The 59,001-nt window shown below is 44.5% G+C and overlaps 4 protein-coding genes across 7 annotated transcripts; 1 reads left to right on the plus strand and 3 right to left on the minus strand.

The window, feature by feature from the left end:
• Nucleotides 1-2,120: 2,120 nt before the first annotated feature.
• Nucleotides 2,121-10,470, plus strand: Akip1 (A-kinase interacting protein 1). Of its 4 annotated transcripts, none has more exons than XM_028768056.1 (7): nt 2,123-2,219; nt 2,395-2,619; nt 2,780-2,824; nt 3,406-3,486; nt 5,708-5,821; nt 7,226-7,306; nt 10,035-10,470. In XM_028768056.1, exons 2-7 carry the CDS (start codon nt 2,401-2,403, stop codon nt 10,176-10,178), a joined length of 684 nt encoding a protein of 227 aa, XP_028623889.1. In that variant the 5' UTR covers nt 2,123-2,219; nt 2,395-2,400; the 3' UTR covers nt 10,179-10,470. The 4 variants fall into 4 exon arrangements, with proteins under 4 accessions (XP_028623891.1, XP_028623889.1, XP_028623888.1 ...); XM_028768055.1 differs by having other exon boundaries at nt 2,161-2,255; XM_028768058.1 differs by lacking the exon at nt 2,780-2,824 and having other exon boundaries at nt 2,121-2,219.
• A 323-nt stretch (nt 10,471-10,793) lies between these two features.
• CUNH11orf16 (chromosome unknown C11orf16 homolog) lies at nt 10,794-21,002 on the minus strand. Its single transcript, XM_028768032.1, has 6 exons — nt 20,962-21,002; nt 20,279-20,463; nt 18,495-18,651; nt 15,996-16,230; nt 14,655-14,724; nt 10,794-10,824 (listed from the first exon to the last, which is right to left on the minus strand). The coding sequence occupies exons 2-6, from the start codon at nt 20,443-20,445 to the stop codon at nt 10,794-10,796; spliced, it is 660 nt and encodes a 219-aa protein (XP_028623865.1). The 5' UTR covers nt 20,446-20,463; nt 20,962-21,002.
• A 3,875-nt stretch (nt 21,003-24,877) lies between these two features.
• On the minus strand, nt 24,878-29,495 carry Ascl3 (achaete-scute family bHLH transcription factor 3). Its single transcript, XM_028768049.1, has 2 exons — nt 29,449-29,495; nt 24,878-25,526 (listed from the first exon to the last, which is right to left on the minus strand). The coding sequence occupies exon 2, from the start codon at nt 25,509-25,511 to the stop codon at nt 24,987-24,989; it is 525 nt and encodes a 174-aa protein (XP_028623882.1). The 5' UTR covers nt 25,512-25,526; nt 29,449-29,495; the 3' UTR covers nt 24,878-24,986.
• Nucleotides 29,496-33,927: 4,432 nt separating this feature from the next.
• Nucleotides 33,928-50,100, minus strand: Tmem9b (TMEM9 domain family member B). Its single transcript, XM_028768048.1, has 5 exons — nt 49,914-50,100; nt 47,571-47,662; nt 42,741-42,849; nt 40,421-40,555; nt 33,928-35,094 (listed from the first exon to the last, which is right to left on the minus strand). Exons 1-5 carry the CDS (start codon nt 50,019-50,021, stop codon nt 34,939-34,941), a joined length of 600 nt encoding a protein of 199 aa, XP_028623881.1. The 5' UTR covers nt 50,022-50,100; the 3' UTR covers nt 33,928-34,938.
• Between the last annotated feature and the right edge of the window lie 8,901 nt (nt 50,101-59,001).

Consider the following 59,001-nt stretch of genomic DNA (forward strand, 5'->3'; position numbering starts at 1 on the left):
ACATTATATATTATATTATTTGTATAATATATAATATAAATATTATAAACCATACATTTAATAAAGGGTCCTATATTCAGAATTTGAACTCATATTACTCAATAATAATTTTTAAAATCTACATACAAACCATATTAAAAACAGACAAAAGGTTTGAACAGATATTTCAGCAAAGGACACACAAGTCAACTAAAAATAACAAAAAAAATCTACAGCAGCACCTGTCATTACTAACTGAATAACACTAACTGAAGCCACAGTGAGCTGTTACTTCATACTCACAGCAGTAGGAGAATGACTGCAATAAAAAGACAACAAACGCTAGAGTGGACAAGGAAAAGCTATCAGTTGTGGGAATATAAAACAGTGCAGCCACTTTGAATAAAAGTTTGGCAGTTTCGTATAATGTAAATATAAATTTATAATACTCTCAAATTTTTCACTTCAAAGTATTCGCTCGAGAGAAATGAAAATGTCTAGAGTTCTTAGATGCATTATCAGAATAGCCCCCCAGGATGGAAATAATTCCAAATGATGAATAAACAAAATACAGTATATTCACATAATGGAATAGTATTTATCCATAAAAGGGAATGACAACGTACTGCTATATACTACAACTCAGACAAACCTCAAAGTAATCTAAATGAAAGGGACCAGTCCAAAAGGGCCATATACCATATGATTCTATTTATATGAGTAGCCAGAAAAAGGCAAACTTATGGAGATGGCAATCAGAATAGTGGTTACCTAGGTCCTGAAGTAGAAGTGAGAATCAATCATAAATGGAAACTACACTATTCTTTATTCTCTCTCTCTCTCTCTCTCTCTCTCTCTCTCTCTCTCTCTCTCTCTCTCTCTCTCTCTCTGTGTGTGTGTGTGGTACATGTGTGCCAAAGAAAGTGCTTGGAGGTCAGAGGAACTTTTAGGAGTTGGTTCTCACCTTCTGCCTTCTTTATGGCAGGGTCTTGCTTGTTGCTACTGCTAGACCACATAATTCAAGGTAGCCAGTCCAGGAGTTCTAGCCAATTTCCTGTCTTCACCTCCAGTGTCACTGTTGGAGGGCAGGGTTAGGAGATGCACATACAGATTCTGGCTTTTGGCATGGATTCCAGGGAATCTCAGGTAGTTAGTTAGGCTTGTAGGGCAAATGCTTCTCCTGAGCCTCCCTCCCAAAACACCTCTCAGACATTTCAGTTAATTAAAATATCCCAAAGCAAGACTGCGATGATATTGGTACAACTCTGAAATTTCATTAAAATTCACTGAATTATATACTTAAAACGGTGAATCCATGGCTCAGCAAGCCCATCCATTGACACTGCCTAAGGACAGAGCATTCCCACCCCCCACTGAGCAATGTTCCTTAAAGTGAAACTTTCTTCCCATTCACACCCTGCTGCTCACCAGGGGGTGTCACTCCTGCTGAGACCCTGGGCTTTCACCATAGCCCCTTGGAGTTATGAAAGGTAGGTCCAGATTCCAAGACTGAAGGCCAACCTGGCCTACATAGTGAGTGGCTTACACAGTGAGTCTCTGTCAAAAACAAACAAACAAACAAACCTCAAACAAAACTGTGAATCTGTCCTTCCAAGGGAGAGATGAGGAGGCTTGCAGGGAGGAAATGAGACACCCTCGCACATTCCTCTGCATCCCCTACCAACCTGCCAAAAAATACCTGCCATCCCCTGGAGTCTTACCAGTCCCTACACCCACAGTCCCAATGCCTATATGTCTGGCCTCCATCCCCAGCACTGAGAGATCTTCTGACAGAACGCCCTCTTCCCAGCCCTACCTCCTCCTCCTCGGTCGTGTTGTTCGGCTAGCCTTATCACCGCCTCACACATAAGTGGTTTTGGAGTGGCGAGACCCCTGAGTATGGACCGAAAGAGCCGCTGCATGCACCTACTCTCACAAATGTTTTTAGCGCAACAAGTCACGGGATCCACACTGACCTGTCGCGGCGAGAAAGTCCTCGCACAACAAGCGCCGCTTCGCGTCTGAAGCTGATTAAAGGATGGGACCACGTGCCCCCCCCCCCCCCCCCCCCCCCCCCCCCCCCAGCCCGGCCCCGCCCACCACAGGGCACGCCCCATCCCCAAGCCCCGCCCACGGCGCGCAGCAGTTAGCTTGGCAACTGGCGCGAAAGAAGAGCAGCGGGAACACCGAAGGCGTGTCCGTGTGTGCGCTGTGCGCGTGCGCCCGGAAGAGCAGGCCTGGTGAGGGGCTGTACCCAGCGTCTGAGAGGCGGAAGTGTAAGGGGCAGGGGTCCTGCCTTCTAGTCCGCCCCGGCTTGGAGTGCGCGATGCGGGCGAAGGGGAGTTGGGGTCACGGGGGAAGCTGCCGCCCGAATCCGGGCCTGGGTGCGGTTGACTTGTCTGTGTATGTGTCCAGGGAAACATGGAATACTGTCTGGCGGCCGCGGCGCTGAATGGGGTGGACCGGCGCTCGCTACAGCGCTCTGCTCGGCTGGGGAGGGAAGTATTGGAGCGCGCCAAGAGGAGGGCAGTGGACTGGCATTCTCCAGAGCGATCCAGAGGCAGCGTGGGGGTCCTTTACCGCCAGGGCCCCTACCAGGAACGATGGTCGGTCCCGGGTTCCCAGCGCCTCCTACGAGAGGTGAGGGCGGGAGCTGGGGGGGGGACTATCTAGTCACTAGTCACTCTCGACCTCCACTGGGCAGGAGGAAGCCTCCCACATCCAAAAGATGCAACCCTTCCCAGCAAAAAGTGGAAAAGCCGTTTGGAAACTTTGACCCATTTTTTTTTTTTTTACACAGTCTCATATAGCCCAGGCTGGCCTTGAACTCATGTCTACGCTTCAGGTACTAGTATTAAAGGAGTTGTGCACCAGCACGGTGTGACCCAATTCTTTTTGAGTAACAAAAGAATAGTAGTATTCCGTTTACTTATAAAATTTCTTACCGGGTGTGGTGGTGCACACCATTAATCTCAGCATCCAGGAGGCAGAAGCAGACAGATCTCTTAGTTCGAGATTAGCCTGGCCTACATAGCAAGTTTCAAGCTATCAGGTGTTACTTAGTGAGACCCTGTCTAAAGTAAATAAATACAATTTTTAGTGTGGTGCCAGAACTTGGAAGATCGGGGCTAAGAATCAAGTACAAAGTCTTCATAGTGTACATGTGACCTTGTCTCAAAAATCATAAACAACAATAACAGTTCTTTCCCACTAAATAGTAAGTAAAGCCAGCCAACCAATCATTTTAGTTCTGGATAAATTGCACGTCTAGTTTACGAAGTTAGAATTTTTTCTCAGAAAGATCATTCTTACCAGTTTCAGCTTGGAGAAGCTTTCCTAAAAATGAAAAGGGCTATTTCTCAAACGATGCCCTTCTCCAGTAGGGATTTGTAGGTCTCACCTTTGACTTGCCATTTATTAAAACAGAGAGAAGAAAGGCGCCCAACCCTTAGTGCTTCCTTCAGAACAATGGCTGAATTCATGGACTATACTTCAAGTCAATGTGGGGTAAGTTGGTGTGAATTAACACTGTGCCCCAATCTGTGCTTGGGAAGAATCAGTACCCCTCTATCCCATGACCTATAGGCCTTCATAGAAGCAGATTATAATTAGTTAATTAAGCCAGGTGGTAAATGCAACTTAGAATTCACCCAGCACGCATTGACTTTTTCCCTAAATCTTGTTGTTGAGGATACAGCCATAAACAAACCAGAAATGTTCTTCATCTTTATTTGAGTTTTCAGTTGTGTGAAGGAGTGTCGTGCTCATTTGCTGAATTCTACAGTTATTTGATTTTAGAATGTTTCCTTTTCCCTTTGAAATGAAGTTAAAATCTTCAGGATCACACCTGAATTGTTTTGTTTTCAAAGTGTGCTGAATCAAAACCTTCAAGTCTGTATGTTAGGTCTTTTAGTTTTTCTAGACAGGGTTTCTTTGTGTAGCCTTCCTTATACTGGACCTTGCCCTGTAGACCAGGCCAGCCTCACACTCACAGAGACCTACCTGCCTCTGCCTCCGGAGTACTCCAATTAAAGGCCTGTGCCACCACCACCCGTATGTTAGTATGTTAGGTCTTAACCTTCAGTGTTTGTTTCCAGTTTTCCGCTGGTATATTCCAGAATATATCAATGGGTTTATAAACAGTAGAGATGGCCATGTGAAACAGGTACAGGTGTGTGGTTTTCCTAGTGGCAGGACTTGCTTCCCATGATCAAACCATGTTCTGTAATGTTCAGCTATCCTGATGGTCGCTCTTACGCCTCACCTAGCACATGTGACCAAGCAGTGAGAGATTAGCAATGCACTTTTGGACATGAAACTTCCTTCATTGTGTTCTTTAGCCTTTAGTAAAGTTCAGATTTCTAAAGCCTCAGGCTTTATTATTGACTTCTTTGGCTTACACTGAGAGATGAATAGTAAATTATCACAACACCATGACCTCAGAGTCACCAGGTTTTACTGTGAGTGGCGATATTGGTGTACAAACTGGATGAAAAAGAATTGTTTTCACTATGTTTTTAGGCTTCAGATGTTAAGATCTGTAAACTGCCAGTCTTTCTGTGTTGTTGGAGATAAGATCTGGAGTAGCCCAGGCTGGCCTCAGACTTGCTACTTTAGAAAGCCTTGCCTTGAACTCTTGATCTCCCTGCTTCCACTTTCTGAGGCTAGAGATCATGGACGTCCACTGCCAACTTCTATCTTTTGCAAACATTCTTTAGCTTCCAAGAATAGAATTTCAACCAATGAGATACGGTTGAGAGAATATTTTTAATGTTCATATTTATCCTAGGGTGGTTATAGGACAGTCTGTACACTCAATTTTACTACAAAATGGTTAACTTAGACACTTGGTTCATGGTTAAGTCAAAGGAATCATAGTTGTCTTTGAGGCTAAGGAAACTAGTGTTCATGTAGGTTTTCAGCTGTGTTCCATTTCAGTCCTGTTATGGAATGGCACTTCAGAGTTTCTTGGCTTTTTGAAGATTTAGAAAAGTGTTCTGGGTTTGGCTCCACAATTTTAAAGCAGCCCTTAAAATGTCGTAGGTCCATGTCCTGAGTCCTTTCCCCAGCTTCTCATTCCTTTGACACTGTCCCTACAGTATGTTCCAAACAGGTTTAGGATGTCTTTATTACTCATAGTCCAGGGCAAATCTAAGGTTAACTTGGAAGAGGAAGAAGGAACTAAACAAGAAGAATGTAGCTTTCTGATCTTTTGGGTTATTCCTAAACTAGAGAGCTCTTTCCTTCCACTCCCCTGTGTGAAATCCTGGAGGAAAAGGCTGCGTGGCTTTTAGGTTTATGTTTTGTAGGTTTCTGTGTTTCTTCAACTTAAGGAAATTATTCCATTCTTCCCGCATCCTTGTCTGAGAACCTAGAAGGTAAACACAGAAGTGTAGATCTGACTCTGTCAGGTTAGGAAGTGAAAGGGTGTGTGTACTTGACATTGAAGCAAACAATAGGGTGAGAACCTTTACCCTAACAGAGAACATGTCCCGGCCTACCTGTATTCAGTTGGTCAGAGTTCTTGCCCTACAGAGGCAGCAGATGGCAGCAAAGCCATGCCAAATACAATTTCCCTGTCTCATCATCTCAGGCTTAGGCTTATGAAAAGGACAGATAATTTTACTTTTTTCTCATGCTTCCTTCCTTAACCTTACTGTGTGGAAGTATCAGAGAGTCTGAAATTTTGGCCAGAATATTTAAATGTTTTTTCACATCACTTCTCTAGAAATACTACTCGTCTATGCCAGAGGATGGAGGGGCAACCCACGTCTACCGTTATCACAGAAGGAAGCCTCCAGGAGTGTACGTGTCCTCAGACACAGGGCCCAGTCAAGAACAAGTACGTGGCTCTGCCATTCCACACAGCACCTGCATGTCTCAAGAAGTCCCTGTGGGATTCTGTGTTCTCAGCTGCCTGTGTGACTCAGCATTACTGTACCCAGCAGACGTGTCAGTTGACAGCCTCAGGGAACTCCCAGAAGTAGGAGTTGTATTTATTGCACTCTAGGATCTTCAGTTGAACCTGGACTCCTGGGCTGTGGAGTTCTTAGGCAGGCTAAGAACCACATCTTTTTGTATACATCTGGGAATACAAGAGAGGGTTGTCTTAAAGGTTTTATTTTTGAGTTAGGTGGGTAGTGCACACCTTTAATCCTAGCACGTGGGAGAGTAGCAGAGGCAGGTGGCTCTCTTGAGCTTGAGGTCAGTCTGGTCTACATGAGAATTTTAGGACATCCAAGGTGACATTGATGGCCTGAACAACTTTATTTTCAACTACATGTATACATGTGTGTCTATGTATGGGTATATGCACACGAATGCAGGTGCCCAACAAATCAAGAAGAGGGTGGGTCCACTGGAACTGAAGTTAACCGGTGGTTATGAGCCACTCAGTGTGAGCACAGGGAACCAAACATGGGTCCTCTGCTCTTAAAGAACTAGAGGCCTTTCATCATATACTCTATCTTTTAATAGGCATTGTCATTTGAAAGCTAAAAGTTTTGTTTGTTCAATGGAAGTAAGCCTTTTGGTTTTGATTAAGTCCAGATTCAAATCCCTAAATTAACCTCCTGACTTTTCTGGCCTGCTAGTCATCTCAAGGTAGTAGAGTGGAGAGGTTTTTAAAAAATGGCAGGAGTAAGCATGGGTAGATGAGTGGGCTCATTACAGGCTCCAGAACCCTTTAAGTTCCTCTCTGGGATGTGAAGAGTCTCCGGAGTCTGTGTCCTGCAATTCCCTTTCCACCCTGGCCCGAGCTCCTATGAGAGCTCTGTTCAGCTCTATTAAGTGAGGTGTGTATGTGGCAGAGTGTCATTACGCTCTCCTGTGATGTACAAAAGGGCTGCCTCTGAGGCCTTATCCTTGTTCCCTGCTGATAACACTTCTTGGAGAACCAGGAAGGGAAACTGTTGCTGAGAGTCCGATGAGTATCATGACTGTAGCGTTTCAATCTTCCCGTCCATCCAGGAGCCCCATGTTACAGTCCAGGAAACCAAGGCTGTGAATTTAGAGAACCCTGCTCATATGCAGCAGGCATGGGAATGGGTCTTAAATTTGCCAGACTCCAAAGCCTACATAAGGAAAGCATGATTAAAAATAGTTCTAAGTGTACCAAACAGATCACTAATAACAAGTGACAGATGAGAAAGGGCATACAAAATAATCCTAATAAGAAAAAAGAAAATATCTTTGCTTTCTGAAGGTCAAAGCTTATCTTAGTCCTAATCAATATTTGTCTTGACAGAGAAACTGCAGAGAAGAGACATCTGTTGGTCCAGGAAGCATCTACCAAACATCAGAGCATTCTCAAGAGTCATCTTGGCCTGTGAGCACAGAGCTAAGTGTACTGGGTTTCACCACCTTTCTATAAGCATGCTGACCCATTACTTATTGGTCTGTTTGTGTGGGCTCTATCGTGTCTTCAGATTGGAAGGCTTACACTTGAGGATCCACAAGATTGTGGTTTGGTACAAAGTGCTGTTTTCTCGGAGTCCTTTCCTTCACTGGAGATTTGAGGGATGCTCTGGGTGCCTTAGCTCATGGTTGTGGTTGGAAAGAATGTGAAGCATTCACAGCTCTCTTCCTAGGCTCAGCTGGGCTGGCCTTGGCTCCTGCTAGAATTCCACCATCTGTTAAAGCAGCAGGAGGGCCTGACCTCTGCTTGTAAAATGCAGCCATTGCTGAGATTCCAGAACGTGTACATGTGCTGATACCAGGTTCCATATCATTTGAAATGTTTCTGTGGAAGGAAAAAAAGTAGAAATAGGTAATTGTTTCACTTTCAGGGCCAAGAGGTAAGTGGTCTAGATTCTAACAAGTTTGTTTGGGACCTGGAAGAGCTGGAATTCTGAGAAAAGGAACTTGGACACATCGCTGCAATAAATCCCTTTTTGTTTGTATACAGCTTGTTACTAGCCAGGATTCAGAATATTCTAGAGTTATTAGCAACTAAAGAAATCTGCTTCTAGTACAAAAGCAAGCTGTCCGGCATGGGAGTCTCCATTGGTGCTGTTTTTGATAATTCTGATTGGCCTGTTGTTCCAGTGTAAGAGATAAGATTTTTTTTTATTGTGTATGTGTGAATACTTGTGTGTATGTGTACCACATGCGTGCTTGACACCCTCAGATCAGAAGAAGGTGTCAGGATCCCTAGAACTGGATTTATAGGGTCTTGTAAGCTACTGTCTGGGTTCTAGGATCCAAGCCTGCATCCTCTATAAGAGCAGCAAACAAGTACTCTTTACTGGTATCCTATCTCAATTAGGGTTTTACTACTGTGAACAGACACCATGACCTAGGCAAGTCTTGTAAAGACAACGTTTAATTGGGGCTGGCTTACAGATTCAGAGGTTCAGTCCATTATCATCAAAGTGGGAGCATGGCAGCATCTAGGCAGGGATGAGAGCTGAGAGTTCTACATCTTCATCTGAAGGCTGCCAGTGGAAGACTGCCAGGCAGCTAGGACTAGTATATTAAAGCCCACTCCCACAGTGACACACCTACTCCAACAAGGCCACACCTATTCCAACAAAGCCACACCTCCAAATAGTGCTACTCCCTGAGCCAAGCATATACAAACCATCACAACTGGTGAACCATCTCTGCAGCTCCTCACACAAATGCACACTTGCTCACTGCTGCCTGTATGGAGATGTACAGAGCATGTCCTTGGCTGTGATTCTGAGGCCCCTGGGTATTTTCACGGTTGATCTCTGGTAAACAGTGCCATTGCTTCCTTCCTCACATCAGTTAAATGGTATTAGACCTTTAGTTTTTCAGAAGTGGTAAGAACAAAGTAAAATTTGAAAATGTTGACCTGAAGTTTGTCTTCAAGGTAAGGTAGAATGAAAGTATAAATATTTTCATTTATTCCTGCTATAAAATTTGCTAGCCAGTCGTCTCCCATGTTTGGTGTAAAAATGACAACTCTGCCTTTGGTTCCTTCTAAACAATGAGTAGACAAGAAGTAGCAACAGCAATCCAGATGCATTTTTTTTCCTTTGAGACAGGCCCTGGCTAGCTTGAAACTCTGAGTAGATCAGACTAGCCTTGAACTCACAGAGATCCACCTGCTCCTTTCTCCCAAGTGCTGCAATTAAAAATGTGTACCACCATGGCTGGCTCAACCCAGATGCATTTGGACTCTTACTCGCTCTCTCCTGGTTTGTGACTTTGCTTTTTTGCCCTGTGAACAAAGGCCACGCCCTGCCAATGCACCTGCCCTGAGCCAGGTATGAACTAGTCCTGGATGATGGTTTGTACTCAGTTCAGCTCTGAGTACAGTCTCGCCAACTCCAGCTTTCAGGGCTCTGCAACATCAAAAGCCCATCTTCCAAGGAAGTGCTTCAGTGACAGAAGGCATCCATTCATATTATTAGCTTTAGGAGAAAAACAGTGTCTCTTCTCAAGGAAGTCTAACAAAACATGACTAAAAAGAGTCATTCTTATTGTTCCAACAGACCTTGCCAGTCTCTATTCATAGGTACCATTTTCTTCTTCTGATACCCAAGCAGCATCGCTTACACTTCACCCAGGGTCCTCGCCATCTTCTTTTTTGTTTTGTTTTTTGTTTGTTTGTTTTTGTTTGTGATGTTTTTTAAAGTCAGGGTCTTTTTTTTTTTTTTTTTTTTTTTTTTTTTTGGTAACTCTGGCTGTCCTGGAACTCTGTATATAAAACAGGTTATCCTCAAACTCACAGAGATCCTACTGCCTCTGTCTCCAGAGGGTATGAGCAGCCTCAGCTGTGAGATGGTCTTATAATTCTGCATCTTCCTATAACACTCTGTCTTGTACAAAGTTCTCACAAGCTTGCTCATCAGGTAGGTAGTTTCACAGATTTAGAAAGAAGGCAATGAGCATAAAGGCAGACAGTCACCAAAACAAGTTTTTTTGTTTTGTTTTTTTCTTTTTATTATGTGACCAAACTGGGCCTTGAAAGCAGGACCCCTTATCTGTGTATTTGCCCCACTTCTGGCATACGAAGGCAGCCTGGTGGAGATGCTAAAATGGCCCTGAGATCTGTCTTTAAACCACATTACCTCTTTTCCTTCCAGACTGAGAACAACTCTAAGGACCTCTACATAGAAGTCTATCCAGGGACCTATTCTGTCACTGTGGGCTCCAATGCCTTAACCAAGAAGACGCATGTGGTTGCAGTTGATTCGGGGCAAAGTGTGGACTTGGTCTTCCACGTATGATGTTGACCATCGCTACCGTCATTTCACTCTTTAACAAGAAGAATAAAACCACCCTATAACTGTCTTAATAATGATGCATCAATCTTGATTTTAATGCTGGCTGTAGTGTAATGCAGCCTTTCTGTACTGGAGTCTATCTCTTTCAAGCTCGTTTTAACCTGAAATTATAGAAGTTCCCCATCCTTGTGTGCCTGAAAACAATAATGTAATGGTGCTGTCTAAACAGCTTTTACTGCTGGCTTTCCAAGTAAGTGTTAATTATGGTAATAAAGGGAGAGATTGGAAATAAAAAGAATTCATTTTATTGGTATTAAAAAGAAAAGACAGTGTTTCCTATGTACACATGTAGGCTTTATGAGAAGACAGTACACATGGGATGCACTTGCCCAAAGCGATGGGCACACCTGTCTCTTCTGCGAATAGGCATCCTAAGCAGGTCATAGGCCACTGATGGAGTTCCAGTGCAGGACCACCAGCTTCTGTGCCCCTCACAACAGGTTCTTCTGAATGCCGCTTCCCTGCAGGCCTCAGGAGAGCAATTGCTCTTAGGCACTCCTGCCCACCACCACTCAGCCCCCTCCTGTTCCGTTGTCAACTACTCTTTGTCACTCCTTTTCAAGTGTTTATTTCATGATCCTTTAACTTCCTGTAAGAGAAAAATCTAAATTCATATATGCTGACTGTAATTTTAAAGATTTTTGCTTTTTAAGATGAGACAGGCCGGGCGGTGGTGGTGCACGCCTTTGATCCCAGCACTTGGGAGGCAGAGGCAGGCAGATTTCTGATTTTGAAACCAGCGTGGTCTACAGAGCGAGTTCCAGGACAGCCAGGACTACACAGAGAGACTCTGTCTCGAAAAACAAACAAACAAACAAAAAAAAAAGATGAGACAGAATCTCACAGTGTAGTAGCAGACTGGCCTAGTACACACTGTGTCATCTAGGCTGGCTTCATCCTGTCTCAGCTTCCCAAATCTTGGTATTTACAGGCATGAGCCACAATGCCTGGTTTTCTTTCTAAGATTATTTCTATGTGTGCGAGTGTTTTACCTAAATGTATGTGTACCACTTGTGTTCCTGGTTACCCATGGTGGCCAGGACATGGTTGCAAGTTGCCATATGAGTGCTGGAACCAAACCTGGGTCCTCTGCAAGAGCAACAAATGCTCTTAACCAATGAGTCATCTCCATTTGCACCTGTGGCTCAAGAGTCCAGAAGGAGGAATCTGATCCCATGGAGTTGGAGTCACAGGTGCTTGTGAACTGCCTGACTTGGGTGCTGGGAACATTTTAGGGATCCTTGCATATACTCCTGGAAGCCTGGGATGAACTTTGTGGGTCCTGAATGTCTTCTGACATAGGCAAAACAGTGGGCATGTGTGGTTTTCTGGAAAGGAGCCATAGCTTTACCCTTCTCAAACAGAATAGACCCCAGAAAGAACTACTTAAGGGTTCCTCCAGAGCCCTGTCTAGACATTTTGCTTTGGTTGTCCAGATGCCCTGACCTCATTGATGGTGTTCAGCTTCTGGTTAAGTTCACCATGGTTTCACATTGGTAGCTTCCAGAGCTAGCTCCTAGGTATCTTATTGTGACAACGTCATATTCCTAAACCCAAGATCAGTTAGTGGGATCAGTGTCGGAGACAACAGTAGGTAGCAGCTTTTCTTTTTCTAGCTAGTGTCCTTGTAAGGGAATGCATAGAGACATGTCCAGAGGGCAGAGGACCCACAAACCAGTGGATCTTTGGATCTTGACAGACTTATATCAAGTACTGTCTGATGGAGTACTAGTACTCAGTACTGATTAAATATCAATTATATTTTGAAGTCAAGCATATAATTTCCTTACAAGGACACAAAGCTGGAAAGGAAAAAGCTCTGTCACCTGCTGTTGTCTCCAGCTCTGGCTCACACATGGCTTTATACATATGAGTCATCTTTGCCACTTGACTGTGACAGACAGTACTGTATCTGCATGGTGGCTTCCACCTATAATCCTAGAAGCAGGTTAGTCTGGGCTACATAACCAGACTCTGTCAAAACTGCTGAGACAGCAAAAACAACAGGGGATGGAATTTCTCAGGACTAGGTATAAAAAGGAAGAAAGAGCTGGGGATGGCTCTTTCCCCACAATCCATCTAGAATATTCTCTATGTAGATTTAGAATATTCCTAATGATGCCCTATGGGCCAGCTCCAGAAATTAATCTTTTCCTGAGATGCAACAAAACACCCAGGACCCAAAGGAAACATACATATATATATGGTTCTTTAAATTTGAGAACAGCCTGGTTCTACATTGTGAATTCTAGAATAGCTGGAACTATATCTTGAAAAATGAAACAACAACAAAAGGACTCATTTATATTTATGTATATGTGTTTATACCTGTGTGGGTATATGCCATGTGTGTATAAGTGCCTGTGGAGGCCAGAACAGGGTATCAGATCCCCTGGAGCTGGAGTAGCAGATAATTGTGAGCTGCCCTGTGCATGCTGGGCACAGAACTCTGCTTCTCAGGAAGAGCAATAAGCGCAGGGTTTATCTGTAGTCCTGGAACTTACTCTGTAGACCAGGCTGGCCTTGAACTCAGGGTGACCGGTCTCTGCCTCCCAAGAGCTGGGATTAAAGGCATGGGGCACCACAACCCAACTTTTTTAAAAAGAAGAAAGAAAGAAAGAAAGAAAGAAAGAAAGAAAGAAAGAAAGAAAGAAAGAAGGAAAGAAGGAAAGAAGGAAAGAAGGAAAGAAGGAAAGAAGGAAAGAAAAAAGATATCTCGAATAGACTAGACCTGCCCTAACTTGTCCCCAACCCTGGGGTGTAGGGGAGTCACCTAAAAAAGTGGAAACAAGATCTCAACTTCCTGGAACTGAAGACTTACTTCTGTGGTGAGAGTAAACTGTTCATAGGCTCAATAATCCTTTTGGCTAAGTAGCTGTTCTAGCAACAAGCCAATGGCTTCAAATAAGGACTTTCAGTGGGTCTCAGTTTGCACAGTGCCTAGAGGCCCTTAAGCCTGTAGCCCTGGTGTTCTCAACTCTTAGAGCATAGTATGCCTACCACAAACCCTCCTCAGTGGGCCAGTGACAACAGGCCTCCAACATCAAACCCAGGCCGTGCTTTTCCAGTCCACCTGCTTCATACAGCTCTGTCAGCTCACCTAGACTTCTGCTCTTTGTGCAATCTGATAGGAACTTAGAAAGGACAGGTATGAGGCAGAAAATAACACATCTTCAACCCACCAAGGTGTGCTTCATAGTCCTCAGCTCAAGGTGAAGCTAGGGGTGGCCACAGTATCTGTTAAGTGTAAAATGAGCAGCAAAATATGGTGCTCCCCCGCTCTTACTGAAGGGCCCATGTGGACAGTACAACCTAATTACCAACATTTAAGGTCCAGTTTCTACACTTGCTCGGGTCTTGACTCTCATCAACACCTGGAAGCGGTGTCCTTTTAGCAGATGTGAAGACAGAAAAGGGAAGATATAACTATGGATGCTGGTAGATTAATTGCCTAGTATTCGTGATGGCCTGGGCTCTCTCTACCTAGGAACCACATAAACCTGACATGCCTGTAATCCCTGCCCTCAGGAGGAGAGGTAGGAGGATCAGGAATTCAGAGTCATCTTTGACTGTTTAGTAAGTTCAAAGGCAGCTTGCCCTACAGGAGACCCTGTCTCAAAAAAGAGGAAGATATTAAATAGACCTACAGATCAGAGCACAAAGATCAACCAATCGGTCCTTTCTTATTCATGCGGAAGTTACCATTTCCCTCATCTGACAGTGGGGGACTACACATAGCTAGCTTTCTATACATTAATTACATCCAAGCCCACCAGGGTGTACCTGATTCTCAAAGACCCATGCAGCCCCTAGCCCCCACCAGGGACGCTAGCGTCACACCCCTGGTATAACATACCTGGCTTTCCAGGGGGCGGCTCAGGCCCATTTCTCCTCCAGTATCTCCACTGGGGCTTGTGGGGGCAGCACTGCCGCAGAGACGGCTCAGAAAGGATCGGGTCAGTGTTGACTGCCCTGCTTACCATCTGTCTCTGGGGCAGTCCCATCTCCAGAAGACTCTCTGAATTTTCTCCCTCAGAGGAGGAGAAAGAGCACATATTGTAGCTGAACGCTGCTACTGCCTCCTCTTTGGGACCTTGTAGGGGCAAAAGCTGAGCTGTGGATTCTGGCTTCTCTGGCTCTGAGGATTTTCTGGTTATGAGCTCTGAGGTCCTAGCCAGAGGCCACCAGCTAGGCCCCACCACAGGGCAGCTGCTCTGACACTGAAGCTGGCAGTGGACACAGGAAAGACAAGGAGGGCATAAGAAGGACGAGTTCAGAGGATGCCTGTGTGTGGTGCATCCAGTGCCGGATCCCAGCTGGGAGCAGTGAGATGCCCAGAGACAAGAGCTGAGCCAGCCCCTGGTGGGAGGTGTTTGTAGTCTCTCCACAGCCTTCTTCCAGACTGTCGGGGGCACGCACTTGACCCTGTCTAGAGGCACCTTAGTTGTCTTGCCATTCCAGAAGTGAACAGTGATTTCTTCTTTAGATGCTATGAATAGAAAAGAGAGACATTTCTTTCTTAATTCCTGGCTTTTTGGAATCCCCAGAGCCAAAGCCTCAGCTCCAACCCTCTCTTCTTTCTGGATTGCCATTGCCACTGTGCCCAGAGAGCCTGTGGGAATGTCTCCCTCTCTCGTACCTCACTGACTATCAATTCTGGATGATTTACTGGTGCCTTCTTGTTTCCTCAGCTAAAGATGACATGGAGGGCCTAGATTTCATGCAGAACCAAAATGTAGCCTCAGCAGAAACTGTGCTATTTAGCTGGCTCAAGAGGCTTGCCAGTCCCTGGAGGACTTGGAGAATAACGGGAGAGGAGTCTTCCATGATTCTAAAATACCTTCACCACCACTACCACATACAACGATGTTTTTGTTTGATTTATTGGTTTGAGTTTTGAGACAGGTCTCACTATGTAGCCCTAGCTGACTTCAGATTCATTATCCTCCTGCTTCAGACTACTGAATGCTGGGATTACACACACATACACACACACACACACACACACAGAAACACACACAACATCACACCCAGCTAGCTCATGCTATGGTTTAGGTGATCAACAGACGTGGTAATTTTAGGTTGTTTCCCTTGATTTTATTTTATACTATTTTGTTTCTTGCTTTGTTTCCTAATATTTTTATTAATTTTTATCCTATGTGTACAACTGCTTTGCCTGGATATATGTAGGTATACCACATTCATACATAGAGCTCAGGGAGGCCAAAAGAGGATATTGGATTCACTGGAATTGGAGTTACAGAAGGATGTGAGCTTTCATGTGGGTGCTGGGAACTGAACCTAGGGCCTTTGCAAAGAGAGCCAGTGCTGTTAACTACTGAACCATCTCTCCTGCCCCCACTTTTTGTTTTTCGTGTTTGGTTTTGTTTGGGGGGAGGTTGTTTGTTTTGTTTTTTGGTTTTGTTTTTTGTGTTTTTGGTTGTTTTGTTTGAAAAACTCTTACTCTATACCTAGTCTGCCTTCAAATTTGCAGCAATCCTCCTGGCTCAGCTTCTAAGTGCTAGGCTACCATTATAGGCATAAGCCACCATGCCAGTGTCTGTCCTCCCTGATACTAAACATTTCATATAGCCTGGAAGATAGGACTGGCTCAGCCATCACTGCAGGAGAAGGCCACCAGGAATGGTGGAAGGGCTCTTTTTGCTGTGGTTCTAAGACCCCTGAGCTTTGACCACCAACTGTGCGTCTCCCTCCCCACCCCATGACACACCTCCCCCAGGGTCATGGCAGCTCCCTTACCTCTTTGTCCTTTTTGTTTCTTCAAGCCCAGGAGAACAGTGCCCGGGCCATACTGCTGCTGCTCTGGTTCCCAGGGTGCAAGCACCTTATCGCCCAGTTGCAGTGAGTGTGGCACAGATGGTGAGAACTGAATGACATCCTCTGGAAATACCACTCTCCGCTCCTGGACTGGCAGGTTTAGGCCTGAGACAAGGGGAGCCTCGAATTCCACAACCAGGGCCCCCCGCTTCTCCAGCTAGAAAATAGAATAAAATTTAACATTAGGGCTTAGAGAGATGCTTCATAATTAAGAGCGCCGGCTGCTCTTGCAGAGGACTGGAGTTTGGTTCCCAGCACTCACAATGGAGGCTCTAAATCTATATTATCTATAATTCCAGTTCCAGGGTCTCTGACACCCTTTTCTGGCCTCTGTAGCCACCAGGCACATGCATGCTGCACACACATACCTACATGCAGGCTGTCTTAGATACTTTTATAATGCTTTGATAAAATACTATGACCAAGGCAAGTTATAGAAAGGATTTATTTGGGGCTTAGTTTCAGAGGGTTAGCGCCCATGGCCGTCATGGTGGGGGGCATGGCAGCAGACAGGCAAGCAGGCATGGTGCTGAAGCAGTCACCTACTTCTTACATCTTGGTCCACAGGTACAAGTCGGAAAGAGCTGAGAATGCATTGCCTTTTGAAACCTCAAACACAGCCCCACCTCCACCATGAGACACCTCCAACAAGGCCGGACCTTCTAAAATCTTTCCCAAACCGTTCCACCAACTGAGGACCAAGCATTCAAACATGTGAGCCTATAGGGGCCATTCTCATTCAAACCATTACACAAAGTACTCATACACATAAAATCTTAAAAAGAAAAAAGCATCTGAAATACAACAGAGGAATAGACTATGGTAATGTATACTTTTCATCTCAGCACAGGGGAGGTTGAGGCAGGAGAATTGCTTTTGAGTTTAGAGACAGCCTGGGGTTTGTACTAGGTTCCAGGGCATGTTGAGCTACGTATCAAGTGTTAGAGCAGTTGAGGCTACAGACTGAGACCTTGTTTGTTTGTTTTTGTTTGTTTGTTTGTTTGTTTTGTTTGTCTTTTTTTTTTTAAGATGGGGCAAGCAAAATGTCTATGTGGGGAAAGTTGCTTGCAGCCAAACCTGACTACCTGAGTTTGATTCCTAGGACCCACAACTGGGAGAACTGATTCCCCAAGTTGTCCCACCCATGTCATCGAACATATACACACATAAGCACACACACACATGAAACCATATTCACAAAGTCCGACTCCTAAAAAAAAAAGTACTGGAACTGGGGACATAGCAGAGAGCATACCTAGTATGTGCAAGACCCTGGGTTCCATCCCCAGCACTGCATAAAGCAAGCATGTTCTAAGAACACTTGCTACTCTCGCAGATCCCAGGTTTGATTCCTTGCTCTCTCTCCTGTTAAGGAGGGATTTGATGACCTCTTCTGGCCTCTGTTGGCATTACATGCACATGGTACACTTACACTCACGCAGACAAAATACTCACATAAAATTAAAATAAAACTGATTTTAGAAAGAGAAGTCCAAAAGAAGTAAGTTGCCACTGAAGTAGAGCCTAGGCCTGGCTCCTGGCATTTCAGGAACAAAATTTTATGTGTGAGAGCAAATGTGCTCACATATGGGAAGTACATCCTCATTCTTCCTCTGAGGCTCAGGTCCATAATTCAACACACCGGATCTCCCTGAACAACAAATGTATATTTTTCTTGCTGTTAAGAGATGAATTGTGTTTCTGCTTCTGCAGGTTAATATATTCAACTTGGTCCCAGTACCTCAGCCTGTGATCTCTTTTTAGGAATCAGGCCATTGCAGGTATAATTAGTTAAGATCAGTGGGCATGGCAGGCCCTTAATCTGACTGATGTCTTTATGCCAAGAGGAAATTTAAGGGGCTGGAGGGATGGCTCAGTGGTTAAGCACACTCACTGCTCTTGTAGAGGACTCGGGTTCAGATCCCAGCACCCACAGCAGCTCACAATCACCTGTAGGTCCAGCTTCAGGAGATCCAATACCTTCTTCTGGCCTATGCACATATAAGTACACAGTGACTCATAAATAAAAATATTTGAGAAAAGGAGGAAATTTGAATAGAGTAATATCCAGAGGCAAAGCCATGCTAAGTTGAAGGCAGAGACCAGGGTGATACTTCTGCAAACTAAGGAAACCCCCAAGATTTTGAGCAAATACTGAAAATTACATGACTTGGCTGGAAACAGACTCTTCCTTGTAGCCTTTAGAAAGAACCCACCTTGAAACACCTGACTTATGGCCCCAAGAAATGGGAGAGAATAGGTTTCTGTCATTGAAGCCATTCATTTTGTGTGGCACTTCGCCACATAGCTGTAGCAACTTAGCTCCAAAACCAGACTTCTGAACGTACACAGATAAGACACATCAGGTGCAACAAGCCCATCAGAGGAGTGTGTGGTGAGCTGATGGGGAGAAGGACTTGCCTCCGGAGCAGCCTTTATCTGAGCCAGATAATAAAAGCCATCCGGTTCCTTTCTGGCCAGGACCCAGGAGCCAGCAGCATCTCCAACTCTTCCCAGCCAGCTGAGCCCAGTCCATGGCCTATTAACAGTGTAAAAGCATGGACAACAGGAGGCACACCTGGGAAAAGCAAAGGAGATCAGGGGTGAACACAAAACCAAGGGACCATAGAATGGCTCAGAGGGTAAATGTGCTGGCCACCAAGCCTGATGGTCTGAGTTCAATCCCCAGATTCCACATTATGGAAGGAGAACCTGACTCCTGTGGGTTGTCCTCTGACCACTGTGTGAGCTATAGTGTGTGTCCTCACCTGGATAAATACACGAGTGTAAAATAAGATAAAGACAGTAAGAACCACGCCTCTGGAGCAGATCTGAGGAGACTCACCACGTGAGGATGGTAAGGGTGTGAGAGGGAGAATGTGGCAAGCTTTGACTTCTGGAGTTAGCAGAAACTGAAGGCCATAGAAGGAAGTTTTGAGACTGGACATTGTTTCACAGTGACAAAAATGAAATCAGATGGTATACTCCTGTTAACGCTTGAAAGAGGAGCTGGGACATTATGGGATGCTGGGATGAGGTTAACAAAGGGACCAGGGAACCAAACTGTAAGGAACTTGGCTCAAGGGGTCTGATGGGTATGGACGCGCAGAGGAGGTCATGAAGGGGCTGAGAAGTAGTGGAAGGCGAGGCCATTTCTGGGGATCCAGTGACAGGGCTCTCTGGCCTGGGGCAGTAGCAGAATTAGAAATCAGACCTTTGTGGTGTGGTGTGGTGTGGTGTGGTGTGGTGTGGTGTGGTGTGGTGTGGTGTGGTGTGGTTCGGTTCAGTTTGGTTTGGTTTGGTTTGGTTCTGTTTGGTTCAGTTCAGCTATCCTAGAACTCGTTGTGTAGACAAGGCTGGCATCAAACTCAAAGAATTGCCTACTTCTGTCAGAGTTAAAGTGCAGGGACTAATGGTATGTGCCACCACAGCCCAGCTTTTTTTTTTTTTTTTAAATTCAAATATTTATTGTTGCTTTTTGGAGTGTATGTATTTAGATTTGCTGGAGCTAGAGTTACAGGCATTTGTGAACCACTTGATATGGATGCTAAGAACTGAAGCCAGGTCATCTGGGACAGCAGTATGCACTGTTAACTGCAGAGTAATCTCTCCAGCCCAAGAGGGTCTGGGTTTTTGAAAACGCTGTTCTGTACAAAAACCTGAATATAAAGATATTTAACTTGGCCTTGAGCAAGGCGATCCAAACAAATAAATAAGACCTTGAGCAACGTATTGGAGAGATGGGTCAGTGGTTAAGAGCACTTGTTCTAGCAGAGGACCAAGATTTAGTTCCCAGTACCCGCGTGGCTGCTAACAATCTTCTGTCTGTAACTCTAGTTCTAGCAGATCTACTTCCCTCTTGTGGCCTCTTCAGGTACTGCATGCATGTAGTGCAACGACTTTTTTTTGTTTGTTTGTTTTTGTTTTTTGTTTTTTTTTGTTTTTTTTTTTTTTTTTAGTGCAACGACTTAATGCAGGCGAAACACCCATAAACTTAAATAAAAAAATTAAGTTTATGGACTGGTGTGCCCCTATTCCAGGCAGTCTGGTTCCTAGAAATTGCTACAGGCTGAAGTTCTTTTGTCCCCTCCTAGTCACACTTTAGAGAGCTGACTGAAGATGCTGTTCTGGGAAATCCCAGGCATTTAGTGCTATTAGGACCAGGAAAAGAGGAGAAAGGAAGGACGAGGGACAGAGGCTGGTACCTGGTGAATGTGCAGCATGTGGCCAGCCAGGGTGCTTGTGTGGCAAAGGGACAGGTGAAGGACTGGTTCCAGGGTGGCACAGCACCATGCAGTTCAGGGGCTTTCACAGTTGTGGCCACACTGCAGTATTTGGGCAGAGGCAGGCCAGGCCTGGCAGAGGGCTGCATGGCCTTCAGAGTGCCCACCTAGAGCAGACACAGGCATCACAGCTGTAGCCTCAGTCCAACAGAGGACACACTCCAGGGTTCCCACACACATCCAGAGTTTCCCCTTTGGAGTACTTATCTCAGAATGCCCCTGGGGAACTAGGGAGGGCTGAAGAACTTAAGCTAGGATCTTAGAGAAAGCCCCCTTTAATCCTCCTTCAGAAGCTGCGCCCTCAATGTCTGTTACCTCTCCAAAGATGAGCCACGGGAACCACCTGGCGGCTCAGCTCCAGTTGGTTTTACCTCCTACCTCCTCCCCAGTGGCTGGAACTCCGTGGAGCATGCCCATTCTTTTACACACCCTGCCCTGACCAACTGACCCCCAGCAGAAGCCACCAACTCCCCTCCTAATCTGGTCACCTACAGGTCTCAGAACCATGCCATTTATGGACTTCTTCAGAGGTAGCAGCTGCCACCTAAGACTTGTTAGGGTCTTCCCCTGCTCAAAGCCACAGGTCAAATCCCAAAGGGACTTACCTAAAAGTGCAAATCTGGCCTAGACCTCAGCCTTGTCCCAGTCTCTGTCTCATCTGACAGTCGGAGCTCATGGCCTTGGTCCAACAACTCTTGGTTGCCAGGCAGGTTGCCAAGCAAGTCGCTATGGATGTGACCCAGCAGGCTACAACAGGGCTCAGGAAGGTACTGAGCATGTGCACAGGGTGACCGGAAACATCAGGAAACTTGGTGTTGTGGGTAAGGTGGAGAAATAAGGGCAAACTTTGTATTCTCCCTTTATCTCCAGGGATTCTAGGGGAGTCCTGTGAGAGCATGCTCTCCAAAGGCTGAGGGCTGTCAGCATCTACCTAATGAAGGCAAAGACTTGGGGCTAGAAAGATAGTTGAGTAGATAAGCTGCTTGCTATGCAAGCAAGAAGACTTGTGTTTGGATCTGCAGCACACACTGACTGAGTTTATAATCCTAATAGAAAGAGCTTAATGGGGGCTGGAGAGATGGCTCAGTGGTTAAGAGCACTGATTGCACTTCCAGAGGTCCTGAGTTCAAATCCCAGCAACCACATGGTGGCTCACAACTATCTGTAATGAGATCTGATGCCCTCTTCTGGTGTGTCTGAAGACAGCTACAGTGTATTCATATATAATAAAATAAATCTTTAAAAAAAAAAGAAAGAAAGAGCTTAATGGACAAACTAGTTAGCCAAAACTAGGGAGCTCTGGGTTCAATGAGAGAGCCTATCTCAGATAATAATAATGATGGTGATGATAATAATAATAATAACAATAGGGAGAGCAACTGAGGAAGATTCCTTAGAGCCTCTACAGGCCCATGCATCACACACACACACACACACACACACACACAGAGCAAAGGTATGGGAGTGTTTGTAACTGCCGGGAACTCACGATCCTAAGGAATAGAGGTATGTGAGCTGTAGAAGTGCCAGAAACAGACTGGTGACAAAGGAACTGGAGTCCAGATTCTTTGGAGCTGGAGAGATGACTTAGTGATTAAGAGCATTGGCTGCTTTTCCAGAGGATGTGGGTTCGATTCCCAGCACCCACATGGTAGCTCACACTGTAACTCCAGTTTCAGGGGATCCGACACCCTTGCATAGACACACATGCAGGCAAAATACCAATACACATTCGATAAATAAATTGTTACCCACAGAAGACTGGTATTTTGAGACAGTCATGGTGCCCTGAAGAAACGCCTGGCACTGTGCTCAATAGAGAAGACCCCCCCAAAAATGTATAGGACATGTATGGGTGTCTCTCCCTCAACCATTACCCCCTCCCACTAGTTCCTGTTTTGAACCATGGATCCATGTGCATATCGGCCAAATGTACCCCAACTCCCAGGTGAGTAGTGTCATTCGGGACACCCCTATCCCTTGAAGGCAGGGGTTCAGTAGTCTTGAGCCACTGGCTTCAAAATGAGTCTCAAAACTGTCCCTGAGAATCTTGTGTACAGACTTTCTTCTTCCTGTGCAGGAAGAATAAGGAGGTATTCAATTCTAGAAGATTCTGGTAACTATTTCCTGAGAAAGTAATACAGACTTGGGGTCTTAGGCATTCGAGCTCAAGCAGCTGCTGCCCCCCCCCCCCAGTGTATCCTGATTTAAGAAGTTGGTCACTTATTTTTACTTCACGTGTATGACTGTTCTGCCTTCATGGATGGATGTGCATTGTAGGCATTGCCTGGTGCCTGCAGAAGCCAGAGGAGGGTTTGGATCCATTCCCCTGGAACTGGATTTATAGAGAGTCGTGAGTCTGATCAAGGTGGGAAACAAACCTGGGTCCTCTGAAAGAGCAAGTACTCTTAACCACCTGGTCATCTCTCCAGCTCTGTGTTCTCTCTGTTTACATAAAACTTCTTGGAGGAGAGAACACATTCAGAGAGACAGAAACAGACAGACAGACACGAACACACACGGAGAGAGAGATTTTAAAATGGCCAGTTGTTGGAGTGTTCAGCCCTTCAGTTACATGGGGAATACATCCTCTGTATTGGTTGTAACACTTTGGGTTGAGTTTTCTCTGTCAAGTCAGAGTACTTTGATGATGCTCTCAAAGTTAGTTTTGTAATCACCAGAATGACTGTGGTCCAGACACATGAGAATGAGTCTGAGAAAGACTAACGGAGACTGACAGCCAGAAAGGATTACTGATTGAGAACTGGGGATTTCAACGGTGGAAGGAAGGGAAAATATTCCAGGTTAGAATGGAAGAGTAAAGAGAGTCAGATGCGTTTGCAAGACTGTGATCTCCTGTGGGAATATCAGAGTACAGGGAGCTTTGAGAGCCAAGTGGAGCCAGGCACTGTGGCATATGCCTTTAATACAGGACTCTGGAGGCTCTGGTAGGTGAGTTAGAATCCAGCCAGAGCTATGTAATGAGAACTACAAAACAAAAAAACACAAAGTCAATGAGGGCATTTAAGGGTAGTCATCCAGAGGAAATCATCAGATAGTTTGAGCAACAATGCTTCAAGAATTTCACACACATGTACACACATTGACTTACAGGGACATACACATCACACACACACACACACACCCCATTCACAAAGAGATAAAGAAAAGACTTCAAAATGAGGGTAGAGCCCTCTCACAGGAGTCCAGGATGAGAGTTAATGGTGGGTCTGACACGACTGACAGGACTGGTACAGGAATAGGAAAAGATTATCAGTAAATATTTCCAGCACTTCAGGATTGGAAGACTATGGGCTAAATAAGACTGGTGGCTGTCTCTCAGAAAACTGAGTTGGGTGTGTGCTGTATGTGAAGACAGCAGGCTAGGAACCCAAAGACAGACATGTGATCACAGTCTAGGAGCAGTAACGCCTGGGACAGGAAGGTGGGAAAGACATCACAGAGATAAATGACAGCAGAGATCAGTGTGACAGACAGAAGGAGGGAAGTCTCAACATCCTGCCTGGGCTTAGTGACGGTTGGAACCTGGAAGTTGAGGGAGAAGGAAGGGCAGAAGGTAGCTATGAAGACAGAGGCATGGATGCTCGTTCCAGGAGTGACGGAAGGTCCCACAGAGCACCGGAAGATGCCCTGACACGGACAAGACTGGACAGTGGTGATATTGCGCACTATACAAGGATGAAGACAGTATAACAAGCAGCCATCATGAATCCTGATTACATGTCAGGCACGATAATTCCCTGAATAAACTCATGGGAAATTGCTGTTGTTATTTTCTTCATTTTGTGGATGAAGAACCCAACATGGAGAGGAAGTGAAACTTCAAACTGAACAATTTGACTCCAGAACCTTGTTTTTGGATTTTTTTTTGCCCCCTCCATTTTCATGTGCATGTGAAATGCATGTGTGTATAAGTATGTTCCCATATGCATGGTCACATACCTTATTCATTGAGTTAAGGTCTCTCAGTCAAACCCAGAACTTTCCCATATGTTAGTTAGCCTTAGTAGCCTGCTTGCTCTGGAGATCCCCAGCCTCCACCTTCAGAGGCTGGATTTACAGGTAGGCTATCACACCCACCTGGCATCTACATGGAATGCTGGAGACCTGACCTCTGTTTGCCTGCTTGCCTAGTGAGTGCTTAATCGCTTGAGTCATCTTCCCAGCTAGTCCCAGAGGCTTGGAAAGCATTTTGCTAAACTGCTTAGAGAAACAAGCAGTTTACCTATCTGCAAGAAAAAAGATGCATTTAAATTAATTCCAAATCAAGGGAAGTGTGTGGTGATCGCTTAGCACAAAGTGGTTGCCAAGTGCAAGACAATCTCTGAGTAGTCAGTCTTCAGATTTCTGTACTTTGGAGAGAGCACCGAGGCTGTGGGAAGTGCTCTGGAGAACCAGGGGACTCATACCCTTATCTCAGAGAGTCCAGCACGGGATTCTTATCTCAGAGAGTCCAGCACGGGATTCTCAGTCTGCATAAAATACCTTGTACTTCTGAAACCCAGGTAAGCAACATTTAATGAAGGTTGGTATTGGGGGTACTGTTGTGTCCTCGAAATCACGTGTATGAGAATCTACTGGCTATTGCTGCTGAATTTGGAGAACTGACTCAAATGACTCTCAGAGCCGGATCCAGGGAGCCGCAGCTGGTTGCTCGAGGGTTCCTCTTGGTCTCAGTCTCATCCGGGTACAAGAGAGACTGCAGGTAGCTGATATACCTGATGGCAGCTCTGAGGGTCTCCACTTTGCTGAGTCGTTTCTCCAGGTAGTCCTCTGGAAGGTGCCGCCGCAGACGGGCGTAGCCTTCGTTCACACACTTGACTCGCTGCCTCTCTCGTTCATTCCTCTTGCGGATGAAGGCGGGCCCATAGGTGTAGTCACAGCGCCTGTAGTTGGTGTAAGGCATGGGGAAGGGGAAGGGGTATGGGTCCCCGTAATTGTTCATGATCAGGGTATCGCTGGAAAAGGGCAGCAGAGGCAGCTCGTCCGTGTAAGGAGTCGGCACCGGGGCTTCAGGGCATAGGTGGACAGTAACCATGGGGTCCAGGTAGAAAGGCCTGGACAGTGGTAAGTGGGCAGACTCAGCGAAGACCGAGAGCCTGTCTGGAGGGCTAGGGTAGCTTCTGGTGTCCATCGTTTTTTCTTTCACCTAGAGACACGGGAGTCAGTTTGGCCAGATTAAAAGAGCAGTTTTGATCTACTTTCTTAGAGATCCAGGTCTTATAGACTTCTGCTTAGGACTCATATAGAAAAGTAGACAGGGTTATAGTCATTTGTGTACAGTCACTGGGGTGGCAGGGACTTGTAACTCCAGCACTCAAGAGGATGAAGCAGGAGGATAGCTTTGAGTTCAAGGGTAGTCTGGGCTATATAGTGAAACTGTCTCAAAAGAAAAACATTATCACTAACAACAAGAAGAGAGAAAGAAAAAAGAAAGAGAGAGAGAGAGAGAAAAGGAGAGAGAGAGAGAGAGAGAGAGAGAGAGAAAATGTGGAAAGGAGAGGATTTTATATCTTTTCTTGATCAAAAATGTTATTCTCTCTCTCTCTCTCTCTCTCTCTCTCTGTGTGTGTGTGTGTGTGTGTATGTGTGTGTGTGTGTGTGTGTGTGTGATGCTGGAGGCACTGAACCCAGAGTCTTGCACATAATCAGCAAAATGCATTGAGCTACACAGCCATGCCTTTTTGGCCTCTGGCTATATAAATAAAGTAGCCTCTGGATTTTCCAGGCTCTCTGTAGTTAACCTGTCGCCTGGGACTCAGGGCAGGAGTGCTTATGCGCTTCCATTGTAAATCCTTTAGTGCTCAATCCTGATTCTCCCTGGTTCTGTGTCCTTAGGCCAGTTCCTTAAACCTCCCTGGGCCTTGCTTCCTATATACCCACTTGAGATATTGACTATCCTGCAGCGGTTAAAGGGTTTAAACGTTAAAAGTCCAAGTGATGAACCAAGTCCTGGAATTAGATGTTTTCCTTTTTCTTCACAGATGGAGACTTATGGAGTCCCAATCTCTGCAGTTCATAGAAAAAACTGGCGCCCCCCCGGGCTGCTTCTCGGGGAGTAAGTTTCCAGTGTCTTTCAGAGTCACAGGCTTGGCACACTAAACAAAAAAGAAGTGCAGCAAGAGCAAACAAACTAAATGTTTCAAGGCAAGCTTAGATAACACTAGTGCCTCTCTCTCTCTCTCTCTCTCTCTCTCTCTCTCTCTCTCTCTCTCTCTTTCTCTTTCGTTTGTATTTTTGAGACTAGGTCTTGCTGTGTATTTGCTGGCCTGATACTTGTTAGCTAACTGAGGCAGGAGCTAGTAGGCATGTGCCACCACACCTAACTTGGCCCTGGATCCTCTTCACCTGAGCACAGCAGGAACCCTGCCGACCTTGCCAGGTGAGGGAAGGAACTGGCTTTACAACCAGATTCTAATCTGTTTCCATCTTTGTGAAAAGGTCAGGGAATGGCCTCTGAAAAAAATAAGAGTCAGAAAGGGCTGCAGGGACTAGAGGCCTGGAGGGGTGTTGTGGGGCTGGGAGGCCACAGGGATGCTGGGGGCTAGAGGGATGTTGGGAAGCTGGAGGGGTGCTGGGGGGCCAGAGGGGTGCTGGAAGGCCAGAGAGGTGCTGGGGGCTGCAGGGGTGCTGGAAGGCTGGGGTGTGGGTGAAGAAGGAAGGGGTTGTAAGAAGCCACAGTAGGACTGGCTGGAAGTGAGGTGAGTGCCTGGAAAAATGTGTGCCGAAGAGTCTGGGGAGGGTAAGAGATGCAGTGCCAATTAAAAACTAAACCGGAGGAATGGGAAATGGCAGAGTCCAAGTTACTGACCAAACGGCCCACAGTAACTAACACAAGACAAACGTCTCTGGAAGATTAAACAGGACCCAGAATTCTGTCAAAAAGAAAAAGTTGCTGAGAGAAGAAACTAGTTAGGAAATTCCCAAGTCAGGAATTCAAGAGGCTAAGAAAAAAGGGTAGGTATGCCTAAGCCACCAAAGCCAGAAAATGGGGGCAGAGGATGCACTCAGCTGGTAGGTACTTGCCTGGCATACGCAAAGCCCTGGGTGCAAATCCCAGCACCAAATAAACCAGAAGCTTAAGGTTATCCTAGGGCAGCCTGGGATCCAGGAGACCCTGTGTCAAAACAAGACAGAACTGGCGACTGGGAATGCAGCCTGCTCCACTTATTTGCGCCTACAGCTGACAAGTTAAGTGAAACTATGCCACATCACCTTAACACTGCCTAGAGTCACGGAGGGGATGATTGTCTGTGGGCCTCCATTAGGATATTGACATGAGTGTCTCCATGTATGTGTATGCACCACATGCATGTCTGGGATATCCACAGAGGCACATGATGATCATGTGCAAGGCCCTGAGTTCAGTGCCTGCAGTTTCTCTCTCTCTCTCTCTCTCTCTCTCTCTCTCTCTCTCTCTCTCTCTCTCTCTCACACACACACACACACACACACACACACACACACACACGTACACGTACACAGAGAGACAGAAGACAGACACAGAGACACATGAAAAAGAAAAAGAGAGACAGAGAAAGACAGAGACAGATGGAGACACAATGAGAGAGAGAGAAAGATCTGTGTCGGGTCCTCTCATCTGGAGTTACAGGCAGTTGCAAGTGACCTGATGTCTTTGCTGGGAACCAAACCCAGGTCCTTTCCAAGAGTAGCAAGTACTTGTAACTGCTGGACCATCTCTCCAGCCCCCAGGGTATTGTCTTGAGCATTAATTGATGTTGGGGACCCACCCCACTGTGTATGACATCATATCTTGGTCAGGTGATCCTGGGCTGCCAAAGAAAGCCAGCTAAGCATGAGCCAGCAAGACAGAGAGAGAGAGAGAGAGAGAGAGAGAGAGAGAGAGAGGGAGGGAGGGAGGGGGGGGGGGGGGGGGGGAAGGAGGGAGGGAGAGAGAGAGCGCGAGCAAACCAGGTTCCTCCAGGGTCTCTCCTTCAAGCTTCTGCCCCGTGAGCTCCTGCCTTGTTCCCCTTGATGACAGACTGTCATGTGTAAGCTGAAACAAACTTTTTCTTCCCCTGAGGTGCTTTTAGTCAGAATGTTTCCCACAGCAACAGACAGGAAACTAGAACTGCCAGGTTCCTCAAAAGTAAAGCAGATGCCGTCAAAGCCAAAATAAAAATTAAAAGAATTTTATTTTGAGTCATGCTTTTTACCCTGAAAAATAACCTAAATAATATCTTAACTCTTGACCCAGATGAAGCCTGAGTAATTTGTTTACACCACAGGTAATTAAGATTCTACATTTTAATGAGATTTTGACTAATTCTCAAAGCGTGGCACATCTGAAGACACATTGATGACCAGGCTTTTCTACTGATTGTTTCCAAGTTACAAGTACTCCACCTGTCAGGGAGCACTGAAGTATAACTCACACAAGAGAATCTAACCACACAATTTAGGAAAATGAAAGCAAGAAGAAGAGGAAGACAGGAAGCCTGGTGGAGTCTGGGTGTGTGGGGGGTGCCGGGTGGTGGTGGTGTTGAACACAAGCTTATCTCAAAAGAAAGCAATGGATTATTAATGCTGCCATTCCAGCCTTCCACATACACGCATGGCTGACAAACACACCTACCTGGGGACCATCTCAGGTTTCTGTCTTAGAGCTCTTCTGGGAAGTAAATAATGAAGTCTTAATGATAAAATCCTAAGAGATTCTTGATGCTCCACTGAGCATAAAAATGTCAACTTTCATAATTTAAAAAAAATCTAGAATTTTAAAAATATAAAAAAGCCACCATTGTGCATACAATTGATTTATGGGATGTCAGAGCTAGGGGAGCTTAGAGCTGCCTCCTCCCCTCCTGCCTCAGAGGCTGTGGTAAATCGCTAAGGTTTCAGAGTCAGCAGCAATGCCAGTGCCAGACGCCAGAAGCTAAGTTCATCAGATTTCATCAGGGGGCAATCTGAGCCTTGCACTGTATGGGTAGTTATCAATTTCTTAAGACAATAACATCATCCTATTGATGACAAACTTTTTCAACTGTGCCTGGAGCTTTTCTTAAGAACCATAGTCTCCCTGTGGGCCACTGTGGAGAAGGGTCTCTTACCTGTTTTGTAGTTCAAGATGCTGTATTTGGGGCTGTGTCTGACTAAACCTGATTTATAGGTGGTCATTTAGTGAAAATATGCAAAGTAGCTTACAGTTAAACAGAACTGGCTGGCTCCGGTTCAGCTGATTTTTTTTCTGCCTACTGTGGAGCTATGACAGCACCCAACAATCTAAGCTGAAAGGTTTGCTTATGAAACTGGACACTTGGGACAGAGTCTTTTGTTTAGAGGGTACTCCCATTCATCCAGGTTATATGGTTTTATATAAAATTATTTACAAAAAATACAGTAGTCTCATAATACGCAAATACTGGTCATTTTTTTAAAGAGTAAGACCAGTACTAAGAAGGTCCATGTGACCTTTGCATAGTGAAATCTCTTGGGTAGTGCAATACTGAAACACCCTGAGAGCTGGTGGTTTTTTAGTGGCAAAGTAACTTCCTTCATAACAAACCAACAAACTAGGCATTGAGATACTACAAGTGCTTAGTTTGATATATGGGGAGAAGTCCTTTTTGCTTGCTTCCTTAAATCAACAGAAACTGGTGAGTCATGAGTAAAACACATTCTATAATATAATATACTTAAGCATAATTGTGTTTCAAAATGTGTTTGAAGGGGCTGGGGAGATGGCTCAGCAGGTTAGAGCGCTTGCTTCACAAGCATGAGGACCTGAGTTCAAATCTTTCAGAACACATACAAAAATCCAAAAGTGGTTGTATGTGTACCTGTAACTTCAGTGCTGGGGGTAGGGAGAATCAAGTAGAGACAAGAGGATTAATGGGGCATGCTAGCCAGCCACCAGGCTAGCGCCAGGTGCAGTGAAGGACCTTGCCTCAAAGGGACAGCATATAGAGTGGTAAAGGGCACCTGATACCCTTTTGTCACACATACACACCTTACATATACATACACACCATGCATGCACACACGAGAAAAAAAAAGATGGATTTTCTGAAAATGTTTATTAAAATATATAGGAAAGGTCTTCATTTTAACTAAAAACAACCAAATACCATATGTGTCATGTTATAATCTTAAATATCTGCAAGATAGTCTTAGAAAACGGAAATATTTACATTAAGTGCAAGAAAGAAAACCTAATATTTTAAAAGATTTTTCATTTTTACTTATGTGCCTCTCTGCCTTTGTGTGTGGATATGTGCACCTGAGTGTAGGTGCCTATGGATGCCAAAAGAGGGCGCCAGATCTGCTGGAGTTACCGGTGGTTGTGAACAGCCCAGTGTGGGTGCTAGGAGCCGAACTTGAGTCTTTTGTAAGAGCAACAAGAGCTCTTAGTTGACTTAGCAAAGCTAGAGTCACTAAAAAGAAGGGAACCTCAATTGAGAAAATCCCTCTATAAGATTCGGCTCTAAGCCATTTTCTTAATTTGTGATTGATGGGGTAGGGCCCAGCCCATTGTGGATTATCATCTGGGTTCTCTAAGAAAGCAGGCTGAGCAAGCCATGAGGAGCAAGTCAGTAAACAGCAATTCTCTATGGCCTCTGCATCAGCTCCTGCCTCCAGGTTTGAGTTCCTGTCCTGACTTCCTTTGATGATGAACAGTGCTAAGGAAATGTAAGCCAAATAAACCCTTCCCTTCCCAACTTGCTTTTGGTCCTGGTGTTTCGTTACAGCAATAGTAATCCTAAGACACAGCCCCAATACATAACATTTATTTTTTTATTGAGATTATGTAGCCCTGGCTGGCCTGGAATTCACTAAGTAGACCAGGCTGTCCTCAAATTCATGGAAATCCATCTGCCTCTGCTTACTGAGTACTGGGATTAAAGGTGTGCACCACCATGCCCAGCCCTGCACAACATTTTAAAACACTTGATATTGCTGTTAACTCATGTTCTGCAATTGAAAGGCAATATCATGTTTACTTCCCTGCACATTCCATGAGTTGTGTTGACATTCTTTTCACCATTAAAACCTCTGAGTCTTGGGCTGATCATGTGGCTCAGTTAGCAGAGTACTTGCCTAGCATACAAGAAGCCCTGGTTTTGATACTCAGCACCACACAAAACTGGGCATGACAACATACTCCTGTAACCTTCGCACTTAGGAAGCATTGGCAAGAGGATCAGAAGTTTTGAGCTATCCTCAGCTGTGTATTGAGTTTGAGGGCAGCCTGGGCTATATGAGAGTTTATGATGTTCTATGACACCTTTTCAGCTTTGTACATAGATTTTGGAACCAAATTTGGACTCTCTCCTCCTCTAGATTAAAATTTTGAGCTAAGTCTTCTTTGATATCAATGTCCAGAATAGTAGCCTGCTGTAAAGACATTTTCCAAGACTTCTTCCTGGTTCTCAGCCTTTGGTTTCTGTTTCAGCCTTGATCTCTTCAAAGATAGTTTTCCTGAGGCTGAACAGTATTTCAAGGCTAAGTTTCCTGGTATTAATACCAGGTGGTGCACCTGGTATTAAGGAAACAAGACCCAGTTGGGAAGACTAGCCACATGTGGGCAGAGGGTGTGCCTTTGCAGCAGCTGCAGCCACCTACCCAAGGCCTGTGGGTTTTTTTGATGGAATACAATGTTTCTTCTGGTCCAGGCTGAAGATGATTAGCTTAACTGCAAAGAAGCAAGACAAGTTTGCTTTCTTTAAGAAGCCTGAAGAATACCCCTTCTGGGTTGTACAGAAAGAATTCTGACTTTTCCCTTCTACCCCACATAAAACTAAAATTTTATCATTTTAAATGTTAATTTTTCTTTTGTTTCGCAAGACAGTATTTTATTTTAGAAGAACATAGAATCATAGATATTTCAAAAGGCTTTTTCCTTTCATGTTTTTTTAAAAGATTTTTTTTTATGTGCATGGGTGTTTTACCTTCATGAATCTCTGTTCACCATATAACCTATGGGGACAGAACAGGGCACTGGATCCCCTGGAACTGGGGTTACAGGTTGTTTTGAGATGTCATATGGGTTCTAGGAACTGTACTCAGATCCTCTCCAGTGTTCTGAGCCATGGGGCCATTTCACCAGCCCTTCTTTTTGTTTTTGAGATGGGGAAACTTGACAAGTAGCTGAGGATGACCTTGAACTTTTGGTCCTTCTGGATATACTGCCCAAGTGCTGAGACTACAACCACACACTACTCCATCTGATTTTTTACTAAGGATCAGACTTTGGGCTTCATGCATTCTAGACAAGCACCCCAGCCATTTTCTCTAAGAACTTTGTGTGTGTGTGTGTGTGTATTCACTTGTGGAACTCAGAGGACAGCTAGCAGGGGTTAGGTTCACTCTTCTATCCAGTAGGTCCCAGGGATTCTCAGGTCACTGGGCTTGGTAGCAAGCACCTTGACCTGCTAAGTCATCTCCCTAACCCAGTTGTACTTTTAAATTTCAAATTCTTCCCCACATGTTCACTGCTTGTACCTAGGAAAGCATCTGATTTTTACATTCTGAAATCTTAAAACTTTGCTGGAATCACTTAGTTCCAGAGGTTTTTGTTGTTTGGTTTTCAACTTAGAAGACAGTGTCATCCTTAAGCAGTCTCTTTTCCGTCTTACTCTGCATCTTTCTTCTTTTAAGGCATGAGCTAGGACTTACAGGGTGACGTTAAAAAGTGTCACAAGAGCACATTCTTGTCTCCTCCATCTCAAGGGGGAGGACTTATAGGCTGAGGTTAAAGTATCACAAGAGGACATCTGTGTCTCCTCAATCTCAAGGGGAAAGTTTCTAGCTTCTTGCCAGTAAATATAATTTATTATTACATAAATATAATTGTTGGAGGTTTTTTTTTTCTTGAGATACTGGTCTCGGACTATGCTGGCCTTGAACTCCTGGCAATTCTCCAGCTTGTTTCCCAAATGCTGGGCTTACAGGAAAAGCCCATTCAGTTTGTAATTCATCTGGTTGGGGAAATTCCTCTTATTCCCAGTTTTGCAAGAGTCTTTCTTTCCTGTGTATGCAGGTCCACATGCATGTGGAAAACAGAGGACAACCTATGGGGTCACCCTTACCTCTCTGCCTTGTTTGAGACAGGATACATAAGAGGGATAGCTGGTCCACTCGCACTACTGCATGCAGTTTTATGAGGGTCCTGGGGATTTGAACTCAGACTTGTGTGACTAGCTTTTTTTACCCACTGAGCAATCACCCTTTATGAAGTTTGTCATATATATGCATGTTTTTTCATGTATATGTATGGGTCTCATTACACAGCCCAGAATGATTCTGAATTCCAAGCAACTGTCTTGCCTCAGCCCTCTGAGTGCTAGGATTATGGGCATGCACTACCATGGTTAGTTTATGAAGTTAAGTGCACTCAGCTTGTCTGACTACTTGTGTATCTAGGAATACATAGTCTTTCTCTCTGCACCCACATACTCCTAATACAGATCTAGTGTCTTAGGATTGGGTTGCATAATGTGTTTTCAAACAACAGTGTACCAAATGTCTCTGTGTCACACACTTCTCATACAGCACAAGAAGAAGAAGAAAAGCTGGAGAACAGACACTGATGGGGCTTTGTAAATTATTTTATTGTTACATTCCAAAGAGGATGTAGGAAGAAAAAAGCCAGTTATCAAATAACTGTTAGACTTCTCAGAGAGAGGCGATCTGAACTCTAGTCCTAGTTCAAAGCTGCCCACATTAGTTCAAAGAGCTGCCACTCAGCAAGACAGGAAAGGCTGACCAGTACGTGTATGTCAATCATCCAGGGAGGCTTGGGCTTAAGAGAAAATGTCTTTATTCTAAATGTTCAAGTCCTTAGAGCTACTAGAAGAAGATGAGGAAGACCACACACACACTGAGACTGTGTTTAGTTATTAGTGTAAACTAGCAAATGACCAGTTTGTTCTAGGACATGTTGCATCAGACATCACAGTACACGAAACAAGTCTTCATTTCGTGAGGAGCCACCAGGCATTTCAGATCCAACTTGTCATGAAATGCAGCCACAGGCAAAACCAGAATCTTAGGTAAGGTAGTCAGTGCAAAAGTCAAGTGGGGAGGCTAGCACGCTGACAGAGCCAGCTACACTGGAACATTAACCCGTGTGAAGTAGAGGGTCTGATGTATTCACAAGTCTGTCTGGTAAAGTGACTTGAAAGAAGCTACTCAAGCACTCCCAAGGCATCCCTTCCTTCTCTTTCCCACCACAAGAAAGAGAAGCAAAAACACACCTGGAAATTATCTTGAACACCAAGTTAGAACTGTGTGGCAGGAAAGAGAGAGCTTGTTCCAGGCACAGGACTTCAAGATAACTCACAGGCAGCTTAGTTTTATTAGTAAAAGTCACAAGTAGGAAAAGATTTACTGGTTGACTTGGAACTGTGTGCTTTAGAAATGTCTCTATTAATACATTAACAAGAAAAATCCCAAGCATGGGGTTTGCTTCCAGTTTTGAGTCTTCCTCCATCCAGCAAGGATTTGAAAAACAAACAGGGCATTAAAATGCACAGACACCCAGTCAGTTCTTCCCAGTTGTCTGCCATGTTCTTTCTAGTCACTTTGACTCCAGTTCCCAGTTAGCTGAGGACAACATGTCGATCAAAGACAGACTTTCGCTGCTCCTGGACCTGAAGCTTCCAGCGCTGCTGTGCATACTCCACCTTGTTTAGAACATTGGCTCGGCTGCGAGAGCGGGCCAGCACATCATGGGCATTTGCAAAAGGCTGGTGATCCTGAAAGTCAAGGTAGAAGGTGTTAGAGATGCCAGGGCCAGCCAGCTGAGAACAAACAGCCTGTGAGCCAGACCTAGGGCAGGGTGTTCTAGCCCTTCAACAGTCGAAAGCAAGACAAACTCAGCTACAGAAGCAGAGGATTCCAGAGACAGGAGGAAGAAGGGGTATGTGAGACATGTGGTCACCATTCCCAACAACAGTGTTTTCCTTAAGGAGCAGAAACCAAGACAAGGACAGTGGTCATTTGCCTTAAAGAGAAGTCTTTCATGGTTAGTGGGAGAATATTTTCTTGGGCCAGTGAGATGGCACAGCTGGTAAAGACATTTACACCAAGCCTGACCTGAGTTTGATCCCTGGACCCCCACAGTGGAAAGAGAGAGCTGATTCCTGCAAGTGTTCCTGTGACTTTCACGTCCCCTGAGGCATGCATGTGCCCACATTCCCAATCCCACCTCTCAAAACAAACAAATTAATTAATTCATGCAATTAAACTTTTTTTTTTTTTTTTTTTTTTTAAAGAAAGGGCTAGAGAATGGTTTAGCAGTTAAGAATGCTTGCTGTTGCCGGGCGGTGGTGGTGCACGCCCTTAATCCCAGCACTTGGGAGGCAGAGGCAGGTGGATTTCTGAGTTCGAGGCCAGCCTGGTCTACAGAGTGAGTTCCAGGACAGCCAGGGCTACACAGAGAAACCCTGTCTCGAAAAACAAAACAAAAAAAAGAATGCTTGCTGTTCTTTTGGAAGACCTGAGTACATTCTCTAGCACCCTTCTAAGGCAGCTCACATTTGCCTATAACTCTAGCTCAAAGGGATACGACACCCTTTCTTGGCCACCCAAGGCATCTGCAAAAATGTACACATATGACACATGAAACTTTTAAAACATTTTTAAAAATTTTAGTCACTTTCTTGTGCCTTTCTTTCCTTTCAGATACGGTCTTTCCATGTCACTCAGGCTAGATGGACCACTATACTGTGCAGATGGACCACAAACTAGTGGTATTCCAACTTCCTGCTCCCAAAAGCTAGACCGCCCGCCCCGACGAAAGAAGCCTGTTTTCACATTACTATCTCCATGACCGATATTAATGTATAACTTTCCTCTGTATTGATCGATATTTCATCACTCATCTATGACAAAGGAGAACTCTGTCTTTCCATTTCCCAACTCTCATTTATATCGGAACTGTTTACATGTCAGCCTCGGGCCACTAGAGCAGGCAGGAGCTCTCAGGGCCATTACCTCGCCTGGTCTTAATGCCTCTCTGGCCCTCAGCATGCACTGATGGATGGTCTCTAATGTCTCCTTGTTTTCCCTCTCCCCACTGTGAACTGTAATGTCTCCTTGTTTTCCCTCTCCCCACTGTGAACTGGGCAGCTCACGAGCTTTAGTTCCTTCTGTTATTGAGGAGGATGAGGGCATGCCTAATCAACAAAACCATCTTTCACTGCCGTGGTCCACGGCTTCCATGTTAACTGCTATCTTAGGAAAGAGGCTGATGAAGGTTACCCTGGTTTGTGTACAAAGCCAGATTCTCCTGTCAAAATAAACTAATGCAACTGGATGTTTGTAGTCATTACAGAGGAAACCATCCCACTAATCCACCTATGGACGAGATGTCAACACAGCTGCCCATATGGCAAACAGGTTCAATTGTAATTTACTGTTTTTGTTTTGCCTTTTCTTTAAGTTTTTTCCTCAACCCCATGTTGGCAAAGTTTCTAAACGTTCCAACACAGGCCCTGCCTCTTAAACTAGGTTTGCCTACTTGAGAGAAGCAACAACATTCTGCTGCATGTAGGCAGCTGGGCCTGGGCCGGAGTGCACAGGGCATGGAAAGCTGTGCACAGCACCCTGGCTGTATTACAGCGGGCACTTGGGGGTTTGCTGGGTCCTGTTTCTACAACGAGACATTTCTACCATGTTTACTACCCCAAGAATTTTCTTTCAACTTAGAGATCTACTTATGTGTTTTACGTAGGTTTTTCCTGCATATATGTCTGCACCTTATTCATTCCTGGTGCCCATTTAGCACAGAAGAGTGTGTCAGAACCTCTGGGTCTAGAGTTAAAGATGGCTAAGAGGCATCATGTGGGCACTGGGAATACAATCCATGTCCTCTGCAAAAGCAATAATTTATTTATCAGTGTGTGTGTGTGTGTGTGTGTGCGTGCATGTGTGTGAGTGTATGTGTGTAAGAACAACTCTGCAGAGCCTTTTTCTCTTTGCATCTGTTGCATCAGGCTCTCAGGCTTGCTCCTGTACTAAGAGCAGTCAGCTTTCTGGACCTCAAAGAAGCTTTTTGTCTGCTTTACTTTTAGAGATTTACCCTGTTTCTATTGTGTATATATGGGTAGGTGTGTGCACATGAGTACATGTGTCATGGAGGTCAGAAGAGGATGTCAGATCCCCTAGTGCTGGAGTCACAATTGATTGTGAGTCACTGTCATGGGTTCTGACAACTGAACTCGGGTTGTCAAGATTAACTGCTGAACCCACTCCAAAGACTGTTCTATACGGAGTCTGTCTTTATCAGAATGTCCTCTACTTTTTATTTAACTTAGACTATGTCTTCTGCAAATCTCATTATTTGTTTTTTACTCTACAAATGGAAATCATAAAGACAATGTGTGAAGTCTGAGATGTTCCACAGATATGGAAGGGAGAGATGAAGAAGGAGGAAGCGTAGCATGGTGGTGCACACTTATAATCCCAGCTCTTGGGAGGGCTGCTGCAGACCTGAGGCCAGCCTGGTATAAGTTCTGGGTCAGCCAGGGCTATAAGTAAGACCCTGTTGACAGGCGGAGAGAGACTGAGGTGGGTCACAGGAGAGAGGGAAGAAGGAAAAAGATAGAAAAAAGAAAGACAGAAGGCTAAATTAGCATCACTTGATTTCCAACAAAGAAACAAAGTGGCCCAAGGTCATTTAACAAATTAGTTCAAACACTAACACTTAGTGTGCCTAACCCTACGTTAGGGTCATATCTTCCCAACATACTAGATTGTTTCGGGTTGATTAGTATGGGAAAATGGTGCATTGGTGATGTTGTATATTACTACTATTGGTTTATTTGGACAGAAACAATACTGGCAAGAAGGAAGTACTTTATCAGAGAGCCTGTCAGTTACACCAGCCTGTCATCTATGCCTCAAGGAACAAACTCAGATGACTAAACAAACCAGTTAATCCTTTTGGTCTGCTATCCACTACCGAACAAGATTGGTCTAGCTGCTCACAGACACTAGGAGAATGCAAATAGAGATTTTCACTTTCGTGTTTGTTCTTTTTACACCTGATAAAATTACAATGAATACAAAGCATGCTTTAGCAGAATGTTTATATAATAGAGACTACGTGTCCCGGATATATGATACAACAAATACTACCATTGTCTAAAGTGAACCTCTTGGCTAATTGTACTCTTTTATCTGCCCTAAAATGTAATAAAAATGGGAAAGAATTTAAATGCTTTAAAAATGAACCTCTGAAAAGTACATACTGAAGAACTCCCATGTTAGCTAAGCAGTTCATAGGAACTGAAATTTAACTTCTGTTTGTTCAGTTAAACTCACAGCTTTGGTTGGAAAACCTTTCTCTGCCTAGAATCAGTCTGACAAATATCAGGGTCAGCTGGGGCTCTTAGTCAGAGTTTCCAATGGTCAATGTATAGGCAGAACTAATCACCAATGGGCAAAGTGGTTACTAATTATATGAGCCTATCAATCAATGTCGGCCTCCATGCTTACTTCTACATATTTTTGCACCGGCTTACATTTTGTGTGTACTACATTAACATTGTGTCTGAGTGAGCATCAGGTAATCGATGCTGTAAGAATGTATAAAGTCAGCATAAACTTTTGTGCTAGGCATGGAACACTGTGACGCCTTTGATAAACATTTTATGCCAGTAGTTCTCAACTGGTGGTGATTTTGTTCTCCTGCCAGGTTTCTTTCTTTCTTTCTTTCTTTCTTTCTTTCTTTCCTTCTTTCTTTCTTTCTTTCTTCCTTCCTTCCTTCCTTCCTTCCTTCCTTTCTTTCTTTTTTTTAAAAAGATTTATTTATTTTACGTATGTGAATACACTGTCACTGTCTTCAGATACACTGGAAGAGGACATCAAATCTCATTACAGATGAGCCACCATGTGGTTGCTGGGAACTGAACTCAGGACCTCTGGAAGAGCAGTCAGTGCTTATAACTGCTGAGCCATCTTTCCAGCCCTCCTGCCAGCTTTCTTAAAAGGCAAAGTTTCTCCACAACAAAGGATAATTTAACCCTAGTATCTATACAATCAGGGTTGAGAATATATAAATGGAAATTACCATAGAAAGAGTATTTGAGACTACTGCTTTGCTATACAAGTTCTCTCTAGGCATTAATCCTACTATCTGATTTCTGTGTGTATTGTGTTTAAGATTTATTATTGTTAATTATGTTGTTTGTATGTATGTGCATGTGTCTGCTGAGACTGGAGGCCAAAGGTATCAGAGCCCCCTGGAGCTGGAGTGACAGGCAGTTGTGAGCTATCTGATTTAGGGGCTGGGAATGAAACTCAGATCCTCTGCAAGAACAATGTGTGTTTTTAACCACTAAGCTATCTCTTTAGCCCTTTGGGGTTTTTTGTTTGTTTGTTTGTTTCAATTTATTTTGTACTGAGACAGGTTCTCAAGTTGCCTAGGCTGTCACTGAACTCCCTATGTGACCAAGAATGATCTTAAACGGTTTTTGTTTTTTTTTTTTTAACCAAACTGGGAGACGTTCATAGCTTTGTAATCATATTGAACAAATGCTTTTTATTTTTGATCTTTAAATTTAAATCATCCTGCTTCTACCTCCTAAATTTTGGGGTTACAAGTATGTAGCACAACATCCTGCCTGTCTGTGCTTGGTTTTGTTTTTAAATTTTAATTTGTTTTATTCCATCAGATCTCCAGACTTACCTTCCTCTCAGCCTACCAACCTACTTCTGGAATTATTTGTTCTTAATTAAAATGTTTGTTTTGTGTATGTATAATGTGTATTGTATGTTTGTGTGTGGGAGTATAGGTCCATGGGAATGCCAAGGCACCAGTATGGAGGTCAGAGAACAACTTCAGTTATCAACTTTGTTTGAGGCAGAGCCTGTCCTTTGTTGCTCACTGCTACATACATGAGTTGTTTAGAATTCTTCTGTCTCTGCCTCCATCTTGTAGGAACACTAGTTAGCATATATATCAGTGTCTCAGTGAAGACCTGCAGTAGCATGAAAACATCTACCTACAACCATTTCCACCACACCAGATGAGGGCAGAGACCGGCAATGAGCAGCTACTGCAGCGCCAGAACTTACCCCAACGTCGTCATCGCTCTGCAACAGCTGGGAGTGTCCAAAGAGGCGCCTCTTCAGGATGGGCTCAATTAAGGTAAGATACACCATGTACAGAAGCAGAAGACCCAAAATAGAGAGATAAATTATAATGGTAACCTAAAGGAAAAAGAAAAGAAGTCACACCTCAGTTCAAGCCAAGATAGCAAACTTTGTTCGTTAACAGTGACATCTTAGCCGGGCAGTGGTGGCGCACACCTTTAATCCCAGCACTTGGGAGGCAAAGGCAGGCGGATTTCTGAGTTCGAGGCCAGCCTGGTCTACAGAGTGAGTTCCAGGACAGCCAGAACTACACAGAGAAACCCTGTCTAGAAGAACCAAAAAAAAAAAAAAAACAAAAACAAAAAAATAAATAACCAGTGGCATCTTGGGAAGACTAGCACATCTACACAGAGCACAGGGTTGTATACAGCCAGAGCCCAGTAGAAGAGGCAACCTGAATCCACCAAGGCAGGAAAAGAGGGAACGAAGCACTGCCTCTGGATCTTTTTGTGGGTCCCCTCAACCCCACCATTCGCCACTGTGGCCTGCAGTTGTTTTCTTTCTCCAGCTGAACACAGCATCTTAACTCAGAAGCATCACTGCCAAAACGACCGACAGGAATCCTAGCCGAACTGTGGTTCAGGTGGGTTTCAACAGACTGTCCTTTCAGACTGATGTAGGGTAGCATAAACAGTTGTCAGGACAGTGATCTGGGGTATGAAGTCATGTGCTGCCACATGACATCCCCTCACTTGGCTACAATAAAACAGAACACATGTTGGCAAAGGCATGGAAAGGTGGAACCCTTGCACACTGCCACCACTTTGGAAAACTGCATAGCCATCTATCTCTTCAACAAACAAATTTACCACTCTGAGGAATTTCCTCAAGAGAAAAACAAACATATCCAGACAAAACCACTCAAGAGAGTATTATGGAAAAAATCCAAATATTCATGAACTGAGAAGCAGTCATACAATGGAATACTATTTAGCAATAACATGAAATGAAGTCTTAGTGCATACTATAACTTGGACAAAGTAAAAAGTCACAAAGAACCACATATGACTTTACTTACATGAAATATTAAAATAGGTATAGGCAGAAAGTTAAAGATAGCAACTATTTGGGACCAGAGACAGAAATGCTTAAAACTGAAATTTAAGAAGTTGTTCTAAGCCAGGCAGTCGTGATGCATGCCTTTAATCCCAGTACTTAGGAGGCAGAGGCAAGCAGATTTCTGAGGCCAGCCTGGTCTATAGAGTGAGTTCCAGGACAGCCAGGGCTATTCAGAGAAACCATGTCTCAAAAAACAAAAACAAAAACAAAAACAAAAACAAAAAAAGAACTTGTTCTAATGTACTAAATTATATACTTAAAAGCAAGAGAATTTTAAGGTTTACAAATTATATATTTAAGTTTATTAAAAAAGCATAAGAACTGGGGCTGTATTTCAGTCGTCAAACATTGTTTGTTAGGTGTAAGACCCTGGGCTCCACAAAAAAGGAAAGAGGAGACTGGGGAGATGGCTCAGCAGTTAGGAGCACTGACTGCTTCTGGAGGACACAGGTTCGGTTCCCAGCACTCACGTGGAGACTTCTGTCTACGACTCCAGTTCCTGAGGTCTGATGCTCTCGTCTGACCTCCATGAGTATCGGACACATAACTGATACACAGACTACACACAGGTAAAACATTCATACACATAAAGTAATAAAATGATAATTCAGGGGGCTCGAGAGATAGCTCAGAAGTCTAGAGAACTTGTTGTTCTTTATAGAGGACCCAGGTTCAATTCCCAGCATCCAAATGGTGGCTGACAACCATCCATAACTCCAATTCCAGAGGATCTGGAAGGCAAGATCTTAAAACAAACAAACAAAACCCAAGAGCCATTTGCCATCATAATAAAGTAACTGAGCTCATTAGAGATCTACTGGTGTTGAGTTGTCGACACCCCATTCCCTTCAGGGACTGAAGACCTGAAGTTACACTTCTACAATAGTGATTAAATGCATCATTCAGTCAAGGGTTGGGAGGGTAGGAGGAAGAGGGCTTGATAATGTTGTGTCACTGGTTTTCAGTGTGTATGATAAACTACGATGTACTTCAGAACGTGCTAACTAAACATAGCACAATTTCAGAGCCATTTCACTTGTCTTGTTTAATATGTCCTAACGAATCCAGAAAGCAAAGGCAGGGCCATTATTACTCTCTGGGAAGTTCAATGTTTCTGTCTTTTCTGGAGAGCATATGTGAATGTGTGTGCATGTGTGTGCATGTGCACACGCTCATGTTTCACCTTGATTGTGACAGAGCTTCTTTCTTCATATTTGCATTCACATCGTAGACAGTATGCTTCTACGTCGGGCCCCCGCACAGGCATGGGCTCCACAACATGGAGGCAATCACTGAAAATAAAGGTAAAGACTGAGAAAACCTGGCTGGATGTTCTCCTGTCTCCGATCAACTGAAACCCAGGATAGTTACTGAGCTTACCCAAAGAAATAAGGACCAAATAATCAATAAATCAAAGTGAAATAATTTCCTTTCTTAGTATTGGCATTTTGGTAGTTTACCAGTGTAAACAGCCAGACTGGAAAGATGGCTCAGCAGTTAAGAGCACTGCCTGCTCTTCCAGAGGTCCTGAGTTCAATTCCCAGCACCCACATGGTGGCTCACAACCATCTGTAATGAGATCTGATGCCCTCTTCTGGTGTGTCTGAGGACAGCAACAGTGTACTCACATATGTATATATCTTTTATTTTATTTTAAAAAGTTTAAAAAGCCAAAGACATTATAAGAAGCCAAAAGGCAATGGCTATCTATGACCAAGTTGCTATTACTAACAGTTTCAGATGCCCTAGAAAATCCCAAACTGAATAAAAAAACAAAATTATTTGCTAAAAACAAGTCATATTTAGACTTGCCCAGTTGCTAAGCAAAACTCCTTTAAATGCTTTCAAGTAACACAAGGCATTATTTGAATACTATCTCTTGTGAACTAACCACATCTTAGTTTCCACTTGTGTGTGAGAGTGTGGTGCACATGCATGTGTGGACGGGCACATACCTGTAGAGACCCAACAAAATGTCGAACATCCTGCTCTAGCACTTTCACCTGGCCACCCTGAGACAAGATCTCTGTTGGCTGTAGGTTAGCAGCCAACAAGCCCAGGCGGTTATCCTGCCTCTGCTCCCTGCACCTCTGGGGTGACAGGCGTACCTGGCTTTTTATGTGTGTGGTAGAGATTCCAACTCAGGACCTCATATGCAGCAGCATTTTTAGTCACTAAGCCATCTCCCCTGTCCCTATAAACTATTATTATCACCATCTTATTATTTTGTGTTTTTGTGACGTTTCTCTGTGTACCTTTGGCTATGTTGGAACTCATTTTGTAAACCAGGCTGGCCTTGAACTCAAAGATCTGCCTGCCTCTGCCTTCTGAGTGCTGAGATTGAAGGTGTGTGCCACCACTGCCTGCCCAGCTTTTGTTCAAATTAAATTACTTGCTATAGTTAACTGAACTTTTTATCACTTATAGTATTTTGAATTTTATTTGTTTCCAATGCTATAGTTCAGAGGCAACAGAATGTGGAAAGGTGGGTTTGGAAAGGCCAAAGAAGGAATCATCTCAGAGCTAAGAAGACTGGCTGGGATAAGAGGATGCTGTCAAAGCATTCTTGAGGCAGCCAGAGACGACAGATGAGGAAGCCAGGGCTGGGAGCCGGCTCAGTGGGTTACGTATTTGAGAAGCAGGAGTACACACATCACATACACGGTTGCAAAACAGAAAGTAATCACTCAGTTTTCAGAAATGACAGATTTTGAGAAAAGATATTTTTGGTAGCATTGCTTTTTAACAAAATAAACACTCCCTCCCCCCTCTCTGCCCCCTCCCCCATTTTTCAAGATAGGACTTCTCTGTGTAACATCCCTGGCATGGACCTTACTTTGTAGAGCAGGCTGGCCTCAAACTCACAGAGATTCACTTGCCTCTGCCTTCCGAGTGCTGGGATTAAAGGCATGCAACACCATGCCTGGTGATCTCTCTTATTTTTGTAGACTTCATTTTTCATTTAGAAATGTTTTAAATTTTAATTTATAATTTATATGTATATATGTATGCCTACATATGTTTATGTGTACCATATGCATGCAGGTGTCCTTGGAGGTCAAAGGGCATCAGATCTCCTGAAACTGGAGTTATAGGTGGTTGTGAGCTGCCTGATAGCAAAGATGGGAACCAAAGCCAGATTGTGCAAGCTCATTAAACACTCTTAACTGCTGGGCCATCTCTCCAGCCCCTGCCTGCCCTGGAACTTGCTCTGTAGACTAGGCTGTCCTGGAAGTCACGGACAGCCACCTGTCTGTGCCTCCCAAGCGCTGAGATGAAAAGCACATGCCAGCAGAGCTGGCCTAAGGATGTCATTATTTCTCACTGAGGCTTTAGGAGTCCACTTTTCAGCATTTCATAATTTACTCTTCTGTTAAACATGATAAGTCATTCATATGCTACACTGGAGCAACTAAAAATAATGTTATTTAGAAACCAGGTGTGGTGGCAAAACAGCCAGGACAGCCAGGGCTGCACAGAGAAACTCTGTCTCAGAACAACAACAACAACAAAAAACCACACACACACACACACACACACACACACACACAAAAGAAGTTGGATATGGTAGCATAGACCTGTAATCACAACCCTTGGAAGGCTGAGGCAGGATGATTCAGAATTCCAGGCAGGCCTGGACTACACAGAGAGGCAGAGACCCTGTTTCTAAACAGAACTGTAGGGGGTAGGCAAGCTGACAGGCAGGCAGGCAGACTGGCAGGCAGGCAAAAGGAAAGGAGGAGGGGGGAAGAAAAGGTTGTGTAGGACTAAAACAGCAAGGTTTTTTGACTAACCCATAATAAACAAGATGTGGCTCAACCAGTTTTAGCAACTAGGAAACACCTCCATCTAGTGCTCAAAGGAAGCTTTGACCCAAATCCCAAAGACAAACTAAAGTACTGCTCTGACTTTCCTTGTTTTAAATCAGCTATTCCAAGTCAATGAAGAACTAAAGCTAACAACTAGACAAAACAAGAGGCCCAGAGACTATAAGGTGAAAGTGTATTTGGGGACTTGCAATACCCAGGTCTCCAGGGAGTCAATAGCATCCTGGTCTACCATAATCTGCCTGTCTGTCCAAACAAGTTAAAACTTCTGTCAATTGGGAACATGTATCAGCAAAAGACAAACAAGGGAAAGTAGGAAAGATGGAAGAAAATTTCCTATATATGTCTTGTTTTTCAACTGTTTCTTTTCTTTTTTTTTGTTTTTGTTTTTTTGTTTGTTTGTTTCTCAAGACAAGGGTTTCTCTGTATAGCCCTGGCTGTCCTGGAACTCACTCTGTAGACCCAGGCTGGCCTTGAACTCAAAAATCCACCTGCCTCTGACTCCCAAGTGCTGGGATTAAAGGCATGCGCCACCACTGCCTGGCACAACTGTTTATTTTCAAAGCTTCTAGTTTTAATTTACAACCAGGGATGAAGATGTGGCCCTATCTCAGCACAGAATAACAAACAAACAAACAAACAAACATAAATCAGCGTTAAACACTTAAAAAGTGACTTTGGTTGCCACTCCACTAATACATATCACATTCTGTTACCAATAAGAAAACAAACTGATTATACATGTTCAATAGCTTTGGAAGCTATAGATATAATTTCAAGATGTATTTGAGGGCTGGGGAATACTGCCCAGTGGGAGAATGTTTATTCAGCATTTACAAGGCCCTGGATCTGATCTCTAGCATAAAAAAAAAAAAATTGAGCTTGCATGTATTATATAAAGTAACCTCCTGGTACAAAAGCCACCAAAAATACATCCCAATTGCTTTGTAATATAAAAATTCCTTTAAATGATACACAGACATTCCAAAGATCATAAGAACACACCAAACAGACTGAACCTGAATGCATATTGTAAGAAGATTAAACAACAGCACCAGAGAAAGTAAGTGTGCTCAAAGTCAGTTTGGAAACTTGAGATGGAACAAACTTAATCTTGCTTTCCAATCGCTGCTGACTACAGAGCTGTGGAATCATGCACGCACCAAAGTACTTATCATTCGCGGGGAGAAGGACATCCATCCTGTTGTATAACCTGCTGCTTCCTGGTTCAAGGAACACACAGGAAAAATTGCATTCCTAGTCCACTGGGATAAACTGAGAAGGCTTCTCTTGGTCAACTAGTCAATCAGGATCCCAGTCGGCACAGGCTTGCCTGATTGCCCAAGGGCGGAAAAGATCTCAGCCTTATCCGAACCACCTGCCACACCCGAAAGGAGGAACTCTGACACAGACTTTATTCTCCTTCATCCCTGAATCTCTGAAACTTAAATATAGCCAATATTTGGCATTCTGTCATCAAAGTTTACAAACTGAGGCCTGGGAAGTAGAGGCAAGAGGAGCAGGAGCTTGAAGCCAGCCTGGTGTACAAAACAAGTGCCGGCTGATCTGGGCTACATTGTGAGATCTTGTCTCAAAACAAAAAACAAAAACAAATCCCAAACCAAAACAACCCCCTGCCCTCATAGACCAGGAGTGGGAGAGACAGCTCAGTGGTTAAGTGTGCTGACTGCTGCTGCAGAGGGCAGGAGTTCAGTTCCCAGCACCAAAGTTGGTCATGTTACATGCACCTGTAACACTGGCTCCAGAGAATGCCTCCAGAGAACCCTCTCTGGCCTCCACAGATACCTGTTGTGTACATGACCACACACAAATATTTTAAGTGCTTAAAAAATTATACATTGGATAAAGAAAGCCCAACTTGCCATTCACTGAAAAAAGGGATAAAGATCCCTGACCAAAGTTTAAGAAGGCCCAAGAGAATAGCTATTGGTAGTTTAGGTACAATAAACTCAGTCACAGATAATATGAAGCCCACGGCCCCCTCAGTCTAGAGCTTTCTGTTTAGGCTACAGTATTCCTTTAGACTTGTATCATGCACTCAGAACCCCTGTCTAAAATTTAACACTTTCCCGTAAGAACGAAATGAACCATTATATGAACAGTCTGAGTTACTTGTAGGAACCACAGAGTATGTGACAGGTGGTTTCTTGGCCTAAGATACTTACCAATCTTTCTGAGATATATTCTTATTATAAATATGTCCAGGATTCTCTTTATAGGGAGGGCAGATACATTTACATCTCACATCTTCAAAATTCTGTAATATAAGTGAAAATAGTATAACTTCTTTATAGTTTATCATCAATATCACCGCACACATACATTTTGCTAAGTATCCCTATCAGATATTCTAAAACCATTATAAAAGAGTTAGATTTGAGAGATGCAAGTTCCTAAAATCCACAAGACCCTATCTGTGCCTTATTACACTCATTTATGAATCACATGACAATCAACTGTGTTATTATCATCTACCTGCCGCTAGAAAAACATATCATGACAGACAATAGGGCCTACAAAGAGCTATGCTGATACGAGGGGACTGCGGAGAATGGAACTAAGGATTATTTATAAGCAGGTCACAGGTCTAGGCTGGGGTGGGGTAGCTCAGTGTCACAAGTCTAGGCTGGGGTGGGGGTAGCTCAGTGTCACAGGTCTAGGATGGGGGTAGCTCAGTGTCACAGGTCTAGGGTGGGGGCAGCTCAGTGTCACAGGTCTAGGCTGGGGGCAGCTCAGTGTCACAGGTCTAGGGTGGGAGCAGCTAAGTGTCACAGGTCTAGGGTGGGGGCAGCCCAGTGACCCGGGTCTGGGCGGGGGTGGGGTAGTTCAGTGTCACAGGTCTAGGCTGGGGTGGGGGCAGCTCAGTGTCACAGGTCTAGGCTGGGGTGGGGTAGTTCAGTGTCACAGGTCTAGGCTGGGGTGGGGGCAGCTCAGTGTCACAGGTCTAGGCTGGGGTGGGGTAGCTGAGTGCTAAAGCATAAGCTTATCATGCACCAGGTCGACTCAATCTGTAACACAACAAAGGGGTGAGGAGAGTCAGAATTGTTCTAATTTCTTCTTTTCTAACTTTTGTCTTTTGGGAGAAAGGCACCGGGCATGGATAAAAGGGGCTGAGTCAGCTATGAACGGGGTGAAGATTCAGGGGCACTCAGTCAGTGCTAGGAGGGAAGTCAAAAGGGAAGGGAGTGTGACTCTTCCCAGTGTCCCCCAGGAAACTTGGCTTCTAGCCCATGGTTGACAGGGAGGACAACTCCTAGCAATACAAGTTTCACAAAGCAGAGCAAGCAGGCATTAAGAGATGCTCTCTCAGCAAAGGGGTGTTTATCTGAGAAGGCAGAGGCTCATTAGTCCCCACTGAGACACAGCCCCTGCTCCTACGTCCAGTGAAATGTCTGGAGGAGCTGCTGACAGCCCCTAAATGAATCAGTAACCATGGTGCCAGAGCCTGTGTTCAATGAGGAGGACTCAGATAAGCAAGAGACACGGCTCCTGTTTACTGGGACAGTCCTATCAAGGGGAGATGGACAAATACACACTACATAAAATGGTAACACATGCATGCAAAGGGTACTCGACAATATTTCAAAAGTTGGGAAACTTTTTGCTGTCCCTATTTCTGATGACATCAGAAAGATTGGGGGGGAAAATGATCAAAACCACCTGCCTACCTGTGACCTAGCTTTCCCAGCTCTTTATAACATTTAAAAATCTTATAAAACTCTTCTTTTTAAAATGCAGTGTCACTGTTTCCCACTACACTGTGGAGTCTTTCTATTTTGCCCAAAAATGAGTTAGCCCACCTGGAAGAAAGCACGTGTTTTCTTGGACCAGGGCAGCTCTGGGGCACCAGATAACATGAGGGAACCAGAACGGTTAAGAAACACAATTGGGAAAAGGACACAACTTCCACTCCCCTCTCTCCTAGGCTAGTAAATTATTAGAAGGTGTGTATGTGCTTCTAAAGGAGGGCTGGGTGAGAGTATCAAGCTAGTGGGGTGGCCCTATAGGTCCTCCTGGGAACAGGCAGTCGAGCCCCTACCATGGCAAGGGAATCTGCTCATGAATGAGTTGAGGGGAGCTAGTCCCTAGTAAGGAAGACTTCGGGGAGATGAGGGTGAGGGGAGCTAGTCCTTAGTAGGGAAGACTTCGGGGAGATGAGGGTTTCCCATCGTTTGGACTGGGGACAGAGAGCTGGTGAAGTGCGGGGATGGGCTGCCGGAGTTTAAGGGTGGAAAGTTCAAAGCTCCCAGGTCTGGAAAGTTCCGGGTGTGCGCTGTCGGGAAGGGAAATGTCATGAGGCAGAGGGTTGCAGACCTGGCTCTGGCACTGTCAGAGGCTGAGGGTTAGGATGCTCTGGAGAGGGCCGGCCGGAGCTGTGAGGGTAGCGAGGAGATCTGGCTGTGGGACTGGGAGACCCGAGAGTGGGGAGCAAGTGGTCAGCCCCAGTTTCAGCCAGGCCAGAAGCAGGGGCGGAGCTCCTGTCAGGAGCCGGGCGGGGCGGAACTCACCTTGGCAGCGCCTGTCAGGGGCGCGAGCAGCAGCACGGACAGCGCCAGGCAGGACATGCTGAGCCCCGAGCCCAGCCGCAGCAAGCTTCGGCACCAAAAGCTCGCCATTGCGGGAGCCAGCCGCCCCAGCGAGCCCCGAGCCCCGCGCCCGGCTCGGGATCCGGCTCGGGATCCTCCGCCCGCACTTCCGCCTGGGCCTGCGCGTCACCGTCCGCGCCGGGTCAGCTGCGAGAAAGCCTCCGCCCCGGAAACGGTTCCGGGTGCACAGGGCCCGCCACCACCGCGGCCCCCGGGCTGCACTGAAGTCTGGGGGTCTTCCCCGGCAAGAGCTGGTGAATCCTGCAACTTCAGGAGCAGGCCTTGCGAGCCTACTCCGGCAGACCGGGTGAACCCCATCCCCGGGAACTGCGGAGGCCGAGAGGGTGCTACTCGTGGAGACCTGGCCGGGAGAGACCGAGCGTCAGGAGATTGGAAGCCCACCCGGCGGTGGAGGCTCGAGCCCGGCTCCTGTGCCTCGGTACGAACCTGCGGTCCGTGCGCCTCCAGGACTCAGCCCCCTGCCCGGCTCCCAACTGTAGCTGTGAGCTGTCCAGGCGGGTGTGGCTTCCACGACGGGCCGGCAGCCTTGGTACAGTCAAGGGCTGGGAAGTGTCCCATGGCGGCGGAGCTGGGCTGACTCGAGTCAGGCTTCGCAAGATGTGGACCGCCCATGGAGCATCCTCGCCCAGGACTCCTGGAGGTGGAGAATCCATGCGCCAGGCTCCAGTGAGACAGTGCCGATTTAAAACAGTTGACCTCTCAGTCAGTTCAGAGAGCACCAACCCTACTCCTTGGGGTGTCTTTTTCTGTAGATACTTTAGGAGCACCCTGGAGAGAACATAGTGCTTCTCATTAAAATATTTTTTTCACTTAGTAGACACTCTGGGGCTAGAGAAAGTGATGCAGTGTGCTCATCAAAACCCTCAGGGATTTGCTGAATGTCACCAGGGAAAATCACTTTCTGTCAATAAGAGGGGATTAAATTATATGATTTTCAAAGTCTACTTATAAGATCCCCACCCCACTCCCCCTTAAGTGGTCCTTTCCTTGCAGAAGATTGAGGTTTGGTTTCCACTACCCACATAGCAACTTACAACCTTCTGTAACTCCAGTGCAGGGGATTGGTTCTTCTTTTTCCCAGTAGCGTGCACACATATGGTACATGTGTGTGCATTTTGTCAAAACACTCATATACATAAAATTAAAATGTGTAATAGTGGTTAAAGTTTAAATATTTTGAATATATTGGATTTAAATGATAATTTTAATTTAATTTTTTTTTCGCTCTAGCCGTCATCTTGTATCTCCACTGTATCCCTTATCTCTTAGCTTGTCTGCCTGGGACCCCCTGAGCATGAACCCTAGTCCTCCCACACAGCCCCATTTCTACTAACAAGATGAAACAATCATGAACCAGGAAAAACTTGCCAAACTGCAGGCACAAGTTTGCATTGCTGGGAAAGGTACCTCCCACAAAAAGGTGGTTCATAGAACAGCCACAGTAGATGATAAAATCTGCAGTTCTCCTTAGAGAATTTAGTAAACAACTCTGATATTGAAGAGGTGAACATGTTTACAAACCAAGAAACTGATCCATTTTAACAATCTTAAAGTTCAGGCGTCTCTGGCAGCAAACACCTTCACCAGTACAGGCTGAGACAAAGCAGCTGCCAGGAATGCTTTCCAGCATCCTAAACCAGCTTGGTGTGGACAGTCTGACTAGTTTAAAGAAGCTGGCTGAAGCTGCCGAAACAATCTATGGATGGAAAAAGCACCATTTGCTACTAAAGAGGTGATGATAGTTCCAGATCTGGTGGGGAATTTTGATGAAGCTTCTAAGAAGGAGGCAGACTGAATTGAGGTAGCTTTTGAAGAAGGTGACATTTGCAGAAGTTACAGAGCTGCTATTTTATATCATGGCTGCTATTAAAAGTTCTTTTGTTTATGAATCTGGTAAAATCTAGATCTCTAGCCAGTGGGTGGTGACATGCAGCTTTAATCCCAGCAATCAGGAGTGAGGGGTAGGTGGATCTCTGGGAATTTGGGCCAGCCCAGTCAACAAAGAGAGTTCCAGGATAGCCAGGGCTGTTACACAGACAAACCCTGACTTAAAACACAAAACAAAACAAAACAAAAAATCTAGAAGTCTAATATTTTTAAGGCCAAGCCCCCTGGACACCGAAGCTCTTTTCAGGTTTTTTTGTTTTTGTTTTTGCTTTTTTGCTTATATACAATTCATTCCTTGTGACAAAATAACCTGAAGAAGCCTGGGAATAGAGTTTGAAATGTGCTAATGAAATTATTTGCATAGTAAAAAAACCCAACCAAACAAAAAACTTCTCAGTGTGGCTATTAGAAAATTTTTTGTTCTGGAATGCACAGCGAGGCAGCCATTAGTAATGTGTAACTGACCATAGACTGGGTCAGATGGGAAGAAACTGGGTGTGGTGGTTTGAGTAGGGATGGCTCTCCATGGACTGTGAATCTTTGGCCCATAGGGAGTGGCACTGTTAGGAGGTGTGGCCTTCTTGGAGTAGGTGTGGCTTTGGAGGAAGTACGTTACTGGGAGAGGGCTTTGAGATCTCATATGCTCAAGCTACAAACAGTGTGGCTCAGTCTCCTGCTGCCTTTTGGATCAGCTCTATCTCCAGCACCATGTCTGCCTGCACACTGCCATGCTTCCTGCCACAATGATAATGGACTGACCCTCTGAAACTGTAAGCCAGGCCCAATTAAATGTTGTTTTTTATAAGAGTTACTGTGGTCATGGTGTCTCTTCACAGCAATAAAACCCAAACTAAGACACTGGGACAGGTAGAGCTGAGGGCGTGAGAGAAGTATATCTGCCAAAAATGAATAAAATTTCAGCTGACTTTAATAGGTTTTACTTCTATGCTCTGCTCAGCTTATACATGTATGATTCTTTCCTGTAGATCAGGGATATTTAATGCCAGAAAGCTTTCCTTTACAAGGGTACATGTCTGTGGCTTTGCAGATCTCTTTTCTAACTTACTTTATTACGGTAAAATTGTATTTTCATATATACCTTTACGATCCCATTCCCTTCCAAAATCCTGTGGGCCGTTTGAGCAGAGGAACCTTTGTTTTAATATCTTTGGACCTAGAGACTGGAATCCAAGCATTAATGATGTGGGAATGAGAGAAAAAGAAAAGGGGAGAGAAAAATTCATTTAGTTGTCTCAGGAATTACAGGTACTTATTTTCGTCTTTCCTTGGCTCTTTCTAACCCTGAGAGATGAGGCTGAGAGGCCCAGAATGCAAAGGGCAGACCTGGGGAGCTGGGTTAGGTGAGGAAAGACTTCTGACCAGGATCACTTTAGAGCTGTTTTGTTTATACTCTGGCACTCACCTGAGCATCCAGCTTCCTCCCCACCCTTCTCCTGGCTTCCTATGAGTAGGCTTTCCTATTTTGTATTTCTTTTGCCATGCTAGAAATTTGCCATGCCCAGAGCTCCCATATGCTACGCAAGCTTTTTCCCTCTAAGTTACATCCTCAGCCCCTACTCCATTTCTCTTGATTTTGATTAACAGGGCAAGGATACTCTACCACCAGATCTGAGTTCTCATCTCTTGGTAAAGCCTGAAAATTTCTCTGTATCTTCCTCATATCCCTTCTTTTTGTTTCTTTGTAGCGCTGGTGATCAAACAGGATTTTACCCATGCTGGTCACTCCACCACTGAGTTATATCTCCCAGTACTGGTCTTCCTCCCTTAGAAAAATCCCCCTATTCTCTATGTGTGTGTGTGTGTGTGTGTGTGTGTGTATACACACACAGATGCACATGTATGTGCAGGTTTCCACAAAAAACGGAAGAGAGCATCTGATCTGGAGCTGGAGTTATAGATGATTGTAAGATGACTGATGTGGGTGTTGGGAACCAAATTATGGTTCTCTGCATGAGCTCTTAACTGCTAAACCATCTCTCCAGCCTGCCTCCAACTTCCTTTTTGAGACAGTCTTCCCATGTTGCCCAGACTGGCTTTGAATTCACAGTCCTTCTGCCTCAGCCTCCTAAATCCTGGAATTTGCACCACCACATGTGGCTTTCTAGTTCTAGTGTTCTAGTCTTTCATAACATTAAAAGGCCTCTGAGAAAACAGGTAATTTTTTCTTTTTTCTTTTCTTTTTATTTGGTTGGTTGGTTGGTTGGTTGGTTGGTTGGTTGGTTGGTTTTTGAGAGAGACTTTCTTTGGCTCTCCTGGAGCTCCCTCTGTGGACTAGAATTCCTGGCCTGGAATTCAGAGATCTGACTGTCACTGCCCCTGCTTCCTGAGTGCTGGGACTAAAGGTGTGTACAACCAGCTCCCAGCAATAGGAAAGATCATTAAAACAATTGTATAAATTTTCTGGAGGTGGTTATGACTATAGATTCTGTTATTCATTATTAAAGAGCCTAGCCTGGCAAACATTTGACATTTTTTATAATTAGAATAACTCAAGAAGCTTAAGAAGATGTTTGATCGTATCCCACTTCTGACAAACACTCCTTTTTCGAGGCTAGCCTGGTCTACAGAGTGAGTTCCAGGACAGCTAGGGCTACACAGAGAAACCCTGTCTCAAAAAACCAAAAGAAGAAAAAGGAAGAGGAGGAGGAGGAGGAGGAGGAGGAGGAGGAGGAAGAGGGGGGAAGAGGAGGAAGAAGAGGAGGAGGAGGAAGAGGAAGAGGAGGAGGAAGAGGCTGTTTGAGGTAAAGTGGCAGTACCTCCTGAGTAACAGAAGTGTAATTCTAGAAAGTGAGAGCCACTGTCGGGAGTTGAAGCATGCTGCTTGCAGGCTTCTTATACATTTATACAAAATAAACAAATGTGAAAAAATTTAAAAGTATGTATCCTTAAAACATAAGTTTCTATCATGAGAAAAATCCTTTTCTTTTTTTCTTATAATATATATAGTGAATACACTGTTGCTGTCTTCAGACACACCAGAAGAGGGCATCAGATCCCATTGCAGATGGTTATGAGCCACCATGTGGTTGCTGGGAATTGAACTCAGGACCTCTAGAAAAGCAATCATTGCTCTTAACTGCTGAGCCATCTCTCCAGTGCCCCCTCCTCTCCAAAATGCATTTCTTTGGAATGCCATATAATAACCCAACAATATAATAAGGTTAATTCAACCCTTTCCCTTCCCAAGCCTCTCTCATTTGTTATCCAAATAAACATTTCCTTTTCTCGAAGTAATTCTTCTCCACATACTGCTGATTGGTTCAACGTAGAAGATTGTTCTTGTACATGGAGATTGACTACCCAGCACTTAACATGGGTGTTCTCACTTGACACTGTGAGTTCAATACCTTTTCCATTTGCTTCATAGACTACAAAGCCATGTTCAATAAGATTCACTACTCTGTTCAAAGACTTTAAGAGGGAGCTGAGGCAGTAGCAGCAGTTAAGAAGCTGAAAACCACAAGACCTTGCATTGGGAGGCCCTAAGCAGAAATGCTGATGTACTTAGACTGTGTCCTGCCTCCTCATCTTCAGAGACTCAGACAAACACACAGAGAACAATTCCACTTTATTGATACATTGGTGTCACAAATAAGCCCAGTACAGCAGAAATACTGAGCAGATAAAGTGCTATTGCAGAGAGACCTGGCAACAGAAGGAGGGAGGAATCCAGTTCATCTCCTCCAAGTCCACAGTCTGAAAGGTTTTCTACTACACAAGAGTAAGGGCAGCTAGGTAAGCCAGTCTATAGATGCTCTGAGCTAAGGAACAGAAAACCATACTAGTGGGCTATGTGCAGAGCAAGGAAAAAGGAAAGTCAGAAAGTATCCCTTTCTCAAATTAAGCATAGAAATACCAAACAATTGTTTTCAACTTCCTGGATGTAATATCTATTAAGGAATGACAGGTCTGCTACTACTTCCCAGGGACTCAGAACTATGATGCAGTAGACACTTTCTTACACCCTAAGAAACATTACCATTTTCTAACTAGGAAAAACTCATTGACCTTACTTTGTTAGTCCCCAAAAGCAAAGCCAGTGTCCCTTTGTGAACACTGAGGAGACAAACTATAATAGAGTAATCAACTTGGCAGCATCAATGGCAAGGCAGAAGCAGGCAGATTTCTGTGAGTTCAAGGTTAGCTTTGTCTACATATTGAGTTTCAGGCCAGCCTAGCCCACATAATAAAATCTCGTCTCAAAAACAAAACAAAAAAGCACTAATAAACCCCAAGACTTCCTATAATTTTCTTGAAGCATTTTAGGTATCTCTATTATGGGATTAAATAGTTTGGTTAGAAAATTCAGATGATGTGAATGAACTGAGTGAACTATGTGAGTGGAGTCCAGTTCACCTTTGTTTCTTTTCCCAAATTAGAAAATAACTGACTGATTTTCAGAGACAAGAAGGAACATTAAAGGTCGTGTATTCATCCTGGTGCCATATTGTGCAGAAGTGAAAAGGGCCAAAATCAATGCCTCTTTCAAGAACCTGAGAATTCCTGGCCTCACTGGTCCTCAGGAAATCCAAACAAAGAGACACTGGAAAGAGCCTGCAGCATGCTTCCTTTGCAGTCAAGTGTCAAGGCTTGAGGTAGAACTCTCAAGTAGGGAAATACTGGTGACATCTCCAGCCCTGTCCCAGAAGAGCTGGCCAGTGTGATGCTCTGATGAACAAAAGTGCAGGGAGCCTCGGGAAGGAGCATGTTCCCTCCACATAAGGGGCTCTCATGGCCAGGCTGAAGGCTGGAACACTGGACAAGACAGTGATACCTGACAGGATTCAAAGTTTGAGAACTGCTATCAGCCAAGGGTAGTCTTAGAAATATCTTGAAGGATTACTTACAGTTAGCTATTTTTCTGCCTTAGTCAAATATTTCTATAACTGAACTGAAGAGCAGATTCCATTACAGGCATCTCTAAGCCTGAGAAGACACAATAGCAAAAAACAAAACAAAAGAAAAACTTAAAAAACAATCCTGTGATTTTCCCAATCCACTGAGATAGGTCAGGTCAGGAAATACTGGGGGGTTATACAGGTTATTCTGGTTTGTTTATTTTTATTTTATTTTTGTCTTTTGAGACTATCCCTTACTGGCCTGGAATTCACTATAGACCAGGCTGGTCTCATACTCATATCTGCCCGCCTCTGCCTCTGCCTCTGCCTTCTGGGTGCTGGTATTAAAGGTATATGCCACACCCAGCTGTTAATGGCTCTTAATGCTGCCAGCTACCTTTCTCCTTTCTTCTTCCCTTGTATGAGGGCTTGCCAGTCTTTACTTCCCTGCCTGGAGATCTCACTCCCTATTTTAATCCCAGGAAAGTCTCCCAAGTAGGCTTTCCCACTCGGTGGACTCAGTCTCCTCTCTTCTATTCTGGCCTACTTTGGTTTTTATTTTTCCTTTCCCTATCTCTATTTCCAGCTACTGAAACTTTGTGACATGTAACAAGACAGACAGAAATTCTGACTGGTTCTTAGGGATAATCAATATCCCATAGTGACAACGACATCATCAATGATATCTCAGGAACTAATAATATCCTTTCCTGTCTGTGGTTTCTTTCTTCTCTTGTTCACTGTGAGAGACTGTCCCATCTTCGTAGCCTGTTTTTTCTCCTCTCATTTTTTTCCTGTGGTGTGTGTCCATGTGTGTCTGTGAGGATGTGTAGGGATTTGTATGAGTGCATGGAGCTGTGCACCTGTGCATGCTCACAGAGGCCAGAGGAACATGTGGGTGTCCTCTATTCCTCTCCCACACTTCACTTGGTTCCTTTGAGGCAAGGACTCTGGAGATAGCCCCTCACTCTCCTCCCTCCTCCTCTTCCTGTCTCTCCCTCTCTCTTTTGGTTAGACTGGTAGCTAGAAAGTTCCATTTGTTATACTGTTGGTTCTGGGGTCTCAGGTGTGTGTGGGACTATGCCCAGCTATTGTTTGGATTCTGGGATCCAAATGGCAGTCTTCATGCTTACGCAGCAAGTGCTCTTAATCAGCAAGCCATCTTTCTGTCTCTACTGCTGTGATTGAGCCCAGGACCTTGCACACATTAAACAAGCACTCCACCACTAAGCCGCATCCCGTACCCCTCCTTTGTTGCACTTTAACCTTCCTGCCTTCCTCTTGAGGCCGGAAAACAAATGAAGCAGCATAAGAGCCTTGGTTTGGATATCAGGCCCGGATTCTGGCTGTCTTCTGCCACTGACTTAATATATGAATTTAGACAATTCAATGGCCTGTCTGTGTGTTTAAATTAAATGTCTGGACCAGATGATCTCTCTGAAACATCTTTCAGATCAGTTCACACTGAAAAATCAATTGCTTCAGAAGAGATTCTAATGTCAAGACATGTTTCTATACCTCTTTGAAACAGTTGAAAGAAAGTTCCTATTTACTATATATTTTAATATTTTAAAAAAGCAAGTGTTATCTATGGAGAAATAGAACCTGGCAGCCCCTACATTGGATTAATAAAAAGCAAATTCTTGGAAGAAGCAGAGAAATAGGCCACAAATAAGACCTGGCAGTGTCAAAAAAGGTCTATAAGTTAAATATTCAAAGAAGTAAAAAACAATGTCTGTTTAACCATTAAGCCATGAACCAGACAAGATCTCTAAGCACAGACTATAGTCTAGAAAGGTCTGAGTGGGAAGAAGCCCCTGAATAATGTACTGGAGGGGAGGACATGGTCCATAGCAAGGTGCTACTGTAATTTAGTTCGAACTCAGTTTTCTCAGTCTGTAACCTGGTGTGTGTGTACATGCACACGCTTCAGGCTGCAATTATGCTTCTGAAGTGCTGAAATGAGAAAGAAACAAATGATTGATAGCAAGTTCAAAGGAGTTAATCTGAAGGCAAATTAACTTGGGTTTTAAAATGACTCATGTATATACCTATAACCCTAGCACTTAGGAGGCTGAGGCAGGAAGCTCATGAATTTAAAGCCAGACTGGGCTACATGCTAAAACGTTATCTCAATGTCCTATTCCCAACTCATACCCTATTCCATTCCTGGACTACATAAGGAAACCTTGCTATACACACACACACACACACACACACACACACACACACACACACACACA

The sequence above is a fragment of the Grammomys surdaster genome, unplaced genomic scaffold (assembly GCF_004785775.1).
Source record: "Grammomys surdaster isolate TR1022 unplaced genomic scaffold, NIH_TR_1.0 184, whole genome shotgun sequence".
Taxonomy (NCBI): Eukaryota; Metazoa; Chordata; class Mammalia; order Rodentia; family Muridae; genus Grammomys; species Grammomys surdaster.

What these genes read in the sequence shown, in the direction of transcription:
- Akip1 (XM_028768056.1), top strand. Translation starts at nt 2,401, where the DNA reads ATGGAATACTGTCTGGCGGCCGCGGCGCTGAATGGGGTGGACCGGCGC. An exon ending in AACTCATGTCTACGCTTCAG is followed by an intron (nt 2,825 to 3,405) that starts GTACTAGTATTA and finishes TTATTAAAACAG; the next exon opens with AGAGAAGAAAGGCGCCCAAC. An exon ending in CAGGGCCCAGTCAAGAACAA is followed by an intron (nt 5,822 to 7,225) that starts GTACGTGGCTCT and finishes TTGTCTTGACAG; the next exon opens with AGAAACTGCAGAGAAGAGAC.
- CUNH11orf16 (XM_028768032.1), bottom strand. Translation starts at nt 20,445, where the DNA reads ATGCAGCCCTCTGCCAGGCCTGGCCTGCCTCTGCCCAAATACTGCAGT. An exon ending in AGATAAAGGCTGCTCCGGAG is followed by an intron (nt 16,231 to 18,494) that starts GCAAGTCCTTCT and finishes TCTATTTTCTAG; the next exon opens with CTGGAGAAGCGGGGGGCCCT. An exon ending in GTGCCTCTAGACAGGGTCAA is followed by an intron (nt 10,825 to 14,654) that starts GTGCGTGCCCCC and finishes TTTCTCTTACAG; the next exon opens with GAAGTTAAAGGATCATGAAA.
- Ascl3 (XM_028768049.1), bottom strand. Translation starts at nt 25,511, where the DNA reads ATGGACACCAGAAGCTACCCTAGCCCTCCAGACAGGCTCTCGGTCTTC.
- Tmem9b (XM_028768048.1), bottom strand. Translation starts at nt 50,021, where the DNA reads ATGGCGAGCTTTTGGTGCCGAAGCTTGCTGCGGCTGGGCTCGGGGCTC. An exon ending in CCCTGACAGGCGCTGCCAAG is followed by an intron (nt 47,663 to 49,913) that starts GTGAGTTCCGCC and finishes CTTATATTACAG; the next exon opens with AATTTTGAAGATGTGAGATG. An exon ending in AGAGCGATGACGACGTTGGG is followed by an intron (nt 35,095 to 40,420) that starts GTAAGTTCTGGC and finishes CTTGACTTTCAG; the next exon opens with GATCACCAGCCTTTTGCAAA.